The sequence below is a fragment of the Bos taurus genome, chromosome 16 (genome assembly GCF_002263795.3).
Source record: "Bos taurus isolate L1 Dominette 01449 registration number 42190680 breed Hereford chromosome 16, ARS-UCD2.0, whole genome shotgun sequence".
Classification (NCBI taxonomy): Eukaryota; Metazoa; Chordata; class Mammalia; order Artiodactyla; family Bovidae; genus Bos; species Bos taurus.
The window spans coordinates 25977898-26043445 of record NC_037343.1 but is presented as its reverse complement, the minus strand read 5'-3'; the positions used below and the strand labels follow the sequence as shown (position 1 = coordinate 26043445).

At 45.5% G+C, this 65548-nt stretch overlaps 1 protein-coding gene and 1 non-coding gene across 2 annotated transcripts; one reads left to right on the top strand and one right to left on the bottom strand.

The window, feature by feature from the left end:
• The first annotated feature begins 5521 nt into the window (after window positions 1-5521).
• On the top strand, window positions 5522-33041 carry HHIPL2 (HHIP like 2). The gene is made up of 9 exons (XM_002693965.7): window positions 5522-5907; window positions 10085-10737; window positions 11860-12003; window positions 14527-14858; window positions 16356-16482; window positions 22161-22306; window positions 28350-28431; window positions 31373-31455; window positions 32136-33041. The coding sequence occupies exons 1-9, from the start codon at window positions 5587-5589 to the stop codon at window positions 32546-32548; spliced, it is 2301 nt and encodes a 766-aa protein (XP_002694011.1). The 5' UTR covers window positions 5522-5586; the 3' UTR covers window positions 32549-33041.
• A 4498-nt stretch (window positions 33042-37539) lies between these two features.
• TRNAT-UGU (transfer RNA threonine (anticodon UGU)) lies at window positions 37540-37612 on the bottom strand. Its single transcript has one exon. It is a non-coding gene; the product is annotated as a tRNA-Thr (tRNA).
• Between the last annotated feature and the right edge of the window lie 27936 nt (window positions 37613-65548).

Genomic DNA, 65548 nt, shown 5'->3' with positions numbered 1-65548 from the left:
AAGTCTAGTATTCAGATGGCAAACCACACATTTCCCCCATTGGCTTATGTGTGATCATATACTCAGAGTCCTGTTTTCTGCTGCTATTTCCTCACTAAGCTTGAAAGCAAAAGTATTAGTCTCTCAATTGTGTCTGACTCTGTGACCCTATAGACTGTAGCCCACCAGGCTCTTCTGTCCATGGGATTTCCCAGGCAAGAATGCTGGAATGGGTTGCCATTTCCTTCTCCAGGGGCTCTTCCTGACCCAGGGATTGAACCCCGGCTCTCCTGCATTGCAGACAGATTTCTTTACCATCTAAGCCACCATGGAAGCCCACTATTGGCTTATATTCTTACTAATTTCAAACCTTCTGTGAGAAAACTAGCAGATAAATTACGCTTTGTCAATAATTTAACTTGATATCTTATATTACATAAATAAATGACCCATCAACGAACAACTACCCAACCTTATACTATTTATGTGAGACAAGCAGATGCCCAACAGAACCAAAGTAAAGCAAGTGAAAGCTACCAGTGGCCAGGATTGGCTTTACCACTAGGAGTCCATGCTTGGGTGGTACGGAAGTTCCATATAAGATTAACCCTATAGGGATGTCCACATCCCATCTATTCCCTGATACCTTTAGTCAAAAGCTCTAAAATAGGATTTATGAATTCTCCTCATCTCTAGCAGGATGGAGGTGAGGATGAAAGAGAAATGAGTACATATGGTTATCAAAAGTTTGTATCTAATTATGCAATGAGAGCAGTGTGAATCAACTGAAAATTTCTTAAGTGCACTAAAAGCCAGTTTCATAAATAATAATGGCTAAAGTTTATCAAGCACTTTGGGCTTCACATTTCATCATCTCATCACTGCAATCCTACGAACTATCCCCTATCTTACCAAGAAAGAAAGTAGGGTAGTCAGAGATTAAATAACTCACCCAAGGTCACAGCTGGTAGGTGTTGGCATCAGGACTCTAACTCAATCAGTGTAGTTCCAAAGATCAGAGACTATCTGTGGTATGTGTACCGCCTCCCAGGTTAGTCAGTGTTTATAACCTGCAGAGCCCTGAGCTAGGGATCAGGGCAAAGAATACAGGGAAGCCATCGCCTTTCCCCTCTCCTGGGCATGGAGGGTTCCCTCTCTGTGTCCTCACCAATCCCTCCCCTGCAGCCTCTTGTCAAATTGTCAAATCACTGCATTGTTTAATGATCTTTGTACATCTGTCTTTCTTAGTAGTATATTATCCGGGCTTCCCTGGTGGTTCAGACAGTAAAGAATCCACCTGCAATGCAGGAGACCTGGGTTTCATCCTTGGGTGCGGAAGATCCCCTGGAGAAGGGAATGGTAACCCACTCCAGTATTCTTGCCTGGGAAATCCCATGGACAGAGAAGCCTGGCAGACTACAGTCCAGGGGTTGCAAAGGGTTGGACATGACTGAGCGATTAACATTAATGATCTCCATATCACCAACACCTAACAGAATTTCTGGCTTATTAAATATTGAACAGAACTGAATGAAAACTTAAACGGAAGTTATTGACTGACTGTGCCTATCCCATAGGCAGTAATATTTTGGTGAATTTCTGCCAAGTGCAGACCTCAAGAGGCTTGCAATCCTCTTGAATTGGTTCAATAGGTTTGAATCCTGGGCTTATCATAAGCTTTCACAGTTTCTTTACCTATAGAATAGAGACAAGTAAGATTATTGCTATATTAAAAAAAAAAAAAGCTTTTATACATCATGATGGAGTGAGTGATATCTGGGCTATAACTTGGAACACCTAAATTTTCATGCTATCTTTTTCCTTCACCTAAAGCATGACTCTTAAGTGTTTTCATGGAATCTGAGACTGAAGTCACTTGTCTGTACATTGGTAGTGGAATATCTGCCCTGTTTAAGTAATAGAGTTATTGTGAAGATCACCTGAGATGAAGTGAGAAAATGCTTCATACACTATAATACAAATAAGAGTTATTAATACTTTCCCTAAGCTCAAACACACCTGCTCATTTTCAGATTGTTAGAGAAGGCAGATGCCAGAGAAAGCAGTAAACGTTGTATGAGAGGTTACTGAGCTGGAGCATTGCTTTTTATGTTGTTTCTATTCTATTCCATGACCTGATTCTAAGATAAACACCAGATTCTTAACATCATTTTTAAAAGGCACTTGTCTTATGAAACATTGTGTGCATGCCAGTGTATGGGTGCATATATATATTTTATATATATAAAATGATATATTGAAATCCTAACCCTCAGTTCCTCAGAATGTGACTTTATTTGGAGATCAGGTCTTTACGGAGGTAATCAAGTTAAAAATAGGATCATTAAAGTGAGCTCTAATCTGACCGACGTCTTTATGAAAAAGGGAAATTTGGACACAGACATGCACAGAGAAAGAAAGTCATCTGAACACAATGACAGAAATCAGGGTGATGTATCTATAAAGAATGCAGAACACTGCTGGTAAACCCTGAAACGCTAGGGGAGGGGCGAGGGCCAGATTCTCCCTCCTGTCCCTTAGTGGGAACCCACCTTGCCTACACCTCGATCTCAGACTTCCAGCCTCCTGAGTTGTGAAACAATAAATACTTGTTGAAGACTCCAGTTTGTGGTACTTTGTTATAGCAGCCCTAGCAAACGAATACAGTAATTTTTAGAAAAATACCATGTTTGCTTCAAAAGTGAGAGCTAAAGTGGTTTCAGATACTCCGTCTGGGCCCAGCTGTGATTCCAGGTTTATCTCCTAGGCTTACCTCACGGTCAGAAACTGTTGTCCACTCTTCCCCACCTGTACCTTCAATACCCTGCTCAACCTTCTTTATGATTTTTTTCTTCATTCCCTTGAGCCTGATGTCATCTCTTCCTCCTTGAATCCACTAACAAACTGCTTATTATCTCAATATAATGTCCCTTGTATTATTTAGACACTTATTTTAATGTTTCTTCTCAGAGCATAAACTTCTTGAAAAAGTTTAGTTCACGCATCAGTTTTCAGTTTAACATACCTCTTCCAGTATAATCCTTTGCACATAATCATAAAAACCTACCGAATTGACACTGAGACATCTGTTATAAAATTAATTACTGCATCATTATTACATAACCAAACGTATTGTGTAATTATATTTAAAATATTATGCAGTCCCACCTGAAACACTGCATATTTTAATAGTCAGAAATTCATGCTGTCGTTATTTCTGATGGGACCTGGAAACCAATATCTCCCTGCTAATTTTATAATCACTGCCCCAAACAGTAAGATCTGACTTGAACTTACATAGATTTGTGTTTAATTATGTATAAGTTTTTTTAATACTTAGCCATAATTATGTAAATAGAAACATTAAAATTATTTTCCAAAAAGGAGGCATTCCTTTGGACTCAATTTTTTTTTTCCTGGCGAAAGGGAAACTGACCCAAACGTCAGTAAAGAATCAAAAAGTACTCCTAGGCCCTACATGGAACGAGAGAATGCATTCATTCTCATACATTACAGGGCAGCTGGTCACCTCCCATTTCTGAGAAGGTCTCAGGGCTGTGAATTCACTGGCTGAGGTTGGTCCAAGAGCAGTTCCTCCCGCCCAAGGCTTCCCAAGCGATGACATTATCTGACCTTTGAGCAAACAAGCCTGTGGAATCAGCACAGTTGCAATGAATAACAGATGCTGTGTTATGTATGTTTTGAAAAGTGACATTCAACAAAGTATGATATTGAGCCATACCCATGGGAGAGCAGGGCTGTGCTGGGGAGTAATTCTAATGAGTCCCTCTTCTTGCCTTTTCTCATAGTTATAAAAACATAGTTTAAAAGCTACTCTGGGCTTTCATAATCCAAAGCATCATGAGCACAGACTTGGCTAGACTGAGGCTCAGTGTCCCTTCTTGGTGATGCTCTGGCAAAGGCTCTTGGTGCTGAAGAGGGTGCCAGGTGGGGAGCCCTCCTCCATCCAGAAGAATCTTTGACTTCATCTGCATTTCAGAGGGCAGTGTTTGCCAGTAAGGACATTTCAGGGTGGAGTGAACTTGTGGAAAAACCCAAAGGACAGTGAGCTCAGGTACCAAATGTCTCCTGTGAGCCTGAGCTACTCCTGTTCATGCCTCCATTTGGGGTTGAGTTTGGGATTCTGTGTACTTCATCACACATCCAAGAAATATTTATCAAAGGACCATTACGTGCAAGGGACATACATAAAGCAAAACATGCTTGGTCGCATCTGGCTCTTTCTGACCCCGTGGACTGTAGCTCGCCAGACTCCTCCATCCATGGAAATCTCCAGGCAACAACGCTGGGCTGGATTGCCATTTCCTACTCTGATAAAGCAAAATGTGTATTAGTATTCATCAGTGCTAATGTTGAAACACATGCTAAGTGAGGAGGGCTCTCCCCCAAAAAATACAGATTTGGCAAAAATAACCCAGACGTTCTGTGCTTCCTGATGAAACCACCCCAGATAGTCCTTGCTGATGCCTTGTTTACATTAGGTGTGAACCTCTCCTTTTCCTTCACCATCTCCTCTTTTTTTTCAATTTTATTGAGCTATAGAACTATTATGTTTAAGGTGTACAGCATAATAATTGGACTTCCATACATCATGAAATGATGCCCATGATAAATTCAGTGATGATCCATCATCTCATATAGATACAAAGTTAAATAGAAAAAAATTTTTTTCTTGTGGTGAGAACTCTAGGATTGACTCTTTGGACAACTTTCGTATAAAACATATACGTGTTAATGATATTTATCATATTGTACATTACATCCCTAGTATTTGTCTTATAAGGAGGAAGTTTGTACCTTTTGACTGTCTTTATCCAATTCCTCATCCCCCCATAACCATAAATCTGATCTCTTTTTCTGTGAGTTTGTTTTTGAAGTATATTGATCTACATACAACACTATGTCAGTTCCTGTTACATAACATAATGATTCAATACTTATATACATTCCAAAATGATCACCATGGTAGTTATGACTCACCATCTCCTCTTGATTCGTGAAATGTCCTGTCTTCCTACCCCTCAGAATACACACCTTTCTGGGTCTCAGGAACTGCAGGGCCCCGCTGCCTGCTCCACCCCGCCTCCGTCTTCCCAGATCCACACCCGAGCTCCCTGTGTTGCTGTTGGCACAAAAGGCACACTGGAACACCGCCTTCCAACGTGCTGTCCAGGACCGTGTACTGTGCGCTGTTCTCCTTGGAGATCCTGACTGCTCAGCTTGGGAACGGGGCTGTAAACAAAGTGGGAATTTCCCATAGGAATTCTTTGCAGTTTTAATAAACTCAGTTCATCTGCCTTGGACATCACTGTACCTTTCTGCTGGCACCTGGATAACTACACTCCCAGCGGGCTGTACCAGTTTCCTGTTTAGGGGACTGGAAGGGACTGGACGCTGCTCACCTCTTTCACAGGAGACAGCGGTCCAGCTCCCAGAAGGGACATGTTTCAGAAACCACCTCAGTGAACCTTCAGAGGAGAGAAGAGAAGGAAGGAAGAAAAACACAGTGGGGGCGGGAGTGAGGGAACCAGCCCGAAGTAGGAAGCCAGCCTGAGCACGCAGTAGCCAGAGTGTCCCCAGGGCAAGATGCTCAGAAGGTCCATTCCCAGGGGGGGTTGGAGTCGGTGGACCCCCTGGCTCCTCACCTCTCCTCGAATTTTCTGTCTCAGCCTCATAGTCTTGTTGGGCCAGGTGGGGCTGCTGCAGGGACACCCCCAGTGCCTGGATTACCGGCCCCCCTTCCAGCCCCTCCAGCATCTTGAGTTCTGCTCTGACTATGAGTCCTTCGGCTGCTGTGACCAGCGTAAGGACCACCGCATCGCTGCCCGATACTGGGACATCATGGAATACTTCGACCTAAAGGGCCATGAGCTGTGCGGCGGGTACATTAAAGACATCCTTTGCCAGGTAGGCCTGAGCAGGAGCCCTGCGGGAAGGTGAGGGAGCCAGCTTTGGAGGCTGCCTTCCAGCCCCAGCTGATAGAATGTTGGGATGGCTGGTTGAGGGTCTTGGGGGGAAGGCTCTTTGGGCGCCCAGCCCTTGAAAGAGACTCACCTGTGGCTGCCTTCACCTGGGGCTTAGGGCTCTGGACGGGCACACTGAGGTGGAGTTTGGTTTCCCAAAGCTCTCCCTCCGGGGTCCTGCAGGCCCTGGTGTATTATTCGCGGAGCTCAGGACAGCTGCGGCCTGGGACCTCCCTGCAGGGCACTGAGAGCTGTGAGCTCCCGTGGGTGCTCACGGAGTGTGTGGACAGAGTGGTGGCATCCGTTGGGATACAGTCCTCGGCTGGGTCATTTGCACCAGGGGCTCTCTGGTGTGATGAGGGGGGCTTTCCCCAGCTTTCCAAACCTGGCCTGGGAGAGCTTCAAGCTGCTCAGTGGCAATTTCTCAGAGGTTCTGCTTCTCCCGGCTCTCTAGTGGCCAAAACCCACATCCCTGGCAGACATCACTTCTGTAGGGCTCAGCCTGAACCCATGTCAGATGCTGGCTGCGGACACTGACTTTGTGGGAAGAGGGGTTCAGGGGTGCTGGGGAGAGTCTAGTTGGAGGGCAGATGAAAGAAACTGTCGTGAGGAGGAGCACTCTACTGATGGGTTGGGGGTGAGATAGCAAATCCAGGCGGATTGGAACCCCTCCCCCCCAGCCCCCGGGCATGTCAGTGCAATTACTTGGCTCTCCCACTGTGATCCAAGAGCCAGCTGGCCACCTCACCTCCCTGTGAAGTGAATGGAACAGAAGCCAGCCACCCGGGAGGCATCGCCCTGGGCTGTCCTCTCTCACCTCAGGCTCCGCCCTTCAGCTGTTTCCTGGAGAATTAACTCTGGGATAACCATCTGGGCAGAAGCCCGGCTCTTATGAGCAACACTGAGACTCCGTTTCTGGATGAAGTCCCCAGATAAAAATGTCTCCTCCCTCCCCCTTCCCTATTGCATGAGGTTTCAGAAAGCCAAATTCAGCAGCTCTCCTGTTTCAGGGATTTGAGGAATAAGAATAACCTACACATGTCCATAAAGGAAAAGACTATGAAAAAGAATATACATATGCATAACTGAATCACTTTGCTATAGAGTAGAAATTAATGCAACATTGTAAATCTATGCTTCAACAAAATTAAAAACGGAATACCCTGGTGGCTCAGTGGTAAAGAATCTGCCTGCTAATGCAGGAGACATGGGTCCAGTCCCTGATCTGGGAAGATCCCACATGCCGCAGAGCAATCCCTGCACTACATCTACTGAGCCTGTGCTCTAGAGCCGGAGGGTGGAAACTACTGAGCCCACGCACGCTAGAGCCTGTGCTCTGCAAGAAGAGAAGCCACAGCCATGAGAAGCCTGCACACCACAACTAGAGTGGCCCTGCTCTCAGCAACTAGAGAAAAGCCCGTGCAGCAAGGAAGACTCCAGCACTGCCAAAAATAAATAAGAATTTAAAAAATTAAAAACAATGACCTACATGCATCTATTAATATTTATTAAATTTCACAACTTAAATTTCTTCTCCCTCTTTCTTCCCCAAATATGTAGTATGTTCCCAGCAATGATTCTCCAGGCAGCTACTAGGACCCCCATTTTACGCATTAGGTGGTTGTTTTTTTTTTTTAATAATATGTATGTATTTAGTTGAGGCATGTGGGATCTAGTTCCATGACCAGGGATCAAACCCAGGCTCCTTACACTGGGAACGAGGAGTCTCAGCCACTGGACCACCAGGGAAGTCCCAGAATTAGGAGTTTTGGTAGCTCAGCTGGTAGAGAATCCACCTGCAATGCAGGAGACCCCAGTTTGATCCCTGGGTTTTGAAGATCCCCTGGAGAAGGGAACAGCTACCCACTCCAGTATTCTGGCCTGGAGATACTCCATGGACTATTGTCCATGGGCTTGCGGAGCTGGACGTGACTGAGTGACTTTCACTTTCACAATCCAAGGTCAAAGAGTGCCGTGGCACAAATTCACAGGCTCAGGCTCCAAGTTCTCGTGCCCTTTTGATCATACCATGCCAAAGTTGAGTCACAACAGCCCTGGCCGATCCACTTACTGGTTCCCTGACCTAGGGCAAGCATAAGCTCCAGCAGGACAGCGCCATTGGGCATCTCACTCACTGTCAACAGCCCCAGTACAGAGGACAGTGCCTGGCACCTAGGAGAGATCGTTCCTGGGCCTTTGTTTTCTAAGACAGAAATGATAGTTCCTGAGCTGATTGAGTAGAGGCAACTGTGCAGATTCTTAATGATGCCTAAGAGTGTGCCATGCAGGTGGTTACTTGTCCACAGCCTCCTCTGTTCCTGGGTATTTCATCCTTATTTTTGTCTTCCATCTCTCTTCTTTCCATTCCCCAGGAGTGGACAGGTCAGTCAGGTGGGACTCAGAGCAGTTCATCTATCTGGCTTCTTGTCAGCGGCTCTGACAAGTCTCATAAATGGAAACAGCTCTGGGAGAGATGCTGTGAATCCCTGGGCTCTTTCTTCTGCTCTTCCTGATAAGAGTCTGCTGCTCTGCAAATCTGCAATCAGGGTTGAAATAAGAAAAAATGGGGAACTCAACACATCTGAGAAATGCTGCTGATCCCTCTCGTAGGTGAGAGAACAGACATGAATGAGACAGCCCTGGGCCGGCAGGTGCCAGGGAGGTGTCCGTGATCAGAAGCAGCTTCCAGAGTGGACCCTGCCCTACTCCACGGCCCCAACCACTCCCTTTAAACTGGCCTTTCTGGGCTTCCCTGGTGGTCCAGTGGTTAAGAATCTGCCTGCCAATGCAGGGGACATGAGTTCAGTCCCCGGTCCAGGAAGATTCCATGTGCAGCAGGGCAACTAAGCCCATGTGCCACAGCTACTGAGCCCACGCACCTTAGAGCCCGTGATGAGAGAGAGAAACCACTGCAGTGAGAAGTCCATGAACCACCACTAGAGAGTAGCCCCTACTCACTGCAACTAGAGAAAAGCCCACGCAGCAACGAACACTCAGCGCAGCCAAAAATTAACCAAACCAAACAAACAAAAACGGGCCTTTCTTACTTTCTTGATCGCAGTTGCCTCTGCCTTTCATTGAAGAGAAGAAATCACTACATACCTCATCTCTGGGAATGATACATTGCACGTTCATTTTGATAATTTTATTTTTAAATTATAAAATGTTTTGAATAAAACTTCCCTGGCAGTGGTTAGGACTTTGTGCTTCCACTGCAGGGGGTACAGGTTCCATCTCTGGTTGGGGAACTAGGGTCCCACACACTGCACATCTGTACAATGTGGCGAAAGAAAAAAAATTAACATACAGAAAAATTAAATAATCAACATGACAGATTCTGGTGGCTCAGATGGTAAAGAATCTGCCTGCAGTGTGTGAAATTCGAGAGACCCGGGTTCGATCCCAGCATCGGGAAGATCCCCTGGAGAAGGGAATGGCAACCCACTCCAGTGTTCTTGCCTGAGAATTCCATGGACAGAGGAGCCTAGCTGGCTACAGTTCATGGGGTCACAGAGTCAGACACAACTGAGCAACTCACACAGATCCAGTACTGAGATTCAGCAAATGTAAACCTTCTGGCACACTGCTTCAGATGTACATAAAGAAATTAAATCTTACAGCACTTATAATAAAAAAAAAAAAAAGGGAAAGATGAGACATTTGGTACTACATCTTCTTATTTAAAAAAAATTGATCATTTACCAAAACTCTATGTGTCAAGAGCGAGGTTATAATTACAGTAAATCTGAGAGAATTTTTTTCCCCTTTCTACTTTTCAGGAGCATTAACTGGGTAGAAAATGTGGGTCCCAAAGAAGAGCTTTCTTTTCAGTAGTTGGTAATAACAGAAGCTCCAGAATCCTGGTTCTTCCCCAGGCCTGTTTTCCCTCTTTTTGCTCAAAACATAAAGTTGATTAGAACATCCACACAGGTATGACTTTAGAAAATTAAAAGAAGTATATTGCATCAAGAGGGAAATATTTCTGTAATAAAACCAAAGTGAAGTCAAGGTTTAAAAACTCTTAAAAAAAAAAAAAAGTCAAATCCTTGAAAAGAGAAAAGTTGGTTCCAGCCCTACCACGGCCAGTCTGCCTGGGGTCTAAGGTCACTCTTCTTTTCCAGGAGTGCTCCCCTTATGCAGCCCACCTCTACGACGCTGAGAACCCACGCACGCCCCTCCGGAACCTTCCTGGCCTCTGCTCTGACTACTGTTCTGCATTCCACTCGAACTGCCACTCCGCCATCGCCCTGCTGACCAATGACCGCCGCTTCCAGGAATCCCCTGGAAAGGATGGCACACGCTTCTGCCACCTCCTCAACCTTCCCGACAAGGACTACTGCTTCCCCAACATCCTGAGGAGCGACCATCTCAACCGCAACCTGGGGACTGTGGCCGAGGACCGTCGGGGCTGCCTGCAGCTCTGCTTGGCCGAGGTGGCCAACCGCCTGAGGAACCCGGTCGCCATGGTCCACGCTGGGGACGGCACCCACCGCTTCTTCGTGGCCGAGCAGGTGGGGGTGGTGTGGGTCTATCTGCCTGATGGGAGCCGCCTGGAACAACCCTTCTTGGACCTCAAGAGCCTGGTGCTGACCACTCCCTGGATTGGGGACGAGAGAGGCTTCTTGGGGTTGGCTTTTCATCCCCGATTCCGCCGTAACCGCAAGTTCTACATTTATTATTCATGCCTGGGCAAGAAGAGGGTAGAGAAGATTCGGATTAGTGAGATGAAAGTTTCTCGGGCTGATCCCAACAAAGCCGATCCCAAATCAGAGAGGTGAGGCATATACATGAGAGTCTGCAACTGTGTGCTGTGTTCCAAAATATTGCCAGTTGGTCCTCTGAGATGAAATAGAGGAACTTTCCTGGGTTTAGATCTACTAGCTTAAAATGGGGAGAAGGCAATGCCTGGAAAATCCCATGGACGGAGCCTGCGGGGCTGCAGTCCATGGGGTCGCTAAGAGTCGGACATGACTGAGTGACTTCACTTTCACTTTTCACTTTCTTGCATGGGAGAAGAAAATGGCAACCCACTCCAGTGTTGCCTGGAGAATCCCAAGGATGGGGGAGCCTGGCAGGCTGCCGTCTATGGGGTCGCACAGAGTCGGACACGACTGAAGCAACTTAGCAGCAGCAGCAGCAGCTGCAGCAGCTTATAATGAGGACAAAAGTCATTGCTGATTAGTTGGTTAACCCAAGTTAGAATCTTCAGTGGATGGTCTTCATGACTATAACCACCCATCTTTACAGTTACCTAGAACCATGCTTGCTTGATTTTATAGAGGATAAGCAAAGGCCAGAGGCGATAAGGGTTTGAGAAATGATTTTAGATAATATCCACATTAAAAATAACAGTAGCCTCTGATTATTGTGTGACCATTAGGTCTCAGGCCTTTTATCTTGAACATGGGAATTCCCATCCTCTCCAGAAAGCTTGACACAAGGTAATTAAGCCTGGTCAGATGAAGGGCCCAGCTCCAACTAACCCCAAGCTCATGCTCTTTTGCTCCACCATTCCACCCTTTTTTCCTACTCCATTCTGCCTTATCTCGCTTTTCCCATACAGACAGGTTTAGAGATTGAAAAGAGCATAAAGAAGTGATAGACTAACCCCTGCTAGATTGTCCAAAGGATGGGACTGGTGGTTCTTGTAGAGAAGAGAGTAAGGCTGAGCACCAGAAAAGGGTGATGGTTACCACGCTGTGTCTACAGCACATGAAGTCAGGATATGAAAAAAAAAAAGATCCATGACGGAGTCATACTAGGAAGTGAGGGGTGTCCCAGAGCTGCCGAGCTACCTGTTTTGTGGTCCTTGGCTGGCTTGAGCCAGTCATTTCTGGATGTCTCAAGAGGATGCTGTATCAGCTTTCATCAAAGTGTGGTTTCTTTTTCCTTCCAGGGTCATTTTGGAGATAGAAGAACCAGCCTCAAATCATAATGGTGGACAACTTCTTTTTGGCCTAGATGGCTATATGTACATATTCACTGGGGATGGAGGACAGGCTGGGGATCCCTTCGGCAAATTTGGAAATGCTCAGAACAAGTAAGCTGGATGCAGGCTTGCCCTGGTGTAATGTTTTTGCTGAGATGGAATCTGCAGAGGGTCAAACCCAACTCATTTACTGCAAGATGTAGTCTCCTCTGTTGACACAATGGGAAGAACATTTGGTTTTCTTATTTTTTTTCCTTAATATTTACTTGGAATATTTATTTATTTGGCAACCTCGGGCCTTATGTGGGATTGTTCACTGCAACTCTCAGTCTCTCTAGTTGTGGCCTGTGCTCTTAGTTGCCTTGTGAAATGTGGGATCTTAGTTCCCTGATCAGGGATCAAACCTATGCCCCCTGCATTGGAAGGTGGATTCTTAACCATTGGACCAGCAGAGAAATTCTGTCCTATACTTTTCAGGCATAATGTATTTTTATAATTAATATTATGGATGTTCAACATGACTCTCAGAGGGCCATATAAAGATGAATTCAAGATTTTTAATATATATGAGCAGGACATTATTTACTATGCCATGATCTGACCATCTAGTTCAATTCAGCTCAACAATATTATTGACTACTGTGTTCCAGGCACTGTGTCTCACGTGAAGATACATGAGTAGTTAGTTAATGAGGCTAACAGAAGCAACAGCAATGCATATTTGTTGCTTACTGTGTGTCCAATGCTATTCTAAATACCTTATGTTTATTTGAGCACATAATTCTGACAGCCACAAGGGCAAAAATTTTAATCTCTTTTCTTGGTTCAAGTATTCCCAGCCCCTAGAATAGTGCCTAGCAATGGTGTCATGCCATAAATACATTTGGAATGAATGGATCCTATGAAGTATAGGTGTTATGATAGCCATTTTACAGACAAGATAATAAAGGCAGAGAGGAGTGAAGTAGTCTATCCAAGGTCATAGAGAGTATAGGGCAGAACCAGAATTCAAACTCAGACAATCCAGCGAGGCTGTGCCATCTAGAGGAAGGTCATGTGATCCTTCTGCCCTTTGTACCCAGCAAGCCTGTGGCTCTCGTTATCCCTAGTAATAAAAATATCAGGGTTGGTAATAATAAAGAGTTTGCATTTGTTGAATGCTGACTGTATGTCAGAAACTGCATGGCATGCTATATGCACACTAACTCATTTAACCCTTACATCACAGCCACACTGCAAAGTGGTGTTACTCTCCCCTGCTTTCAGTTCAGTTCAGTCGCTCAGTCGTGTCTGACTCTTTGTGACCCCATGAATCGCAGTACGCCAGGTCTCCCTGTCCATCACCAACTCCCAGAGTTCACTCAGACTCATGTCCATCGAGTCAGTGATGCCATCCAGCCATCTCATCCTCTGTCGTCCCCTTCTCCTCTTGCCCCCAATCCCTCCCAGCATCAGAGTCTTTTCCAATGAGTCAACTCTTTGCATGAGGTGGCCAAAGTACTGGAGTTGCAGCTTTAGCATCATTCTTTCCAAAGAAATCTCAGGGATGATCTCCTTCAGAATGGACTGGTTGGATCTCCTTGCAGTCCAAGGGACTCTCAAGAGTCTTCTCCAACAACACAGTTCAAAAGCATCAATTCTTCGGCGCTCAGCCTTCTTCACAGTCCAACTCTCACATCCATACATGACCACTGGAAAGACCATAGCCTTGACTAAATGGACCTTTGTTGGCAAAGTAATGTCTCTGCTTTTGAATATGCTATCTAGGTTGGTCATAACTTTCCTTAGGCTCAGAGACCACAGTCATCAAAAGCCTCTGTTCTTTCTACTGCCCACATTGTTACATGAAGAAGAATAGAACCAGTTCCTTTAAAGAATTCAAAGTATTAAACCAAACCTGAGAGAAACCACCCCATTATAAAAATAGAAAAATTGAAGCTGCAACTTGCTCAGTGTCACAGGGACCGGGGCTGCATCAAACTTTTGCCTAATAGTTCTCTTTGAGTCAAAAATTGGAAAGTCTTAACTATATATATACACACACATATATTTATGTGTGTGTGTATGTGTGTGTGTATTATCTCCCCATGTGATTCTTGGTTGTCAGTTGAGATCCACTCTCAGTAGACTATCTCGGGCCATCTCCTCCAGTTCTGAGATGTTTTATTTTATTTAGAATACGTAACCTGAGATCCACTCTCTTAAAAAGTTTAAGTGTGCAGTACAGTATAGTACAGTATTGTTAATTGTGGGGAAAATATAGAGTGGGTCTGTGGTACTTACTGGAGAAGGCAATGGCACCCCACTCCAGTACTCTTGCCTGGAAAATCCCATGGGCAGAGGAGCCTGGTGGGTTGCAGTCCATGGGGTCACTGGGAATCGGACACGACTGAGCGACTTCACTTTCACTTTTCACTTTCATGCACTGGAGAAGGAAATGGCAACCCACTCCAGTGTTCTTGCCTGGAGAATCCCAGGGACGGGAGAGCCTGGTGGACTGCTGTCTCTGGGGTCACACAGAGTCGGACACAACTGAAGCGACTTAGCAGCAGCAGCAGCAGCAGCATCATGTGACCTAGCAATCTCACATCTTCATATTTCTCCTGTTCCTGTTTCTGGCCTTCTTCCTTTCAGAAGTTCCCTGCTGGGGAAAGTGTTAAGGATCGATGTGAATGGGGCCGGCTCAGGTGGCAAGCGGTACCGAGTGCCCATGGACAATCCATTTGTTTCTGAGCCGGGGGCCCATCCCGCCATCTACGCCTACGGGATCAGAAACATGTGGCGCTGTGCCGTGGACCGAGGGGACCCTATCACGCATCAGGGCCGAGGTCGGATGTTCTGTGGGGACGTGGGAGAGAACCGGTTTGAAGAAGTTGACATCATTGTTAAAGGTGGAAACTATGGCTGGAGGGCAAAGGAGGGGTTTGAATGTTACGACAAAAAGCTCTGTCAAAATGCCTCTTTGGGTAAGTGAGAAGCCCTCTTATTTCTTGAGTGAGTGGAATGAATTGCGGGTGGAGGTGGGAGAATAAAACCTGGAGTGTCTTGTCTGCAGGTCCTTACAGCGCCCTTGTTTGTGTCCTGTGGAATCGTGCTTCTCAGTGGTTCTCTAGCCACTGGCACCTGAAAGTCGGGGCATTTCTCGCCAACTAATGAACTGAATCCTGGGTGGATTGGGGGCGTGGTGGGATTGACCTAGGAATCTATATTCCAAATAAGTTACTCACATGATTTTCAGGCATACAATTTTGAACCATCCTCAAAGGAAAATAAGTGGCTATATGTTTTTATTTATTTGGAACTGCCACTGAAATGATATCCTGTATACAGTCCCTAAACATCAGTCATCAAGGTGTGCTTTAGAAACTCCATCTGGCTTAAAATTCTAATTTTTCTGACTTTATCACCATTGCTTGGTCTTTTCGTCCTTCTGTTGCTGAACTCAGGTTCGGTTGCTTGTTACTTAGGAATCCAATACTGAGAGACAAGTGTTGAGTGCAAGGAAAGATAGCTTTACTGAGGAAGCTGGCAGTCCTGGGGAGAAGGTGGACTAGTGTCCCAAAGAACCAATTTCCCCTTGCTAATCAGGGAAAGAATTTTAAATGGGAGTTTCAGGGGCATATAGGTGGAGGGAGAGAGCTACGTAGGACAGGACAGCCATCTCTGACACTTTTCTTGAAATTGGTCATGCAGGGTGGTCTGATCAGAGTTATCTTGATTGTTTTAAGTATAGTTAATCTTTAGTTCCAGGGCTGCTTTGTTTCCATTTCCTTGAGGCCAGTTCTTGGAACTGTGGGAGATGGAGCAGTTAATGTTATGGCTACAGTCTGGCCATCATGTAGTTAACTTCTTCCATCTGGTGGGAGTTTCATTATAATACTGAAAGGATTATATGCTCAAAGGATATGGCTCAGTATATATCTATAGACTTTGAGGAGGAACTAAAGGTCTTTGATTTAGTTTAATGACTAAATTACTATTATTTTGTTCTGTTTGACTATTTTCCTTGCTTCTGTATTTTTTCATTCCTCTGATTAAATTTATTCTTTGGCTAAAGTTTTTCTATAGACAAGAGGCAGGTGGAGGACAGGGGATGGTCTGTCCTGAGAAGGTCTCAAAGCAGTCATCCGGTCCTTACAATATTCCAAATCCTAAACCTTAGTATCTGCCATATTGACCTGGGGGAAAAATTTAAGGGTGTTGATTTCCAGGTCACTGCCCCACAGATGAGGGAACTTTAGGCTTCCTCTATGCTTTCTGAGGCCAATCAAATGGGAAGCTCACGAATATCATGGCTGGTCTGTTGAGAAGATAAACATGATTTACTTGGCTTTCTGTCCTCCCAAAGACCAAGAGATGAAACATTCTCCACTCAGTAAGGCAATTGGTTTTAAAAACTGCCTTCTTCCTCCTTGAAGCTCCCAGGTTTAGCTATGACACTCTTTTTCCTTGTTCCTGGACAGACGATATTCTGCCGATCTATGCTTATGGCCATGCAGTGGGCAAGTCAGTCACTGGAGGCTATGTCTACCGTGGATGTGAATCCCCAAATCTCAATGGTCTCTACATCTTTGGGGACTTCATGAGTGGGTAAGGAAGGATTGATGTCCCCTCTCTCTTTTTCAACATTTTAATTGGAGTATAAATTGCATATCACAAAATTCAATGTCTTAACAGTGTGGCTGTATAGTTTTAAAAGTGTATACACTTGTATTAAGACTAATCATATCAAGATGAAGAACATTTCTGTCGCTGTAGAAGGTTCCTTCTTGCCTATTGCCTGTCAGTACACCATCCCTTTCTCCCCACCGCCCCCACATTAGCCAGAGATAACCACTCTCATCACAGATGCTTTTTTCACTGAGTAATGTCTGTGAAATTTGTCAATGCTTTTGCATGTATCAGGAGTTTGTCTCTTCTATTGCTTTGTAATATTCAATTGCATGAATATGCCAGAGTTTATTCATTTATTTTCCTGTTGATGGATGTTTTGGCTGTCCCCACTTTGGGGGGATTGTGAATAAAACTGCTGCAAAGCTTTGTAGTTTTCAGTGTAAAAGGTCTTGGACATCTAAGTATTTCGTAGTGTTTGATGCTATGTTGAATGTTGCTATATATGTGTGTATATATATATATATATAACAAGTATATATTCAGCATATATATAACATATATATTAATTCATAACATGTAACTAATTTCTTATTAGTTCTAGTGACTTTTTGTTTATTCTGTTGGATTTTCTATGTAGAAGATAATTTCACTATGAATATGGATACCTTTATTTTTTTTCCTGAATTGGGAGCCTTTTATTATTCTTTTATTGATTTGTTGCTTCATTTTAACTTTTAGTACAATGTTGGATAGAAGTGGGGGAAAGCATTCGATTTTTTACCAATCAGATTGATGCTGTCAGCTGGGGTTGTGTATGCCCTTTTTCAGGTTGGGGACATTTCCTTCAATTCCTAGTCTGCTGAGAGTTTGTATTAGGTACGATGTTGCATTTTGTCATATGTATCTTCGCATCTAGTGAGAGAATCATGAGGCTTTTTCATTTTTAGTTTGTTAATATGGAGAATTGCACTGATGGATATATATATTTTTTTAATCACTGAAGCAATCTTGCATTCCTGGGATAAAAATATCACTTGATCATGTTGTATTTGATTAATATATTGTTTTTGTTTTAATATATTGTTGAATGCAACTTGCTAATGTGTTTGGAATGTTTGTATCTGTGTTCATGAAGAAACAAATGAGCTATAGTTTTCCTTTCTTATAATACCTTTGTCAGATTTTGGCCTCAGGTTAACGTGAGCTTTATAAAATGAATTAAAGTGTATTTCCTTTTCTTTAATTATCTGGGCTAATTTGTATAAAATGTGTTTCTTCCTTCCAAGTGAAGCCATCTAGATCTGATGTTTAATGGTAGATGACCATTTTAATGGTAGTTGGGCCCTATTCTTTGATCCATTCTGGCAATCTCTGTCTTTTAATTGGTACATTTAGACCATTGACATTCAAAGATATTATTGCTATGGTTGAAATGATATCTACCATACTCACTACTCCTCTATTTTTTGATATTGTTTTTTGTTCCTATTTTTTCTTCTACTCTTTTTCTGCCTTTTGCAGATTCAATTGAACATTTTATTTGATTCCATTTTCTCTCCTTTGTTAGCATATTGATCATACTACGTTTTGAAATCTTGTTTAAGGAGTTGCGTAGAGTTTGCCATATACATTTACAACTAAGCTAAGTTCACTTTCAAACAACATTACAAAACTTCCTGGGTAGTCTGTGTTTAACAATAAAAAAATAATCCTACTTCTTCCCTTTTGTCCCTAATTGTTATCATTCATTTCACTTATATATAAGCATGTATAATAATTATAACAGTGATATATAATAATTATTAACATTTTATAATTTAATAATACTATTATTTTACTGTATACATAAGCATACATAATTAAATACATTGTTGCTGTTGTATATTGTTGTAATTGTTGTTAGTATATTGAACTAACTTCTATCTGTTAGACCAGTGAAGAATAAAAAAAAAGTTTTGATTTTTACCTTCACCTATTCCTTCTTTGGAGAAGGCACTGGCGACCCACTCCAGTACTCTTGCCTGGAAAATCCCATGGATGGAGGAGCCTGGTAGGCTGCAGTCCATGGGGTCACACAGAGTCGGACACGACTGAGCGACTTCACTTTCACTTTTCACTTTCATGCATTGGAGAAGGAAATGGCAACCCACTCCAGTGTTCTTGCCTAGAGAATCCCAGGGACGGGGGAGCCTGGTGGGCTGCCGTCTATGCAGTTGCATAGAGTCGGACACGACTGACGTGACTTAGCAGCATTCCTTCTTTGATACTCTTCCTTTCTTTATATAGATCTGAGTTTCTGACCGATATTATTTTTCTTCTCTCAAAAGAACTTCATTTAACATTTCTTGCAAGGTACATGCACTGGTTACAAATTCTCTCAATTTTTGTTTGTCTGAGAAAGTCTTTATTTGTCCTTCATTTCTGAAATATAATTTCACCAGGTACAGGTTGGTGACTTTTTTCTCTAAACACTTTAAATATTTCACTCTGCATTCTTCTTGCTTGCATGGTTTCTGAAGAGAAGTTTGATGTAATTTTTATCTTTGTTCCTCTATACTGAAAGTGCCACCCCTCCATTCCCAGCTTCTTCTCAGATTTTCTTTTTCTTTATGCCTGATTTTCCATAGTTTGAATAAGATCTGCCTATAAGTAATTTTTAAAGAATTTATCCTGCTTTGTATTTCCTGAGCTCCCCAGATTTGTGGTTTAATATCTAACAGTAATCCTGGGAAATTCTGAATAATTATTGTTTCCAATATTTCTTCTGCTCTTCTCTCTCTTTCTTTTCCTTTTGATATTCCTGTTATGCTTATGTTACAACTTTATGTTGTAAAAGAAAAGTTGTTTCACTTTTCTTGGATATTTTGTTCTTTTTTTTTTTTTTGGTCAGTCTTTTTTCTCTTTGCTTTCCAGTTTGGAGGTTTCTATTGAGATATTCTCAAACTCAGATTCTTTCTTCAGCTGTGTCCAGTCTACTAATAAGCCTGTCAAAGTGTTTTTTATTTAAATTATGATGTTTTTGATCACTAGCATTTCTTTTTGATTCTTCCGTAGAGTTTCTTTATCTCTGCTTACATTGTTCTTGCGTGCTGTCTGCTTTATCCTTAGAGCCCTTAGAGTATGAATCATAGTTGTTTTAAATTCTGAATCTAATAATTCCATCATCCCATGCCACATCCAAATCTGGTTGTGATGTTTGTTCTGTCTCTTCAAACTACCTTTTTTTGCCTTGTAATTTTTTTCCTGATTGCTAGGTATGATGCACTGGGTAAAAGAAACTGCTGTAAATTGGTCTTTAGCAAAGTGGTGGTGATGTGTGGGGGAGAGGAAGTGTTCTAGTCTTATGATTAGGTCTGAGTTTTTTAGTGAGCCTGTGCCTCTGGACTGGAGAAGGCAATGGCAACCCACTCCAGTACTCTTGCCTGGAAAATCCTATGGATGGAGGAGCCTGGTAGGCTGCAGTCCATGGGGTCACACAGAGTCGGACACGACTGAGCGACTTCACTTTCACTTTTCTTTCATGCATTGGAGAAGGAAATGGCAACCCACTCCAGTGTTCTTGCCTGGAGAATCCCAGGGATGGGGAAGCCTGGTGGGCTGCCGTCTATGCGGTCGTACAGAGTTGGACACGACTGAAGCGACTTAGCAGCAGCAGCAGCAGCAGCAGCCTCTGGACTGTGAACTTCATCAGGGTTTCTCAGTAGCCCTCCTGCCTCCATACACATTTAGGTGGGACAGGACAGCTAGAGTTGGCTAGAGTTAGGTACTTCCTTACCCCAGGTCTGTGAGGTTCTGATAAAATCCTGGCAGGATAGTCTCTGGTTAGTTTCTCCTGAGGACAGACATTTGTTAAGAGAAACAGAAAGCACTGGTGTATTTCAAAATGATTCCTTTCCCCCTTCTCCTGCTGGAAGCACAAGTAGATTTTTCCTGATATTTATTTTGGGAAACTGGTCAAGCTCCTGGAGATAAAACTCACAAAAGTGTAGGGACCCTGGATGGCTGGGCACCCCTGTCTAACTCACGCTTTGTCCATATGGAACTTCTAGCAATTTGTCAATTACATGTTAGGTTTTCCAACCCCAGAACTGATACCTGTGAAGGTTTGTGCTTCTGATTTTCTGTAAGTTGTGATTCTCTGTATCTGCCTGCTTGTCTCTCTAATTTTGGGGGCAATGGTTTTCCCTGTGACCTCGCTTCTCTTATGAATCTAAGAAGTTGTTGATTTTTCAGTCTTTTGCTTATTTTAGGATGGTGTGCCGACTTCCAAACTTGTTACATGCTGGACTGGAAACCAGAAGTCCTCTGAAGTGTTCCTTGTGGAGACTTTTAAATACAAATTCAGTTTCTTTAATAGATACAGGCTTGTTGTTTAGATGCTAAGTCGTGTCTGACTCTTTCTGACCATGAAGTGTAGCCTGCCAGGCTCCTCTGTCTATGGGATTTCCCAGGCAAGGATATTGCAGTAGGTTGCCATTTCCATCTCTAGACACAGGCTACTCAGCTTATTTCTTTCTGAGTGAGTCTTTGTAGTCTGCTGTCAAGGAATTTGTCAGATCTTTGGGATTTAATTGTTCTTTATGTTTTCCCCATAACCTCTACCCACCATTTCACCCCCACACATAACAGATATGCAGTGATTTTTAATTGAATTCTATGCACTAGAATTACTGTGGGTTGAGCATCTCTGTTTCTATGAAACTTTTCAGTTGATACCCCTGGTTACCCAATTTTCTCTCCCTTTTCTTCTAAAAAACCTTCTTTTAGTTCAGATAGATGGACAGTGGAATACGAAGTAACAACTGCTACTCTACAAATATAATAATAATAATAGCTACTTGTTTTGAGTCCTTACTATATGCTAAGCACATTGGTAATATATGAATATTTACATATGTTATCTTATTTAACCTTAACAATTCTTGCCTATGGTAAATTTTCTTACTATCCACCATTTTATAGATGAGAAAACTGAGGCTTAGAGATGATGAGCAATGATCCAGCTAATAAAAATTAGTCTTTTGTGGTGGTGCAAGCTTCACAGGATACCAAACTCCTCTTACAATAGCAAGTGAGCGTCCCCATCCAGGGCAAGATGGTGTCAGAAATATCTTTGAAGCAGCTTTTTTGATTCCTAAGGGTGGTTAGTTATTGACCTCCTATGGGAGACTCAGTCCTAGTATTCCAGGATTCCCAGATTCTAGGAGGAAAAAAAATATCCTGCCGATACAGTATACTAACACATATATATGGAATTTAGAAAGATGGTGACAATAACCCTGTGTACGAGACAGCAAAAGAGACACCAATGTATAGATCAGTCTTATGGACTCTGTGGGAGAGGGAGAGGGTGGGGAGAATTGGGAGAATAGCATTGAAACATGTATAATATCATGTATGAAACGAGTCGCCAGTCCAGGTTTGATGCATGGTACTGGATGCTTGCGGCTGGTGCACTGGGATGACCCTGAGGGAGGGTAGGGGAGGGAGGAGGGAGGAGGGTTCAGGATGGGGAATGCGGGTATACCTGTGGCGGATTCATTTCGATATTTGGCAAAACTAATACAATATTGTAAAGTTTAAAAATAAAAAAAAAATATCCTGCCGGGTAGAGATATGGATTCCTAAAATATAAGGTTTTGCTTTTCATCTAGTCGACTTATGGCTTTGCAGGAAGATAGAAAAACCAAGAAATGGAAGAAACAGGACATTTGCCTGGGCAGCACTGAATCCTGTGCCTTCCCAGGGCTGATCAGCACACACAGCAAGTTTATCATCTCCTTTGGTGAAGATGAAGCAGGTAACAAATGTTAACAGTTTATTGATTTCTGGTTACTGGATCTTAGATAGTCACAGGCATTGTGAACTGAACATTTATGTTGTTGTTTGGTTGCTAAGTCATGTTCGACTCTTCTGCAACCCCAGGGACTGTAGCTCACCAGTCTCCTCTGTCCATGAGATCTCCCAGGCAAGAATACAAGAGTGGGTCACCATTTCCTTCTCCAGGGGATCTTCCTGACCCAGAGGTCAAACTTGCGTCTCCTCCTTGGCAGGTGGATTCTTTACCACTGAGCCACCTGGGAAGCCCCAAACATTTATATAATAATTATCATTGCTGTTGTTATTATTACTCTTATTATTTAAATAGAAACTACCACTTCTTCTATTTTCACTATCGCCCACCTTTTATAATGAACTGGATACTGTTCTAGGCACTTCACATTTTAAAATCTTATTTAGTAATCACGACACCCCCATAATGTAATTATTTTGCTTATTTCACCAATGAGGGAAACAGACTGACTATGCCAACTTATCCCTTCTTGGTTGGCTGTACAGCTCACTGTGAAGGTAGACCAAGGTCTGCACTGTAGTCTGTTCAGTCCTTTGACTGTGAAGGACTGTTCTAATCTGTGATTATACAAATGTAGACAGAGCCAACAGTGGGTATTTATCCTGCTGCTGTTGCCTGGGAGAAAGTACCTCTGATGATCAGCCACTAGCTGGGCTGGGCTCTTCCTGATCCTGCCCAGAGTTTGTTAGGAAACTTCTGTGAATGAACAAGGGAGAATTTCTTTCTTGAGAGATCTGGGAAAAGGGTAGACAGCTAGGTAGGAGGCTACACACTAGAGCCATTAGGCGTATGTTAAGGGCATCAGCAGAGCAAGGCATTTGTGCATGTATGAGAGAGAGCGGTGAAGGGAAAGAGGGATTTAGCTTTAATAAATATCCACTCTGTGTTGACCTATATGGGTGGGATGGTGGGGGTGGGAGGAAGATTCAAAAGGGCAGGGATATATATATAAGTATATATATATACTTATAGCTGATTCACAGCTTCCCTGGTGGCTCAGACATTAAAGAATCTACCTGCAATGTGGGAGATTCGAATTCGATTCCTGGATCGAGAAGCTCTCCTGGAGAAGGAAATGGCAACGTACTCTTGCCTGGAGAATTCCATGGACAGAGGAGCCTGGTGGGCTACAGTCCATGGGGTTGCAAACAGTCAGACATGACTAGGCGACCAACACTTTCACTTTCATAGCTGATTCACATTGCTGTACAGCAGAAGCTAACACAACATTGTAAAGCAATTATATTCCCATTTTGAAAAATATACAATAAAATGGATAACCAACAAGGACCTACTGTTTAGCACACGGAACCCTGCTCAGTGTGGCAGCCTGGATGGGAGGGAGCTTAGGGGAGAATACATGCATATATATGCATGGCTGAGTCCCTTGCTGTTCACTTAAAACTGTCAATACTATTAATTGGCTCAACATCAATATAAAATAAAAAGTTAAAAACAAAACAAAAGGAAACAAAAAATCCCCATACAAAACAAACAACGAGAAAACAAATATCCTCAAATTGTTAACTCAGAAAATGAAGTTTTAATTTGAGCTTTATGTAAGTTATGTGTCATTTTGAAAGTTAAAGGTTTATTTTGTTTACGTAAGTGGTGACAAGGCCTGTGATCCTTCCGGTATTTGGCATTGCATCTAGCCATGCTCTGAGGCACGGAAAGAGAACACAGTGATCTCTTAGGGGTCTCTTCCAGACACAGGACTCTCTACTCCTACGGCTTGCTGCTAAGTCGCCTCAGTCGTGTCCGACTCTGTGCGACCCCATAGACAGCAGCCCACGAGGCTCCCCCATCCCTGGGATTCTCCAGGCAAGAACAGTGGAGTGGGTTGCCATTTCCTTCTCCAATGCATGAAAGTGAAAAGTGAAAGTGAAGTCGCTCAGTCATGTCCGACTCTTAGCGACCCCATGGACTGCAGCCAACCAGGCTCCTCCATCCATGGGATTTTCCAGGCAAGAGTACTGGAGTGGGATGCCATTGCCTTCTCCACAGGACTCTCTACAAGTGCTAACCAGAGCCTTGATGGTTTCTTCAGTGTTTGGTTTCTTTCCACTCTGACCCAAGGGTGGCTGTACAAAAGCTTCACTTGAGTGGGACATAAAGAAAGCCAGTCAGCAGCTGCACCCTTCCTCTCAGCTAGCTTATGTTTTTTTATTATTATTATTAATTAAAAAAATGTATTTTTGTCCATGCCATATGGCATATGGGATATTAGTTCTCTGGCCAGGGATCAAACCTGCACCTCCTGCATTGGAAGTGAGGAGTCTTAACCACTGGACTGCCAGGAAAGTCCTCAAATAGCTGGTGAGTAGATAGTTTGAGATAAATATTTTATAGAAGCAGATGATATTTTGGAAAATTTAAGCATTCTTAATAGAGAAAAGTCTTTGTGAGTTCCAAATTGGAAATCCAAACATACGAAAAAGGGGAGAAACCACAGGCTCATGTTCAGCGGAAAGTGGATGATGTAAATGAATGTCAGCCATAGGCCATGTCAGCGGTGGGGCCTCTCCCCTGCTGGTGCCCCAAGGAGGCTGGAGCCCTCACAGCCTGGAGACCCCTGGAGGCAGCCTTCCCGGGGTCCCTGGGCTGCCATGTTCTGTGGCTTGTTCCTTTTCAGGAGGCCACAGAAAAGCCAGGTTTTGGTGGCTTGGTTTGTTTAGCCCGTAGACTTGTTGCAGGAGAAAACAAGGCAGTTTTTGAACACCACTCAGTACATCTGGCAAACAAAAGTGTCCTTGGCTGAATTTGATGGAGTGGACTTGCCAAGGTGTTTCCAAGCCAGACTTTGCCCAAAGGGCAGCCCTAAAACCAGGGTGGCTGTTCCCAAGGCAAGTTATTTCCTTCAGAGTTGCGTGCTTTTATGATTTTGCGCAGTGATTCAGATTTTCTGCGTGTGTCAGAGTCTTTCCCATTACTGACACATTTAGAACCGAGTGTGATAAGCCCCGTTTTAGTTGCACCAGAGCTCTGCCCTCACTGTTGCTACAGTTATTTCCTGACTCTTCCAGCCGACAGCTGGCACAAATAAACGAGTGAGTAGATGGAGTGAATGGTGGGCGTGGGGCTGTATGGCTGAGTTCTGATGGGTTGGGTTTCTGAATGTCAGTCACGGAAGCACATTCCCGAGAGGGCTGGCTGAGCTCATAATGATTGCAGTAAATTCATATTGCAAATGTTTTGCTTTATATAGCCTGTTACAGTTTTTTGGTGTGTTGTTCTTACCCTAAAATATAGTTCTAAAGGGGCTTCCCAGGTGGCTCGGTGGTAAAGAATCAGCCTGGCAATGCAGAAAACATGGGTTCAATTTCTGGGTGGGAAAGATCCCCCTTGGAGGAGGAAATGGCAACTCATTCCACTATTCTTGCTTGGAAAATCCCACAGATGGAGGAGCCTGGCAGACTACAGTTCATGGGGTCACAGAAGAGTCAGACACGCCTTAACGACTAAACAACAGCAATGCTTTAAAAATGCCAGTTAGACCCTATAGATGAAATTCACATCTAGCATTGTCTTCTAAAAATACGATGGGAAGTCTATGGCTTGTTTAGAATATATAATTTACAAAAACTATGGTCATGTGTAGGAATATGCAGTAACACAGGGTTTCCAATTCTTTTAGACCAGAAATTGCATGGTTTGGAGGAACCTGTGCCCAAGGGTGACCTGTGTACATGTTGGTAGACAACTCATTTATCTCATGTCAGCATCACCTCGGATGAGGTGATGGTTTCTAATCAGAGGGGCCAACTGCCTCTAGGGAAAGGTTTGTCCTAACTCCTCAGACCTCCACCCCCCACCACCCCTTACAAGGGGAAGATTATAGGGTCAGTCCACAAAACCAGTCTATTAGGCAGCTGTTACATTGTGTGCAGGGCTCTGTAAAGAACATTAGCCTCACACTTGGCCTCAAACAAATATTAGTCACTGTTCACCACAAATTCAAGGAAGAAGATTGTTTAAATAGCCCAGAGCCGTTGAAAGCTCTAGGCTTTTCCAGTTTGTACCTTGGTAAGATGTTTCCTTCCATAAATCAAGGGGGCTTGCATGAAGCACACAATAGCAAGAGTATTAAATCCACGGTGGTAGGACAGAGATTGCGCCAAGCTCAAAAAGCTATCCCAGTGAACAGACATAAGGAAGTAAGAGGAACTGCCGATGATTGAACACTTTCTCACTCAATGTCTAATAATCAGGGGAGGTATTCTTATCTCTCTTTTACAAATGAATAAATAACACGAGGGTTACCCAGGTGGAGAAGTTGCCCAGGACAATACAGATGCTAACGAGTGTTATCAGAATTCAGACTCAGATTTATCTAGCTGAAGTTGGGCTCATCAACTCTTCACTGTCTCTCATAAGAAACTGTGATACGAGGTGGAATGAGGTACCTACTATGAGAAGGGAATGGTGTTTTTTGGAGTTCAAACAGGAGAAAATGGGAAAAAACAGGGGCCCTTGTGAAAGAGATGAAGGGAACAGTGGGTGGAGGTGATTTCTTCAGGGTGTGGTAAGACCAAGTTGAGGGACTGAGGAGTGAGGGGAAGATCATGGGAAACAAGGAATCCAGGACTGAAGAAGGTAGAGCTGGAGGACAGAGTGAAGTGAGGGGCAGGGAGCGGGGACCAAGGCACTAAAGAAGGGGTGAGTGAAAGTCGCTCAGTTGTGTCCGACTCTTTGCAACCTCGTGGACTATACGGTCCATGGAATTCTGCAGGCCAGAATGCTGAAGTGGGTAGCCTTTCCCTTCTCTAGGGGATCTTCACAACCCAGGGATCGAACCCAGCCTTCCTGCATCGTGGGAGCTGAGCCACAAGGGAAGTCCAAGAATACTTGAGTGGGTAGCTATCCCTTCTCCAGTGGATCTTCCTGACCCAGGAATCAAACCAGGGTCTGCTGCATTGCAGACAGATTGTTTACCAACTGAGTTATCAGGGAAGCCCTAAAGAAGGGGCAACAAATAGTCCATCGGACTGCAAGGAGATGAAACCAATCAATCCTAAAGGAAATCAACCGTGAATATTCACCGGAAGGACTGATGCTGAAGCTCCAATATTTTGGCCACGTGATGCAAAGAGCCAACTCATTGGAAAAGACCCTGATGCTGGGAAAGATTGAAGGCAAAAGAAGACAGGGACAGCAGAGGATGAGATGGTTGGATAGCATCATCGACTCAATGGACACAAGTTTGAGCAAACTCTGGGAGATGGTGAAGGACAGGGAGGCCTGCCATGCTGCAGTCTATGGAGTTGCAGAGTCTGACATGACTTAGTGATTGAACAATGCTGGCCAAAATGATTGTTTGGATTTTTCTGTAAGATGTTATGGAAAGCCTGAATGAACTTTGACCAACTCAATAATAAGTGGTCTTCAGCCTGTAGCTCGCCTGTCTCTGGGTTTCACAGAGAATCCTTATCAGTACTGAAGAGCTGGGGAGGGAGATGGAGACTCACTGGGGTGAAGTTTCTGAAAGCAAAGTGGTGATAAATGAGATGAGAAGCTTTGGTTTATGGAATGTACGGGCTTCCCAGGTGGTGCTAGTAGTAAGGACTTGCCTGCCAATGCAGGAGATGTAAGAGATGCAGGTTTGATCCCTGGGTCGGGAAGATCCACTGGAGGAGGGCATGGTAACCCACTCGAGTATTCTTGCCTGGAGAATCCCATGGACAGAGGAGCCTGGTGGGCTCCAGTCCATAGGGTCACAAAGAGTTGGACATGACTGAAGCAACTTAGCACGCCCAGCAGAAACATGCCTCTACTGGGTGACACTCCAAGGTGGTCTGGGGGCTGAGATGGACTTTCTCCTTGGGGAGCTCACAGTCCTTGAGGCCTCGCCCCAGGTGGGATTCTGGGGACCCCTTCCTGGGGCTCGTGTATTTCAGGGCCACAACCCCCTGGTGATGATTTTCTGTGCGTCTGGCTGTCTGGGCCCAGCCTTGTGTCCTGTCCTGATGGTCTGTTCCTGTTTTCTCAGGGGAGCTCTACTTCTTGGCCACCTCTTACCCCAGTGCCTACGCACCACACGGATCCATTTACAAATTTGTTGACCCATCAAGGTGAGATTTGGGTTCCTTTTCTTCTCAGGTAATTTGGATTAGTCCTTATCTCCATGGCAGATCAGAAAGACAGTCCTCACTCCCCAAGAATTACTATCAATAGAAGTGATCAACGAAGCAAATCTTTGCTTTAGATTCAAAGCAGATTGGACTGGTGAAAGTGTAGGACAGTTATGGAATATTTGGGAAATGATCTCTTTGTGGTTGAAAATGAAGATCTTGAGCCTTTATAGGATGACTAGTTGTAGACCTGTGGCTCCTGTCCTGTTGTTTTTTTGGCCACACTGTGCTGCACACTGGATCTTAGTTTCCTGACCAGGGATTAAATTTGTACAGTGGAAGTGTGGAATCTTAACCACTGGATTGCCAAGGAAGTCCCTTGTTTGTTTGTTTTTTTAAAAATATGCTCCTGGAAACTTCTGTCTGGGACCATCTGACAGTGGTGTACAACTCTGACCACCTGAGTAAATATTCCTGCCCTTCTGTGGCTTGGTCTTTGGAAAATACAGTTGGCCCTCCATATCTGTGGGTCCCATGTCTGTGGATTCAACCAACTGTGGACCAAAAATATTTTGAAAACTTCTGGAAAGTTACAAAAAAGCAAAAGTTGAATTTGCCATGCCTTGGCAACAATTTCTGTAATATTTGCAATTATATTTACAACTATTTGCATAGCATTTGCATTCTTAGGTATCATGAGTAATCTGGAGATGATTTAAAGTATACAGGAGGATGTGTAGGTTCTATGCAAATACTCCATCATTTTATATAGAGGACTTGTGCATCACCAGGTTTTGCATCTGCACAGTCTTGGACCAGTCCCAGGAGAGTCCCAGAAGCAGCTGTATCTTCAACTGTCAAGATTCTCTGTGTCTCCACCTGATTGTTTCCAGAATTCAGGGACAGCGTTTATTCACTTGGTGAACTCTATGATGTGTAACTCTGCTTCTCTGCCCACCTCTCTCAGGGACTAACCAGCCTTCAACTCATCTGGCAAAAGCCAAACTACCGCTTCCCATTTGTGAGGTTTTGGAGTATGTGTCCATATCTGTCCCTGGGAGAGTGATGCGGGGTATCCACCCTGAGAGCTCTGGGCAGTGAACTGTATTTATTATTATCTCAGGATTCTTACCCAAAGCAAGAAAGTCTCCCCACAAATCAGCCTGAAGGTAGACCTGCCAAGGAGGACTTCCCTTGAGGCTTATGTTACCATATCTGGGGTAGTTCAGAGGACATTTGGCAGCTCAGTCCAGCCACTGGTGAGGGCTCAGAAGCCCAGCCTAGCTCAGTTCCTCTTGGCAATAAGGCTCCCTTTAGGTGTTCTCAGAAGTTCCCGGAAGGGGCTTTGTCCTCAAGATTGTGCCTGGGGCCTCTCCTGATGGGGGAAGGGTTTCCAGGGTGAGTTAGGGACTGAGCTGTCTCCACTGCTGCGTTTCCTCCATGCAGATCTCCTGTGATATGGGGTTGGAGCAAACCCAGGGTCTTTAAAGTGCTTCTGGTGACTGACAGAGACTGTGTGGGGAATTTTCTGCTCTATCAACCTCTTTCACACAACAGGTGTGTGAATCCCTTCTTCTTTCCTCTGAAAGTTTCCTGATTAGGTTAGGGGATAATTTAACTCACTTCTGGCAGCAAGAGAGGTCAGTCATAAGGCAACTGTGAAGGCTGTTCCACCTAGAAGACATTGACATTTATCCAGGCATTTCTGTGTCCCAGGCACCATGCTGTGCATGCAGCCTGATATTCAATGCTGACAGAACCCTAGCGAGACAGGGTGACACCCTCAATCTGCAGGTTAGAGTAACTGAGCCTTACTACCTTCAATTGCTTGCCTGAGGTAGAGCTAGTTAGAGGGGCCAGAGGATGGGAACACATCCATCTTTCTGGATCAAAGTCTTTTCAGCGCCGCCCATTCAGTTCAGTTATAATGATGACTTGAATTGTTGAGACTTAAAAAAAAAAAAAAAAATTCTGTAGCAGTGGATCCCGATTGTGCTCTGTTTAATTCTTTAGCCCATCTTTGCACTAAATGCACCCATCCCAGCTGGGTATGAATGCTGAATGCTGGGTATGAATCTTGGCTTTGCCACCAAGTAGCTGGAAATGTTCCTAGTCTGCAAAGCCCCTTTTATTTCAGAAGATGCACTCGGGGACAGCAGTTTAAGAATCAAAATACTAGGAGGCAGAGGGGCTGGCATTACTTAAGGGGCTGTGCAGTGAGTATCTGAAGAGATTTTCCTTAGGGAATCGCCACTGCCATCAGAGCAGAGGCAGAGCGTCATTCTCCTCCTTATCACCATCACTCCCATCCTTACCCACAGAGCGTTTATATGTGCTGACCACTGCTCCGGGTGTTTTTCAAAATCTCATTTAAAAAACAATTTAGGACTTCCCTGGTGGTCCAGTGGTTAAGACTCCGTGTTTCTACCGCAAGAGGCATGAATTCAATCCCCTGATCCCCTGATCAGCGAAGTTCCATATGCCACACAGTGTGGCCAAAAAATACCCCAAAACCAAACCAACCTCCCGAAATAACAATAACAACAAGTTATCCATTCATCACTTCTGGTGTGCCAAGCACACAGTTCTTAGTTAATCCTCCCCATCTCCCTGTGAGGATGGTGCTATTGTTTTTTCTACGTTATAGTTGCGAAAGTTGAAACTCAGCAAGGCTTGCCCGTGGTCCCTAGGACTTGAACCCTGCTCTCTGTTGCCATGCCCCCTGCCCCAACCCCCTCCGCACACTGCCCCCCAACGGCCTGCAGTGTCCCTGTGATGTCTGTGTCCTTCCTCCTCTCCACCTGAGCTCACTGAAGATTCCCTGCTTCACCTGTCCCACCCCTGTGGGGAGGGGAAGGCTGGCCTCCGTTCTTACAACTCTGTACCTATTTCCTGGTTCCGTCTTCAGTCTTGTGTCCTCACTTTTTCCATCTGTTTTCAGGAGAGCACCTCCAGGCAAATGCAAGTACAAACCAGTGCCGGTGAAAACCAGGAGTAAGCGGGTCCAGTTCAGGCCGCTCGCCAGTGAGTCCATGTTTGTCTTTAGGCTCAGGCCTTGGCATCGAGGCACTGGCCACAGGTCCTATTTTCTGGCAGGTCCCATTTTCTCACCTGCGGCTTATCCTCTGGGTGAGGACTAGGGCCTGTGGCTCGTCTGCATGTCTTGGTTGTGCACCAGGGGGCAGCACGTGCTGCCCTTCATTCATTCATTCAGTCCATTCATTCATTCAGTCGTTCATGTATTCATTCTTTCATTTAGTACTTTACAGCAGTCCTGTGCTAATCCCGGGGGGTAGATGCACCAGTAACTTGACCTGTGGGAGTTTAGAACCGAAGAAGAGGGGGGCAGGTAGTACAGGCAAGTGAAGAAATAAAAGAACACTAAGATTCTGGCTAGAAGGATGTCCAGGGGTCTGAGAGGGCCCCGAGAGTGAGGACCTCTTCCTTGGGGTAGGGTGGGGAGTCAGGAAAGACTTTTGGAAAAGAGGTGCTGTCTTAAGGGCACTATTCTACAGGTATGCATTACTGGAGTTACCCCATTACAAAAGTCATCTCTTTAGATCAAGGCCAGGGAATTAAACATATTAATTTCAAAAGAATTTATATTCAAGAACCCTCAAGTGGGCATAGGATTCCTGGGTGGCACTTTCCTTACAGCTGCTTTCCAGGACTAATATTTCTCCTAAATTAATGCTCATTTCCAGAGATGGTCTTGGACTTGCTAAAGGAGCAGTCTGAGAAAGCTGCTAGAAAACTGTCCAGTGCAACTTTAGCTTCCAGTCCAAACCGGGCCTCATCTCAGAAAGACTCCTTCAAGAAGCCAGCTTCTCCCACAAGCAGCCGGAAGACATCTCCAGGGCCTGGTGCAAAGAAGAGAGCCAGGGTGTGGTCCCCAGGCCCCCAGGGGAAGAGGAAAGGGATCCCCAAACGCCCCAGTGGCATAGCCAGGCAGGCCGCACAGCACAGACGAGCTGGCAGAAGTCTCCCTCCACCTCTTCCGTCAAGGTGGCCGCTCAGGGGACCAGAACCACCTCACCACGTGGAAGCTGCTGCTGAACCTGACTTTAGATGTGCGGGAAGCCGGGGGTGGAGGTGGGAGCCGTCAGAGAGAGCCTGAGTTAGGGTGGCTGGGTCGTCCTCTCCCCACGTCTTGCCAGCTGAACGGATGCTCCTTGTCTGCTGCTGCTGGGAGACCAATCCCCACCTGGCCAGGGCACCTTGATAATCATGTGCACTAGTCTGTAAGCCTGCTTCAAATCCCACTGCATGTTTCCATTTTGCTTTGTAAGTGCCTGTGGCCAACAGTGATACATCAACACTGGCTCAAATGGACATATATCCTTCGAGCTCCTTGATGTTTGTCTGGCGTTAAGAAATCTGACGTGCCTCACCAGTTTGCCTTAAGAACCATGTCTCTCCCATGCTTCCTCCCAGCTCTAAGAGGAGGCCTGTAGTGGCAAGTTCCCAAGGGGAACCCCTTCTAAAGCTGTCATCTCCTTTGCCCTCATTGAAGCTCAGGGTCTGAATAAGGGCAGGTCCTATTCTGTACCTCCGGCGACTACTGTTTTGCCCTGGCAAATAGCATAATAAAGGTGATTCCATTGTGCCTACCTGTTGTGTGCTGAGTTTATACAAATTTTCTGAAACCTCGAAACTTTGCATCATGTGTGTGGCCATATAACTTATGTTGAAGATGAGGAAAGTGAGGCTTGGTGAGGTTAAGCGGTGTGCCCGAGACCATAGCAGTAAGGGGACAGTCAACTGTTCAGCTGGACTTGAACCAATGCCCCGGTCTGCCTCCTGTGAGCTTGCCTCCCTCTAGGGCCCCCAATGAGGATAGGTGGCTTTTAACCAGGTATTTGAAGAATGAAAGCGCTGAGAGAAGAAATGATCCCTGTCTTCAAGAAGTTCTCCAAGTTCTGCAAAGCATCCAGAACAGTATAGGCAATTTGACTTAAGCAGAACAAACCCCAAAAATGCCAGGGTTGTTAAGGACTTTTAGAGGTCATGTGATTCCTGCTTTAGATGAGGTTGAATATATTCCGGACAGATTATTTTAGGCTTCCAAAGAAATAGATTCCATTTTTTTCTTTAGCAATCTCCATTCGTGGGGTAACCTAACCTAATATAAATACACCAAACCTCTCTCTTTCTCTTTTTCCTCCTTTATTAAAGATGTAAAATACTGGTCATCATTTTCTGAAGACCATTTTTAGATCATCTCTTAGCTATATTGGCTTCCCAGTTGACTCAGTGGCAAAGAGTCTGCCTGCCAATGCAGGGGTCGCAGAAGACATGAGTTTGATTCCTGGACCAGAAAGATCCTCTGAAGGAGGAAATGGCAATTCACTCTGGTATTCTTGCCTGGGAAATCCCATGGACAGAGGAGTCTGGTGAGCTACAGTCCATGGGGTCACAAAGAGTTGGACACAACTGAGTGACTGAGCATGCACGCATGCACGTGTCCACCTTCCTTTACCCCATCTCATGGTTTTGCTCTGCTTTACTTTGGCTTACCTTTGTAGCTCTTATGAACACTTTTGCTGACTGAAAAAAAATTGCACGGATGAAAGTTGAGCATTATATTTTATTTGGCAGGCTTTTATAGCTCAGGATAGCAGCCTCTCAGATAGCTCTGAGTGACTGTTCCCAAGAGGTAAGGGAGGAGCCAGGGTTTATAGGAGTTTTTGTTGAAAACAGATGAACAACATGTGGTTGAGCATCAAAAGATTAATGCTGATTACACACAAAAATGCACATCTCATGTTAAAGATCTCAATGCTTTTCTATGTATGGGAAGATGCAAAAGAGTCTGGGTTTATTGAAATTACTCCTTAGATATGCCTCTTAACTATCTACAGCCAATATCTTGTTTTTCTCCAACCTGAATTCCTCTGAAGGTGCACCGTCAGGGGTGTCTGCAGTGGCTGATGGCTGGATGGCCACAGCATCGCTTGTTTACTGAAATGGCAGGTGATGTTCTTTGTATATACTCTCTAGGATATTTGTACACACTCTCTAGGATAAAAATGAATTTCAGGTCTGACCAACCCTGACATTTTACACTTTTAGCTTCTGAGATGAAGACACCAACGAAAGGATGGGAGGGTTTACACTCTGCATCATTTTGTTAAAAGATGGCTGAAAATCTTGCTTCAGTTCAGGGAGACTGGATCTAACCTTTGGAACAAATATATGCGCTCACGCTGTCTCACTTTTTTCCCTGAACAATCTTTCTTTAAAGACGTGTGTGTCTGGCCCTATTTAATGCATATGAATGCAAAAATGTTCAACCGAATGTTAGCAAACGGAATCCAACAATACATAAGAAAGATCATTACAATAGGATCAAGTTGGATTCACTCCAGAGTTGTAAGGACGGTTTAACATATGTAGACCAATCAATGTGATACACCACATTAATAAAAGAAAAGACAAAAACCGTATGATTATCTCAGTGCCTGCTCAGTTACTCAGTTGAGTCTGACTCTTGTGACCCCATGGACTGTAACCCCCCAGGCTCCTCTGTCCATGGGATTTCCCAGGCAAGAATGCTGGAGTGGGTTGCCATTTCCTACTCCAGGGGATTTTCCTAACCCAGGGATTGAACCTCTGTCCCCTGTATTGGCAGGCAGATTCTTTACCGCTGAGCAACCTGGAAAGTCCTGATTATCTCAACAGGTGCAGAAAAAGCATTTGATGGAATTCAACATCCATTCATGATAAGAATCTCTCACCAAAGTGGTTATAGAGAGAACCTATCTCAACAAAAGCCATTTATGACAAACCCACAACCAACATGATAATGTAAAAACCTGAAAGCCTTCCTGCTAAATTCAGGAACAAGACAAGGATTAATCACTTCTATTCAAGACAGTATCGGAAGTTCTAGCCACAGCAGTCAGGCTAGAAAAAGAAATGAAAGGTATCCACGTTGGAAGGGATGAGGTAAAATTGTCATTATTTGCAGATGACATGATCTTCTATACACAGAACATTAAAGACTCCACACAAAAATCATTAGAACTAAGAAATGAAAGGGGGAGGGATAAATTAGGAGCATGAGATTAACAGATACAAACTACATAAAACAAAAAAACAGGTTTCTGTGCACCTGAAAATAAAGCAATATTTTAAATCAACTATACTTAAAACAAAAAAAGGTTATGGTCTGAAAGTGTTTCGAGTCCTGAGGGAAAGGTGTTTAAGAGTTCATGTGTCTAAGCACAGGACCACATCCATCAAATTCAAGGCCTTCTGAACACAACTTTTCAACAGGAGGATAGTGGATCTAGAGACGGGAGCTGAATAGGTGCCCTGAAATGCTTGGGAACCTGGGGGAGAGGCAGGGTATTCCTCTCTGGCCAATTGGCTTTGTTTTCTGGAAGATGTCTGGCAATGCCCATGAACTTTCACAAAGGGGTAAGTAAGTAAGTGTCACTGAGCTGTGTCCGACTCTTTTCGACCCCATGGACTATAGCCCATCAGACTCCTCTGTCCATGGGATTTCCCAGGCAAGAACACTGGAGTGGGTTGCCATTCTTGTCTCCAGGGGATCTTACAGACCCAGGTATTGAATCTCGGTCTCCTGCATTGCAGGCAGATTGTTTACCGTCTAAGCCACCAGGGAAATCTAAATAACCAATTAAAGATGAGTGTGTTTTTCTAGAGCTAACATCTTGGGAACCAAGATAGAAATTCATACAGTTACATCATTCTCAAAATGAACCCAGTTTAAGAAATACATTCTCTTGTTTTTTGTGGAGTTTAAGATTACATTAGGGAGGTATGTAATTTCAGCTCAACCAGTGCCATGGTTACTGCTTGCCAGGCACAGTACCGGCTCTGGGAGACCCAGAGATGAAAGGTTTACCTGGCATGAGCACAGGTTAAGAATTAACTTGAACTCAAGGTCACAGGATTCTGCACCATCCAACAGAAATGAGAGCTGCAAATGGAAGCTACACTTGTAACTAAAATTTTTCTGTTTCTAATTTTTCTCATTTTTCATTAAAAATAGGTAAAAGCAATGCAACTATGTATTTTAGTTAACTCAATATATTACATGGATGTGAATTTCAGCAAGCTCCTGGAGATGGTGAAGGACAGGGAAGCCTCCAGGGCACCTGCTGCAGTCCATGGGGTCGCAGAGTCAGACACAACTGAGCGACTGAACAACAATATATGACAGCTTTATACCAATATGTAATCAATGAAAAATTACTAACGGGATAGTTCTCTTTTTCTGTGCTAAATTTTCTAAATCCAACGTGTAATTTATTCTTTCAGCACATCTCAGTCCTGAATATCCGCATTTCAGGCACTCAGTCAAGGGCCACAGGTGGCTAGTGGCTTCCTTACAAACAATCCTTTACCAAGAAATGGTGGGTGGAGAGAATCATATATTCAGAAAAGGCTCTCCCGACTTTAAAAGCCACACGGTATTCTGCAATTCAGGGAGAAAAAAACGGAGACATAGGACCGGCTGCAAAACTTGGCTTCCCAAGCAGACCGGGACTGTTTATTTTTGGGAGTCGCTCCCCCTTCCTCTCCAAGGGGTAGGGCTGGGCTCCGAAGCCCAGGCTGCCACGTGTCATCACAGCGCCGGCCTCGGTCCAGGCCACGCTGGCCACACTCTGAGTCCCGGGAATAGGCTCAGAACGCACAAGCCGGCCGCGCACAGGCGAGTGGGCGCTTAGCCATAGCGCCGCCCGCCGGCTGCGCGGCGCAACTGCAGGTGCAACTCCGCCTCCGCGCGCGCCCCGCCCTCGGCGGAGTGCCGGACGCCAGCCGCCCCCCTGCCCTTTTGTGGCTCAGTACTAGTCTGATTTTGCAGAGCTTGAGAACAAACCTCTGGAGCCTCGCGCCTGCTTTTCGGGAGCTTGGGCCCCAGGTCCTGGTAGCGCCGCGTCCCCGAGGACCGCTATTCCTTTTCCTGCTCTTTGTTGCATTCCGGTATTTTCTCTTCCGGGTCATTTCTAAAGCACAGTAAAGCATGTCAGGAGCAGTTACTTTTAATCCTGCAAGAAGTAACGTTTTCAGAAATCATTTTGTATTTTGGGGCATATTTACAACGGGACGATTTTAAAAATGATAAGAGCGCGTGAGAGGCCCCAGCGAGGATCGAACTCGCGACCCCTGGTTTACAAGACCAGTGCTCTAACCACTGAGCTATGGAGCCTCCTTGCTACCTGGCGCATTATAATTCAGGGACATTGGAAACAATACTGCTTTCTGGCAGTGGAAAATAGTTTAGCCTGTGCATCCTCTGTCAATGGCAATTACGAAAACAACATCATAAGTAGAAAAAATCCGTTCTCAAAATCGTGTGTTTAGGATTACGAATCACTAAATCATACCTATGATAAGTTATAGATACAGGTAAATGCTGGAAGGGAAAAAGCAAAAATATAATAGTGCCCTGATATTACTAGCGGTACTTTTACATCTTAAAAGAGTCTCCAATCTGTTGTTTATATGACAATTCGTATCATGTTTCACACTTACAGGGAAGTTGTAGTGTTCTTATTAAGTTATTGACTATGGATGAATTAATTGATTCAACACATATTTATTATGTACTTACATACTATTCAGGCTTTATTTTTCTGGGCTCCAAAATCACTGCAGATGGTGACTGCAGCCATGAAATTAAAAGATGCTTACTCCTTGGAAGGAAAGTTATGACCAACCTAGATAGCATATTCAAAAGCAGAGACATTACTTTGCCAACAAAGGTTCATCTAGTCAAGGCTATGGTTTTTCCTGTGGTCATGTATGGATGTGAGAGTTGGACTGTGAAGAAGGCTGAGCGCCGAAGAATTGATGCTTTTGAACTGTGGTGTTGGAGAAGACTCTTGAGAGTCCCTTGGACTGCAAGGAGATCCAACCAGTCCATTCTAAAGGAGATCAGCCCTGGGATTTCTTTGGAAGGAATGATGCTAAAGCTGAAACTCCAGTCCTTTGGCCACCTCATGCGAAGAGTTGACTCATTGGAAAAGACTCTGATGCTGGGAGGGATTGGGGGCAGGAGGAGAAGGGGACGACAGAGGATGAGATGGCTGGATGGCATCACTGACTCGATGGACGTGAGTCTGAGTGAACTCCGGGAGTTGGTGATGGACAGGGAGGCCTGGCGTGCTGCGATTCATGGGGTCTCAAAGAGTCGGACACGACTGAGCGACTGATCTGATCTGATCTGATCTGATACATACTATTAGACATTAGAGTAAGTAAAGCTTGTCCCTGCTCTTTTTTAAAACGATTTGGATAATGAAACGATGCCTTATTTCCTTTTGCTTAATTATTTACTGAAGGCATGAAATCATGCCGGCAGCAGGAGGATCACGCGCTCCCAGTGGTCTGCGGGCTTCTCTCCCTTATACCTCCTTCAGGCTTCTGCTTACCCTTCGCAACAAGACCCTCCCACCCCTTACTTAAAGCTGCGCCGTCTTCCTTATCTGCCCTTTTGCCCCATGCCACTTACCTAACCTTTCCTACTAGATAATGTGCTTACTATTATGTTTATTATTTCTCCAGGTTAGGATGTTGGTTCTTTGAGGCCAAGGGTTTTTGTTTTACTCCCTGCTGTATTCCTAACACACAGAATAGTGTCTAGCACACAGTAGGTGCTCAATAAATGCTGAGCAAATGACATCTACGATGACATTAATTCTGTGAGCCAGCAGAAATCAGGAAGCTGCTTTGGGAGATGTCTTCTCATCATCCTCCCTTACTTCCAAGGCCTCTCCATCCAAGTTGGAATTTTGTAACATCCTTCATTTTCCTGTGCTTCATCCAGCCCAGCATTTCACATGATGAACTCTGTATATAAGTTAAATAAGCAGGGTGTCAATATACAGCCTTGACTTACTCCTTTCCCAATTTTGAACCAGTCCCTTGTTCCATGTCTGGTTCTAACTGTTGCTTCTTGACCTGCAGATAGATTTCTCATGTGACAGGTAAGGTGGTCTGATATTCCCATCTCTTGATGTTTTATGGTTGGCCTCAGAACGGTCATGGCACTAGTGAGTGTATAATGAGGCTCAAGGTCCAGCGGAATTTGAATCTTCCACAATCTTGCACCTAGTTGGTTCTAACCAGTTTTGGTCGCATCCTGTGGCCGTATCATTCTTTTCAAGGTTGTGCCCTGCCTCCTTCCCTCCTGTTCCACCTCCATTCCCTTGATCCTGTGCTGTCTCTGGCAAGTGGAGCTTCACCAGCGGTTTTCACTTGCACCAACCCTCCTCATAGCCCCGGTGAATAGCATGTGCGGGCAGTCGCAATGGGATGTGATAGAAAAAAGGCCCCTCTCCTCTCAACTCTAACTTTTGAGCTGTAGGATAAAGGACATAAAGATGAAGGATGAGATGAAAAGAAGGGTCAGGAGGGTGGGCATCCTGTAAAGAGTTTAATTTGCTCATAAGTAGTCTGGTGTTAGAGAAACAAGTGTAAGGAGGTTTTATATTTAATTTTTACATCACTTCTTCCTTCTCTTGACCACCCCCCCCCCCCACTACTTTATCAAGCCCCTGGTGGCTCAGTTGGTAAAGAATCTGCCTGCAATGCAGGAGACCTGGGTTCAATTCCTGGGTTGGAAAGATTCTCTGGAGAAGGGAACAGCTACCCACTCCATTATTCTGGCCTGGAGAATTCCATGGACAGAGGAGACTGGCAGGCTATAGTCCATGGGGTCACAACTTTCACTTTCAGTTTGGTATTAGAGAAACAAGTGTATGGAAGTTTTATATTTAATTTTATGTCCCTTCCTCTTTCTCCTGATGCCCTTTATCAAGCCCTTTCACCACCTGTAAAATGGAGTTGATCATTTTGGCTGTATCCTGGAGCACTTTGGGGAATTCAACACAATTGAGAACTTGACCCTGGGCAGAGATCGTGAAGTGCCAGCTACAAACATGACAGATGTTGTGCTTCATGGGCTGAACATTCCCAGAGGAGAACATCTCAGGGAGAGATTCCAGCTTGAGGCACTGCGAAGTGGCGGAAGGCATCCCAGGCCCAGTTTGAGTGGAGAGAGAGGAGGAGATGGAAGCGGAAGTCCCTTGGCTGTGCTCTCTGTTCTTTCTGCTGTAAGGCAGCACTCTGCAGGGCAGGCAGCTTGCCTTGCTTGCCCATCCGCAAGCTCTCCTTTCTCTCCAGCTGCGCGGGGCTGAGTCCCTTGCATCGCGGTGGGGGAAGGGGAACAGGACCGAGCCGGGTGGCTCAGCACCTGCCCGAGCATCCATCGGTTCTTCTGCACCGTCCTGAGCATCATTGTCCCGCATCCGCTGTCCAGGGAGCAGGCCTTATTCCAGCATATCCACAGTCAGACTCAAGGTCAGAGCACGTGCGGTTCAAGGGTCACGGTGGACTTTCAGGTTCAATTAGCCTGCCCTTTATTTTGAAGATGAGGAAGCTTCAGGGGCTGGCAACAGCAGGTCCAAGATGAAAGGTAGGCTTTTGTGTGGGGACTCCCAGGATCAGAGTGTGGAGGGAGGGAGGGAGTTGGGGGGTCTTCCCTGGGATCTGGCCCCTCACTACTGAGTTGGGGATGGGAGGCAGGAATAGGACCCCTTAGTTGGGAGCACCCGAGTCTGGGCATGGAGGGAGAGAGGAGCAATACTAAGGAAGGGGAGGGGCAGGAAGCTGGGGACCCTGTCGCTTTATAAACCCCATACAGATTCACAAGTGGAAGTGACAGCACTTATGCCCTGTGGCCTGTGTCCCAGGAAGCACGGAGCATACAGGTGTCTAGTTGCAGGAGATTCGAAATGAAGAGGATAGGAAATCCCTGCCCTCCAGGTTTCCGTGTAGTGCTAGAGAAGAGGGATAGATCCCCGAGCGCATTGCCGCATTCTTGGTGTCCAGGGAGGCTGGCAGCCTGGCTCAGGTGTCTGAATTCTGGCCTACCCCCCTCCCCAAGTTGGTAGGAACTCAGGACACAGGAGGCGCTCAGGGGCGCAGAACCTGGGAGCTGGGGTCAGGGGCCCTGAGTCCTAGCCGACCCTGTCCTCTGTTTGCACAGATCCTTGCTGGGAGGGTCAGTAACATCCTCCACAATGACCCGGGACACACAGTCCTTCTCACCATCCTGGGCCCACACCCCTTAGAGCTGTCCAGAGTTCAGAAAGAGTTCAGAAAAGAGCCAGGAGTAACACCAACGAGGGCTTTCCTGATGGCTCCGTGCTAAAGAACCCACCTGCCAATACAGGAGCTGAGGGCTCGATCCTTGGGTTAGGAAGGTCTCTTGGAGAAGGAAATGGCAACCCACGCCAGTATTCCTGCCTGGGAAATTCTGTGGACAGAGGAGCCTGGTGGACCACAGTCCATGGGGTCACAAATGAGTCTGACATGACTTAGCGACTACACATCAACAGAACCAATAAACCACTGAAGCAGTAAATAGGAAAGTATTGTGCACTCGCCAAAAAGGACAGTTTGTAAATGGGGAGCAGTCAGACCGAAACATGGAGTGAGGCTCCGAGGAATATCGTTATGAAGCAGCTTGTACCGTGTGGAGGTGCTTCTGTTGACTCTTCACGTTCTTCTCAGTTACCGATTCAGTATTATTTACAATATTAGAAGTGATCAGTTTTTTGGTTACCTCGTATCAGTTTGGGGGAACAATTGAAGCTTTGCATATGATTTGCAGCAGCCAAAGGAAGAAGCGATCCAGGTCAAGTTAACCTTGCTTGTCTTGCAAAAGAAGCTAAATTAAGTTTTGCTTGTATAACTAAACTGAACTTGTCTGCTCAGGGGATTTTTGAGTCTGGTCTCTGTTTGTGTTTGATTTTAACAGGCCAGACGTCTCCCACTCATGGGTGGGCAGAGTCTGACCTCCTGGGGGCATCTCAAGCCTGAATGCCTCCTTGTTCTGTGAGGGTCTAATGAAATGCCCCTGCTTATTAAAATCATTGTAACAAATTCACCTCCTGGATTTTGGTCCCATCTCACACCAAACAGACCTCTCTCAGATAGGATTTTAATTGGCTTGCTGGACTTTTGGATGCGATTAATGGATGAGCTCTGATTCGGCTCCAGTTCTGAGTCTGGAGGAAGGCGTGAACAAGCAGTGCCGGGGTGTCAGCGGGTTGGGGTGCACAGCCAGTTAGCCTAAACATCAGTTAGCTGCTGGTGTTAAGTTGTTCTGGGAGGGAGGAGCCTCGAAGGGCAAAGACCAAGGAGGATGGGGAAATGCTCCTCTAGCCCCCAGGTGGCACTAGTGGTAGAGAATCCGGCTGCCAATGCAGGAGACATAAGAGACACAGGTTCCATCCCTGAGTGGGGAATATCCCCTGGAGAAGGGGATGGCAACCCACTCTAGTATTCACGCCAGGAGAATCCCATGGACAGAGGAGCCTGGCGGGCTGTGGTCCATAGGGTTGCAAAGTTGGACACGACTGAAGTGCGGCTTAGCATGCACACACGCAGTCCCACCATGGTGATGAATTAACTTGCTGCACTGATTTCTTAACTCGGACAAGGTCTCATTTGGTGGGCTCCTCTGACCCTGGTGTCTGTTCCTGAGCTGCTGAGCCAACAAAGACTCACTCACACCGGGGAGGTGAGGGCTGACCACTTGCAGATCAAAAGGCAGGGGGAGGGCAGGGCAGTGGGAAGACCAGGGACTTGGGGGATCTGGTTGACTTGGCTCGAATCTGGTGGCACTTGGTCCTGGTCACCTTTTGCTGAGGGTGTCAGGCTGCAACCACAGACCAGCTCAGGCTTCAGTGCCAGAGGGACCTGGTGCCCAGCCAAGCTGTGCCCTTTGTTGGCTGCATCAAAGTCACCTAAATATTTTTTTCTTAAACCAAACCTTTCTTTTCTTTGTTTTAACCAAACTTTAAAAAATTTATTTTATTAATATTTTTTGGCCACACTGTGCAGCATGTGGGATTCTGGTGCCAGGGATTGAACCCACACCCCCTACGTTGGAAGCACAGTCTTAACTACTAGACTTACCAGGGAAGATCTTGAAGTTATCTAATTTTTGAGGATGTTTCTTCACTTGTGCAGAGGGACTGAGCATCCATACTTCCCAGGGTGGTCATGAGGGTAGAATGTAATTTTGGTGTAAAGATGCCAGCCTCAGTCCCCTTCAAGTACCACCCACCTGGACCTGCAAGGTCTGATTGGCTTTCTGGCCTTCCCTCTGACTGCGGCAGAGACAGCCGGGGACCTGCAGTACCACTCTGCCCTCTACCCCTCAAACATTTCAGCCTGTCCGTCTCCGCCGGACACCTCCCATCAGCTTTTAACATGCTCGAGTCTCTGTCATGGAAAGCATGATAAAACAAAGCAAAACAAATCAAAAGTCTCCCTCCACTCCAGGGAGTTGTCTTCACTCTTTCTTGTAACAGAGAACCTTTATACTTTAGTACAAGTCAATCACTAAGGGGAGTGTTGCCTAGAGCTTACATTATGATGGCCCATCTCTGGACACCATGCCTCCCAGGTCACGCTAATGGTAAGTCACTTCAGTTGTGTCCGACTCTGTGCGACCCCATAGACGGCAGCCCACCAGGCTCCCCCGTCCCTGGGATTCTCCAGGCAGGAACACTGGAGTGGGTTGCCATTTCCTTCTCCAATGCAGGAAAGTGAAAAGTGAAAGTGAAGTCGCTCAGTCGCGTCCGACTCTCAGCAACCCCATGGACTGCAGCCTACCAGGCTCCTCCGTCCATAGGATTTTCCAGGCAAGAGTACTGGAGTGGGGTGCCATTTCCTTCTCCTTCCAGGTCATGAGCATTAAGCTAAAATATATTTAACTCACAGGAAACCTCCTGACCAGGCCCACATGTGAATGGCTGCAGGGAGGAAGAAATGAACACATCTCCTTTGGAGTCTGGCCAGAATTAGGACTTTCCCTTCTCCCCTTTTAGGATAAAAGGAGTCTGACCTCTAACTGGGGAAGGATGATGGTTCTTTGGGACATTAGTCCACGGTCTTCTTGGGCTGCTGGCTTTCTGAATAGTCTCTATTCCTTGCCCCAGCAGCTTGTCTCTCCACTTATTGGCCTGTTGTGCAGCAAGCAGCGTGAGCTTGGGCTAGGTAGCAGTTCTCTCTGTTCTTCATCTCCCATTTATTCAACTCACCAACTCCCTTCCATCCCGCGACTCTCATGAAATGACCCTCCCTGGCCTCTTCATGGATAAAGCCTTGGTGTCTCGGTAGCACTTGCCCGCACCGCCCATATCTTTTTCCATATGCTCTTCTGTATCCTTCATGGCTCACATCCCGAGAGCCTGCTCAGCTGTTTTTTTTTACTTGCACCATGTGGGGTCTTTATTTGCAACATGTGAACTCTTAGTTGCAGCATGTGGGATCTAGTTCCCCAACCAGGGATTGAACCCTGGGCCCCCTGCACTGGAAGCACAGTGTCTTAGCCACTAGACCACAGGGAAGTCCCTCTCAGCCTTCCTTATAGACTTCACAGGCACATAGGGGCCAGCCTGCCTGAGTTTGAATTCTGGCTCTTTTTCTGCCAGTCTGGGAACCAGTGGTGAACCAAACTGGACATGGTCCCTGCACTTGCATGGGCCAGTGGGAACCCGCCTTCATTCAGATAGTTGGTGGCATCGTGGGGACCAAGGCCGAGGAACAAGAGCCGTGAATGCAGACATTTGTAAAATGGGGATAATGATGATGATGGCGTTAATAACAACAGTATCTTCTCAGGAGGGTGCTTGCGAAGAAGAAATGAAACAGTGCGTGTGAATACTTTACCAGAGCCTGGTGTCTCAGAAATGCTTAATCGATGTAAATTACTTTTATTACTTCTTTTGTACCTAAAAGTACTGTGTGAAGCCCTCCCAATGTATTGGGGTCGCTCAGAGAAATGGAGGTGGTGGGAGGCAGAGGAAAGGAAGAAGTCTCATTTCCGTAGTCAGAACTCCTCTCAGACACCTGCTGAGTGAGATATTATCACTCGCCTTTGGGCTGAAATGGGAGGCAGTGAGTTATGTTTAGAAAGGGGAGCTTCTCTCACCTCTTGAAAGACCACAGATTAGAATTAACCTTATTAAAGTCAGAGCAAGCGCTCAACGAGGCCAGGAGGGGGATAGTCTTTCATGGCAGCTGTCTTCTGTCATGCTCCCTGCTCTTTGCAGCCTTTTGTGGAAGGAGTTGCCATCCCTCAGCTGCCATAGACAGTGGGGTGGGGTTTCCAGACTTTTGGTGGGTACAGTGGGAGGCTGGAAAAGATTCATTCAGGGACTGGAGGGCAGTTGAGACACTGAGGGTTCCCAGGAAATTGTTCAAGGCTTTTGGGAGAGTCTTCAGAGACAGAGAAACCAAGCACCCCTAAACCAGTTTTGTGTATCATGGAAAGGGGAGAAGAGGACCCCCTCTCTAAGGGGAATTGGGTCCTAAAGTAGAAACACAAAACTTGAGGGGCTTAGTCCTATTTGTCTCAGTTCTGACTGCACATTGAGTTCCTGGGGAGCTCAGAAATGTTATGGTCCAGGTCCCAGCAATTCTGGGGTGACTCCTAGGCTTCCCATATGATTTTTTTGCTACCCATCATGATCCCCATATGATTTTAGTGTGCAGCCAGGGTTGAAAATCTCTAATTCATCCTTTTTATCTTGGAGGAGACTAAATAGAGACTTTGAAAGCTTAAATAACTGACCACAAATAAAGGTCATACAGTGAATTACTGGCCACTGTGTCTGCACTCAGGCCCAGGGCTCTCCCTTGGAGCCAGACCTTGGCTCTAACACTTTGGATTGAACTTACAGAGAAGAGCTACAGTCTTTATGTCTTTAAACCTAAATCTGGATATATTATTTGAATAATACTCTTGGAGAAGGAAATGGCAACCCACTCCAGTGTTCTTGCCGGGAGAATCCCAGGGACGGGGGAGCCTGGTGGGCTGCCATCTATAGGGTTGCACAGAATTGGACACGACTGAAGTGACTTAGCAGCAGCAGCAGCAGCAAGCATACTCTTAAGCTGAAGTTGAATGGTTCTATGAAGACCTACAAGACCTTTTAGAACTAACACCCAAAAAAGATGTCCTTTTCATTATAGGGGACTGAAATGCAAAAGTAAGAAGTCAAGAAACACCTGGAGTAACAGGTAAATTTGGCCTTGGAATACGGAATGAAGCAGAGCAAAAACTAATAGAGTTTTGCCAAGAAAATGCACTGGTCATAGCAAACACCCTCTTCCAACAACACAAGAGAAGACTCTACACATGGACATCACCAGATGGTCAACACCGAAATCAGATTGATTATATTCTTTGCAGCCAAAGATGGAGAAGCTCTATACAGTCAGCAAAAACAAGACCAGAAGCTGACTGTGGCTTCAGACCATGAACTCCTTATTACCAAATTCAGACTGAAATTGAAGAAAGTAGGGAAAACCACTAGACCATTCAGGTATGACCTAAATCATTATACAGTGGAAGTGAGAAATAGATTTAAGGGCCTAGATCTGATAGATAGAGTGCCTGATGAACTATGGAATGAGGTTCGTGACATTGTACAGGAGACAGGAATCAAGACCATCCCCATGGAAAAGAAATGCAAAAAAGCAAAATGGCTGTCTGGGGAGGCCTTACAAATAGCTGTGAACAGAAGAGAAGCGAAAAGCAAAGGAGAAAAGGAAAGATATAAGCATCTGTATGCAGAGTTCCAAAGAATAGCAAGAAGAGATAAGACAGCCTTCTTCAGTGATCAATGCAAAGAAATAGAGGAAAACAACAGAATGGGAAAGACTAGGGATTTCTTCAAGAAAATCAGAGATACCAAGGGAACATTTCATGCAAAGATGGGCTCGATAAAGGACAGAAATGGTATGGACCTAATAGAAGCAGAAGATATTAAGAAGAGATGGCAAGAATACACAGAAGAACTGTACAAAAAAGATCTTCATGACCCAGATAATCACGATGGTGTGATCACTGACCTAGAGCCAGACATCCTGGAATGTGAAGTCAAGTGGGCCTTAGAAAGCATCACTACGAACAAAGCTAGTGGAGGTGATGGAATTCCAGTTGAGCTACTTCAAATCCTGAAAGATGATGCTGTGAAAGTGCTGCACTCAATATGCCAGCAAATTTGGAAAACTCAGCAGTGGCCACAGGACTGGAAAAGTCAATTTTCATTCCAATCCCAAAGAAAGGCAATGCCAAAGAATGCTCAAACTACTGCACAATTGCACTCATCTCACACGTGAGTAAAGTAATGCTCAAAATTCTCCAAGCCAGGCTTCAGCAATACGTGAACCGTGAACTTCCTGATGTTCAAGCTGGTTTTAGAAAAGGCAGAGGAACCAGAGATCAAATTGCCAACATCCGCTGGATCATGGAAAAAGCCAGAGAGTTCCAGAAAAACATCTATTTCTGCTTTATTGACTATGCCAAAGCCTTTGCCTGTGTAGATCACAATAAACTGTGGAAAATTCTGAAAGAGATGGGAATACCAGACCACCTGACCTGCCTCTTGAGAAATCTGTATGCAGGTCAGGAAGCAACAGTTAGAACTGGACATGGAACAACAGACTGGGTCCAAATAGGAAAAGGAGTTTGTCAAGGCTGTATGTTGTCACCCTGTTTATTTAACTTATATGCAGAGTACATCATGAGAAATGTTGGACTGGAAGAAACACAAGCTGGAATCAAGATTGCCGGGAGAAACATCAATAACCTCAGATATGCAGATGACACCACCCTTATGGCAGAAAGTGAAGAGAAACTAAAAAGCCTCTTGATGAAAGTGAAAATGGAGAGTGAAAAAGTTGGCTTAAAGCTCAACATTCAGAAAACAAAGATTATGACATCCGGTCCCATCACTTCATGGGAAATAGATGGGGAAACAGTGGAAACAGTGTCAGACTTAATTTTTGGGGGCTCCAAAATCACTGCAGATGGTGACTGCAGCCATGAAATTAAAAGATGCTTACTCCTTGGAAGGAAAGTTATGACCAACCTAGATAGCATATTCAAAAGCAAAAACATTACTTTGCCAACAAAGTATGGTTTTTCCTGTCGTCATGTATGGATGTGAGAGTTGGACTGTGAAGAAGGCTGAGCGCCAAAGAATTGATGCTTTTGAACTGTGGTGTTGGAGAAAAATTCTTGAGAGTCCCTTGGACTGCAAGGAGATCCAACCAGTCCATTCTGAAGATCAGCCCTGGGATTTCTTTGGAGGGAATGATGCTGAAGCTGAAACTCCAGTACTTTGGCCACCTCATGCGAAGAGTTGACTCATTGGAAAAGACCCTGATGCTGGGAAATATTGAAGGCAGGAGGAGAAGGGGATAACAGAGGATGAGATGGCTAGATGGCATCACCGACTCGATGGACGTGAGTCTGAGTGAACTCCGGGAGTTGGTGATGGACAGGGAAGCCTGGCGTGCTGCGATTCATGGGGTTGCAAAGAGTGGGACACGACTGAGCGACTGAACTAAACTGAACTGAACTGAAGCATACTCTAGGACTGTGGACAATCAGGTCTACTCAGAAACATTTGTGATCTGTGGTCCCAGAATCTGGAGGTGGTGATGAGCTCAGGGTTTGGAGTCACAAAATCCTGATTTTAAATGATAACTCTGCCACTGCTGGCTGTGTGACCTTGGCCATGTTACCTAACATCTCTGAGCACTAGTCTCTTTATGTGCAATATAAGTATTTCCTTAGAGAGTCAACACAGACTGGTTTCTTGGTTGCAAATATTAAATAAGATAGTATCATCAAGCTCTTCACATGCAATTCGTACCTTTCAAATGGGAGCAACCCAGCAACTGTTGTTAGTATTATTGTATTTATATTTCTGTGTACCTTCTAGAAGAGTGGTTCTCAACTAGAGGTAATTTTGCACCCCCAGGGAACGTTTGGCAATGTCTAGAGATATTTTGATTGTCATAAATGCAGAGAGGGATGCTACTGGCATCCAGTGGGTAGAAAACTGCCATGTGGCTGAACATCCACAGTGCACAGAACAGACCATTGTCCCAACAAAGAATTATCCATCTCAATGGTGCCAAGGTCAAGAAATTCTGTGTAGATATTGGAAAAAATTGGGAGCGTGAAGGCCAGAGTGATAATAGGGTGACAGATATCAGTTCTTGCCCTGGCAAGGAAGTAGAGGGGCAGTGAGTTTTAGGGGGCCTGTGAACAGCCCCATCTCTGGGTAGCACCACAGAGGAAGGACGTAACACCTCCTTACGTATGAATTCCAGGTAATAACATCACTGAGATTTGTACTCCTTAGGGGGTGCTGTGAGGATAATCCTGCACCCAGAGCTTAGAGACGCTGGTATGAAAGGCTAAATAAAGTCAAGACGATTGCATCAGGTCCCGCGGGAGGGCTGCCATTCTCCACGGTCGTGCTTTGGGCACTTGGGGGTTGCATTAGCTCTCTTCTCTCATGAGCTCATCGTTTATAAATGACAGCCACCCAAGTTGGAAAGTATGACCCTGAGTTGGCAAGTGGAAAACTTACTCAGCTTTCTTGCTGGAGCCTTGTGTCTTAACTTATTTATCTTAAAAATAAGACAAATATAATCCTGCCAGGAAAGCTCTGTTATGTGAGAAGAGAAGAATGTGTGTAGAAATTCTGGTTGAGAGGGCAAAACTTTCTCATTTGACAAGGTTACCGCTATTTATTTTGTCTGCGGTTGAGCGAGCGGACACTAGGTGGCGCTACGTTCTCACTCGAAAGGAAACTGCCCTCCGTGTAAGTTATTAATGTCAGTCTTGGAGTACATACACCCCAGTGTGAAAAATAGAGTAGCAGCAAAGATTTAGTTCTTAAAATAAGTCAGCAGCCCAGTGAAGCAAATGGTACCATGGCAGGTACATTTTCTTGCTTGAACTGATGGAAAAGGGCATTTATTGCCTACAGGCATCTGGCTACAGATATCAAATGATAAAAATACACAATTAAATGAAACCTCACAGCAGGCCTGGCCTCAGAAGAGAATGAGAAGCAGCTGGGCTCAGATACAGGCCTGGGATCTGGCACCGATGTTTCTCTGTCATGACTGTGGCATAAATGTGCAGTTTTCATGAGAAGACCCTTCTGATTGTCAGGTGGGCTATTTCTGAACTGTGAGGGGCTTGGCCCTGCGCTTAGGCAGTGATGCCACTTTCTTGAGCTCAGATTTTCTACCAGTTAGAAGAGGGATCACTTTTCTTGTCCAAGTTAGAAAGTAAGCGGAGTGAAAATCACAGGTGGCGATGTACAGACGGGTCTGGAAAGGAGAAAGTGCTGTTTGCCTGTTGTCATGGTGATGGGCCCAGACTGCCCACCGGCCCCTCTGCCCGGCAGTCACCATGGGGACGCTCCATCCCAACTGTAAATGGACTTGGACCTCACGGGCTCCCATGCAAGTTCACTGTCCTTTTGCTAGGTGTCTCCAAACCCTGTAGCCACTACTGCAAAGTCCCAGGGGGTCAGGGCTTTAGAAAGGGAGAGGGGTACAGGGCTGAGATGGTGGCTTCAGATCCAATAGTTCTGCATTCCAGCTCTGCCACAAACTACATCTTTGAATTGGGGGTCATGGCAATTCCCCCCAGTGTCATTTCACTGAAGCCTTGGTGTTCTGCTCTTATCTTTAAAATATAGACGGACTGGGCAGGGTGGTTGCAAGAGGGCCAGAACTTCTCCAAAGGAAGGCACATCAATTGGCACCTGAGAAGGTCTGTAAATCAGGTGACCAGACAGCCCCACGTGATGTCAGAGGAGACCTTCAATCCCGCTGAGCGGCCTCAGATGCAGAGGGGCCGATGCCATGCCCCCCAATTCAATCCCTTTTAATTTTTTGCTTGTGTCTGCTTAGACTGGATTCCTATTCATGCTTAATAAACAGTTACAATTTACTCAGTTCAATTCAGTCACTCAGTCGTGTCCGACTCTTTGTGACCCCATGGACTGCAGCACGCCAGGCCTCCCTGTCCATCACCAACTCCTAGAGTTTACTCAAACTCATGTCCACTGAGTTGGTGATGCCATCCAACCATCTCATCCTCTGTCATCCCCTTCTCCTCCTGCCTTCAATCTTTTCCAGCATCAGGGTCTTTTCCAGTGAGTCAGTTCTTTGCATCAGGTGGCCAAAGTTACTCTCTGCTCTTCAATCTCCTGATGTCTGATAATGTACTGACAGCATTCATGAGTAGAATGGCAGGGGCAGCGCTGGCTCTGTAGGGACATTTGTTTCCTCAGTTGATGCTCAGGGCACCTGCGAGGGCATTACATCTGGGGAAGTCAAGTGAGTCACTTCTGAAAGTCCTGGGGCAGGTGGGTGGTAGAGTTGGGAGGCTAACTCAGGTCTCTCTGAGAAAGCGGGTGGGCAGGAGATTCAACTGCCTGTGCGAGAAGCAGAGGTTCTGCTTTTTCCCTCTGATTAGTCAGTCCGAAAGGAAATCAACCCTGAGTATCCATTGGAAGGACTGGTGCTGAAACTGAAGCTCCAGTACTTTGGCCACCTGATGGGAAGAGCCAACTCATTAGAAAAGACCCTGATGCTGGGAAAGATTGAAGGCAAAAGAGGAGGGCAGCAGAGGATGAGATGGTTAGATGGCATCACCGACTCAATGGACTTGAGTTTGAGCACACTCTGGGAGATAGTGAAGGACAGGGAAGCCTGTTGTGTAGGAGTCCACTGGGTTGCAAAGAGTGGGACACAGCGTAGCAACTGAACAACAACGAGGCTGCTCTGCAAAGAATATGCAGTGAGTTCTTGATCAACTATTGGTGATAATTCGAAGGACACACAGACATGCATCTACTCCTCCCCATAGTGTAGGGCTTTATTTTTATCCGGAGTCACATCCATTCATCATGTTATAAATAACCATGGACTCAACTGGATGTCCCACAGGGTGGGTGTCTTAAAGGCCAGTTTAAGACATTTGTCAGTGTGGAAGGGGGATGTGTGATCCCCCATCTTCTCTTGTTCGTTTGGGACAGGCCAGTCCCCTTACTGCTGCGTCATTAAACCAGGGCTGTCTGGGTCCGTGGCTCTTCAGGGCGGAATATTCACCTTCCTGCCAAACTGACAAAGTGGTCTCCAGCTCCCTAGTGAGGTCAGACCTTTGGGATGCAAATTTTTCTTGAAATAACTCTGATTTCGAATTTGCTAGCATCTTACCATCCCTTAAACCTCATTTCAGGCCCCCTTAGAGTCAAAGAGCATCTTGTCAAAAAAGAAAAAAAGAGCATCTTGTCTTTCACATATTATCCAAAGAGGTGGTCACCCCAATTCCTCCCCACACACACCCCACTCCCAGGGCCAGGATCTGTGAGCTTTGGAATGTAAGATATATTTGTCAGCTTTGCCTGTCTCCTCCTCATTTTGTGTCATCAGTTTCAGGTAGGGTGGCTGAGCGAGGGAACTAACATTTGTTGAAGGCACACTGTGTTCTAGGGACTCAGGAGGTGCCTTATATATATTTATCCTGTTACTACTCATAACCACCCTGTCTGGTAGAGGTAATTAGCCTTGACTTAAAGAGATCTTCAAGGATGACCTTGTCTCTGATTATGCAGCTTGAAAATATTGTCATTGGATTTTCAGCTCAGATCTGAACTCTTCCTAGTCATTGTACTCTTGAAGTTTATGCCTCAATCAACAAGTATTTGTTGAAATATCTTCTCTGCAAAAGGTACTACCCTAAGTAACCTAGAGAGATGCAAGGGGTACCGGACATGGCTCTTGCTCTTAGGAAATTAGACTAAAGAGAGGAATACTTACACAGATGGAACTTAATGAAGTAATATGAAGAAGTATCACAAATGTCCAGAAAGAAGAGATATGTTCAGTCTGAGGGAGTAACACCTGTGTAGTCAGAAGAGGTTCATGGGGAAAATGGGAAATGAGTGATTTCTTGAAATATGAGTACGATTTAGGTGGGGCCAGAGACCAGATACTGGAGAAGGAAATGGCATCCCACTCCAGTGTTCTTGCCTGGAGAATCCCAGGGACGGGAGAGCCTGGTGGGCTGCCGTCTCTGGGGTTGCACAGAGTCGGACACGACTGAAGTGACTTAGCAGCAGCAGCAGCAGCAGCAGAGATCAAATAAAGAATCTAACTGAAGCAGAGCTGCATGGTATGTTCTGAGAGCAGGAGTTGTTTCAAGATGAGGGGTAGTGGTGGGGGAGTCAGAAAGTTGGGGTGGGAGCCTTAATGCCAGGTTCTCTTTGGACTTTGCCCTGAAAACAATAGAAACTATCCAAGTTCTTTAGTTGGAGCGGGGAATAGGTAATGATTTGCGAAAAGTAGAGCTTGCAGAAGTATTAAAGAGAAACAAAGGGTAGAAAAGAACTGGAGAGAAGACAGACCAGGGAGAAAGGAGGAAGGGAGAATAGTTAAGAAGCTAGTCATCTGCCCAACATGTACCAAGTAATATGCTGAGAAACTTTATAATCTCATCTTCAGTCTATTCCTCTAAGACAAATATTATTACCCCAGGCTAATAAAGTATCTGTGTGGCATTGTTAAGTATTAGTTGCTCAGTCATGTCCAACTCTTTGTGACCCATGGACTGTAGCCTGTCAGGCTCTTCTGCCCATGGAATTCTTCAGGCAAGAATACTACAGTGGGTGGCCATTCCCATTTCTAGGGGATCTTCCCGATCCAGGGACTGAATCTGGGTCTCCCTCATCGCAGGCATTCTTTACCGTTTGAGCCACCTTACTGTTTAACAAATCTATTTTCTCTTCTTCTTAGGAATACAGCTAGGCCAAAAATTCCAGATCCTCTTGCAATTTGGTGTATGTATATCACTCCCAGGCCTGGCTCATGCACACTTCTTGGGAAATCGTCTACTCTCTCCCTTCCCTTTTTGGCCAGATGGGTGTTGATGACCCACGTGACTGTTGTATAATAAAGAATGTCTGGTCTTTGTCCCAGGTTCCTTGGAGGGAGTTTTTGTCTTTGTTATTCATGGTGGGCCCTGCGACCTCAACTGGGCTTATGCTAATGAGGTCACATATGATGGGCACCCAGATAGTTTTACGTTGGTGGTTGACCATGGGAAAGACCATCCATGAGATCAGAGAATTAAAGCTTTGAGCCACGTAATATCAATCTGATCTCCTGACTTCTGTGGAAAAGATGGGATGGGGGCTGGGGGAAGGCTGGAGAGAGAGTTCAATCACATGACCAATGATTCAATCAACCTTGCCTATGTAATGAAACCCTCCTGGAAACTCTGGATGCTGAGACTCACTGGATGGGTGAGCTTCCTGTTGGTGAGCACACTTATGTGCCAGCAGAGTCACACATTCCACTGCCCTGGGGAGAAGACATGGAAGCTCCACATTTGAGACCTTATCTTGTGTCTCTTCATTTGGCTGGTCTTTATTTGAATCCTTTGTAGTAAAACTGTAATTGCAAATACAGTAATTTTCTAAATTCTGTGAGTCATTTTAGTGAATTACCAAGTCTGAGGGGCTTGTGTGTGCATGCTCAGTCATGTAGTCGTGTTTGCCTCTTTGCAACCCCATGGACCGTAGCCCACCGGGCTCTTCTGTCCATGGAATTCTCCAGGCAAGAATACTGGAGTGGGTTGCCATTTCCTCCTCCAGGGGATCTTCCTGACCCAGGGATTGAACCCACATCTCTTGCATTGCAAGTGTTTTTTTTTTTTTTTTTACTACTGAGCCCACTGGGAAGCCCAGGGGTGGGATTTTATTGTTCAAGAAATTGATGTTTCAACTGTCAGTCATCCTAGGCAAGAGTGAGGCCCTCCACGGGCTGGGAGAAGGAGCACCTTCCTCCTTTCTCGGGCCTGGACTTTGATTCTGTGAAGGGCTTGGGGTACCTCCAGTGCTGGGGATGAGCTAACCTTGGCTCTAGTTTCAGCAGCGGAGGAGAAGCTTCAGCAGGGGTTGGCTCATGCCTGCCAGGTGCGCACCTCCCTGCAAAGCCAGGGGAGAAGCCAGGACTGATTTTAGCCATTGGTAGAGCCATGCTTTCTCCCTGAGGAATTTTTGGCTGGAAAGAGATCATTTGCTACGAGCCATTGCCCTTGGTCTAAGTTGTTTCTGCTGAACGAGCATGTCTGGTGGCCTTGGGATCTGTGTGTGAGTGTGGAGAGCATTGGTCACAGCACCTGTGGTGGGGGTGCTTCTCTTTGCCCTGCCTTCATTCTCTGGGCTCCAGCAGGGACCCTGAGCCTCTGCCTTAGGACAGCAAAAGGGCAGGAGACAGCAAAGACAAGCTGTCTTTGTCACTTTGACACTTTGTCAAGTGTCACAGTCACTGAACTCCGGTGACTGTGGGACCAGGCAGCAAGGAGCTCCTCTGCTCCACAGACCTCATCCACTGATAGGGACAGACTGCTTGTCCTGCTCATCTGGGCTGCGTAAGGGCTCTATGTGATTCTGCTTTGAACACTGAAGCAAATGTATTTTCTCGAGAAGAAGGCTTGTAATAATTGAGTTGTGAATGACAGCATGAGAACAAAAATCAAGCGGTGAAAGTGATCAATAGTATGGGGTGAATAAACAACAACATTTGGTGATTGATTAAAGACTGAAGAATGAGGAGTGTAGATTAGAGATGCCACCAGGAGTTTGGGGAGGCATCAACCAGACCTTCTCTGCTGTGTTGGAAGCAAACCGTCCACAGGCACTCCATGCCTTCAACCCTCTTATCCATCAACTGCTCTGCTTCTGCAATGACCTCTTCTCTTCCACAAACTCTCCTCCACTGGATTACGCCAGCATACAAGTAGGCAGTAATCTCCCAACGTAACAAGCCCCACCCTAGATTTTGTTTTCTTTCAGCTGTTGCTCCATCTCTCTGCTCCACTGAATATCAAAGCTCTGCGGAAGACTTGCTTCCAGTTCGTTTCACCTCTCAATTTTCTCACCTGTCTCCTTCTCCACACACGCCATCCAATCTACCCTATCTTGTCTCCGTGACCTCTGTGTTGTCAGAACCAATGGTTTCTTTTCAGTCTTCACCCCACTGGGGCCCCAGCCTTGGTTGACCTTCCAGAAACCTTTCCCTGGCTTTGGCTCTGGACCCTCACTCCTGCTCATCCCCTTACTTCCCTAGCAGCACCTTCTCTGTCTCCCAGGCTGCCCTTCATCCTCCTCATCCCTAAACATCAATGTGTCCTGTGGTCAGATCTTCTTTTCTCTCTCCAGGCTCATTTATTGAAGGAGTGAAAATTGACCATGGCTTCCCTGGTAGCTCAGACAGTAAAGAATCTGCCTGCAATGCAGGAGACCTGGTTCGATTCCTGGGCTGGGAAGACCCCCTGGAGAAGGGAACGGCAACCCATTCCAGTATTCTTACCTGGAGAATTTCAAGGACAGAGGAACCTAGTGGGCTACAGTCCACGGGGTCGCAAAGAATTGGACATGACTGGACAGGTAACACACACATCTTGACTTGGAATGTTAAACATGTGCATAAAATAGAGCCTTTCTCTGCAACTATCTCCGAAGCCTGCTGCATTTGCCTTCATCACCACCTGGGTCATAGTTTAGATCTATTTCTTGGATTACCATCTGAGCTCCTTTATTTCTAAGGGCAGTGACTGGTTTTGCCGACTGTGGCTGGACCTGCCCTCTGCTTGGGGAACAAGTGGATGGACAGGGACCTTGCACCTCTGACTGGGAATGTGCTTTGGGAAGGTGACGAATCCAGCCTGAGATCCGTGCAGCTGGCAGGATGCCCAGGTGCAGGTGACCAGGGTGCTGTTGGAAATTCCAGCCTGGAGCCCAGAGAGGTCTGGATTGGGGGCATACATCCTCGGGAAGGGGAGGTGGGAGCCAAAGACTGACTGAGCCCTTTAGGAGTGAGGGGTCAGACACCTTAGGCCAGAACTTCGGGAACAGGGATGGGTTAGGGTTGAGGAGTCTTTGTCTTGATTCTGGCTCAGAGTTCCAAAATTTCCTTGAAATTTCCTAAGAGATGACGGTGAGAAAGATGTCCTTTAAGTTAATGAAATGACTTTTGGTTCTCCCCTAAGGTTGGGGGCTGGTTTGGTTGCCTTTGGAGTCAACATATGATTAGAGGGTTGGAATTTTCAGTCCTACCCCAGACCTTCAGGGAGAGGAGAGGGTCTAGTAGGTGAATCAGTCAAAGCTGGCCAATGATCTAATCAAACATTCCTTTGTAATGAAGCTTTCATAATAAACAGAGAGAGTTAGGAGAGCTTCCCGTCGGATGAAGACGTGGAGATTTGGAGAGAGGCTGGAGAGGGCACTAGTGGTAAAGAACCCAGCTGCCAATGCAGGAGACATAAAGAGACTCGGGTTTGAGCCCTGGGTCAGGAAGAGCCCCTGGAGAAGGAAATGGCAACCCACTCCAGTATTCTTGCCTGGAGAATCCCTTAGATAGAGGAGCCTGGCAGGCCACAGTCCATAGGGTCACAAAGAGTTGGACATGACAGAAGGGACTTAGCATGCATGCATGGAGAGGGCACGGGGGTTCTGTTCCTCATGCTTTGCCATATGCCTCTCTTTCACTGGGCTATTCCTGGGTATTTGCACAGCCGTGTCCGTCTGAGCCCACCAAGTTCCTCTGTCCATCTGTCCACAGGATTCTCCAGGCCAGAATACTGGAGTCGGTTGCCATTTCCTCCTCCAGGGGATCTTCCCAACCCAAGGATCGAACTCTCATCTCTTACATTTACTGCATTGGCAGGCGAGTTCTTTAACACTAGCACCATCTGGGAAGCTGTTTTTAAAATAACTAGTAGGTAGACTATTTCTTTGAGTTCTGTGAGCTGCTCTAGCAAATTACTCAAACTTGAGGAGGGCTTGTGGGAACCTCTGATTCACAGAAGAACAAGTAACCACCTCGACTGTGACTGACATCGAAATCCAAGGAGAAGATGTATGAGCCTCCCATCTGTAGCTGGTGGGTCAGAAGCACCAGGTAGTGACCAGGGCTTCTGATTGGCATCTGGAGCGGGGTGGGGTGGGGTCAGTCTGGTGCCACCTAGCCCTTGACCTGTGGGATCTGACGCTGTCACTGGGTAAATGGTATCAAAACTGAGTCAGATTGTAGGACACCAGCTGGCATCTGAGAACTGCTTGGTGCTGTTGTATTCCAGTGCTCATTGGAATTGAGGTGCTTGGAAGGTTTTACAGGCAAAGAAGTCAGAATACTTCTTAAACTTCTATCTGATGTCATCAGCCTGCTCACACAAGGCCCCACTTCCATTTTTATCTCATTATTCTATTCACCCTCTCCCTCTCTCACACCTCCCATATCTACGCCATGCTCCACCTTACTGGGGTTGGAGATGGTATCGAGAGGCTGCTGGTGGCACCAGGGACCTCATCAGGTGGCATGTAGACCCCCGGGAGCACCAGCCATTTCTGGGCGGCTCACTACAGACTCAGGTGTGCATGTGCGCTCGGTTTTTGTGACCCCATGGACTGTAGCCACATTTATGTATTTATTTCTTTCAAATCTTACTACCAACATCACTCTGCATCCTTTTAAGCGTCGTCTTACGTGCTATCTTCCTTGAGAGCTTTTCCTAAACCTAACTGTACAGACGTTAACCAGCCTAGATTTACTCAAGCCTGACTATCTCCTCACCCCCAGTCTTACCCATCTGTCCTACATCTAGGCCAGACCGACCTTAGTGACAGCTCATCTTGTTTCTATGGTCACAAAGCCCAAACCATCACTGCTGCCACCACAAACCAAGAGCACTTAGAGGTAATCACTATGTCTATGCGCTGGACAGACTGGACCCACTGAGGGTTAGGCCTCCCCAGCAACCCCCTGAAGGCTTAGTGGCTTAGTTGTGTCTGTCTCTTCACGATCCCATGGACTGTAACCCATCTGGCGCCTCTGTCCATGGGATTTCCCAGGCAAGAATACTGGACTGGGTTGCTGTTTCCTTCTCTAGGGATCTTTTCCACCCAGGGATCGAACCCGGTCTCCTGTGTCTCTTGTATTGGCAGGCCGGTTCTTTAGCATTTCACCACGTGGGAAGCAGACTCAGGCAGTAAGTGGTAACTGCAGATAACTGCAGGAGCCTGCCTTGGTTCAAATTTGCCTCTTTTAGAAGAGTTCTGCTCGTTACCCGACTTCTGCAATTCTTTTTTTTTCATTTTATTTATTTTTAAATTGAAGTATAGATGGTTTACAGTGTTGTGTTACTTTCAGATATACACTTAAACTCACGAGGGAGGAAGTCCTCCCAGCCGTGAGAGCACAGCAGGAGAGCGGGAAGACTGAGCGCTTGGATCCTGTGTGGGCTCTGGAGCCAGGCTGCCTTGCCTGGATTTGAATTCTGGCTCTTGAACTTTCGAAAAGGCATTTGACCTTTACAGACCTCACTTCTCATGAGCGACAAGAATCATACCTAGTCAACTGGGTTGTTGTGAGGATTAAATATGTAGCAGACATAAATTATGCAGAATAATGACTGGCGAATAGGAAACACTTGATGAATGAGGGAAATTACTGTTGCAAGATTATAATTAGAGCACTACTGTTTCCCATTTTCAACGATACTGGAAGATTCTGGAAGGGCAGCCCAGCAGTGACTGAGGCAGGTGCCCTCCACTTCAGACATGGCGAGGTTTACTGTCCATCTCCTTGGGCCTCTCTGGCCTTGCCTGGGATATAGATACTGTGAGAGCATCCTTGGTATGTTTCTGGACGTGTCTGAGCCTTGATTTTGTCATCTGTTAAATGGGATGACTGTCTATTTAGCAGAGCTGGTGTGCGGATAAGAGCCCCACCCAGGGCTTCCCAGCATAACGGCTCAACAGATGGTTCTTCATTCTGCAGAAACGACAGTGTGTTGTGTGTTTCGTTGCAGCAGGTGCTGCTCTAGGCATTGGGGTGTTACTGAGAGGAACACAGCTAGAGGGAGCTGGGAGTGGGTGGTGAGCGGGATGTTGAGATTGCAACTTCGTAAATGTAACACTTGTTTTCAAAGCTCTCGCCTCCAGTCCTGTATCATTGTGCTCAGCGTTTCGTTTAGCGGCAGGATTAAGTGTGCCCTGTGATTCAGGGTACGGTGGTGAAGGTGAGCCATCTGATATTCTCATCTGCATGAAGGGATAAACTGTCCTTGCATCTAATCCACAACCTCAGCTGTGAAGCTTGTAGGCAGGTCACTAGGCAGAGCTGGATTGGACCACCGCATCTAGAGGAGCTCTTTAAACCTGACAAATAGTTTTGGAAAGATGGAGCTTGCTTGTTAATTCCCTTCCTCTGCAGGATGAAATTTACTTACCAGCAGAATTGGTGTGTTTCACAACATGCCAGGATTCATAACTGATGAGTAGAAGTGACAATGATAATAGAAGATGCTTTTAAGTCTAAACTGGAGCCTCAGGGAGGCCATGCCCTCCTCCCATGGCAGTTTGCCCTCCAGCTGAACTCTGTGGCTGCCAGCTGAGTGTGTGAGTCTTTAGCATACTTCCTTTACAAGGGTGTGAAAACTTAATAAAATGGTTGAAAATTTCTCTGCTGCTACAGTTTGGCCCAGAAATCCCTATTTAGAGTACATGCATATATGAGACATCCAATCAGATGAAAACCTAAAAATGCTTAAGTATTCACCCCTCTACTTTTATTTTTGGCCCCCGATTCTTCCAGAGAAGCGCGTGTTGGGAAGCGTCAGCAGAGATAATTAGCAGTGAAGCTGAGGCAGCGGGTACTGCTGGTCCACATCTAGAAAAAGTTAGGGCTGGGTTAAGCACTAGTTTGATGCAGGAGTTTTGGGGAAGAAAACTGAGTTTGGCTTCTCTACTTTGACAATGTTTTCCCTAAAGAGAAACAATGCTATTTACATAATCCAGAGGTCATTTAAACACTGTGGCATTTAGCTGATATGCTCTCTTTAATTTAAAGCATCATTTTGTAAATGATAAGCCACAGAGCACTGCCCCTGAGTGGTGTCCATGAAGAGGGTTTATGGTCACAGTAGCCTGGGAAGCCTGAAGACCGTAGCACCTCCTGGAGCTCATATTGGTAGGTTAAAGGCTCTGAAAAGTCTGGCAGAGAAAAAATGGGTTTCAAGTTGTCTAAGCAAGCATGTTCCAAATTTATTTGACTATGAAGCCCTTTTTGCACGTATGCATGCTAAGTTGCTTCAGTCGTGTCTGACTCTTTGCAACGCTATGGACTATAGGCCACTAGGCTCCTCTGTCCATGGGATTCTCCAAGCAAGAATACCCTCCTTCAGGGGATCTTCCCAACCCAGGGATTGAACCCACATTTCTTAAGTCTCCTGCATTGGCAGGCAGGTTCTTTACCACTAATGCCACCTGGGAAGCCCTTTTGTACATATAACACCCGCCTTTTGGGAACCTGTGTTCAAGTGAAGGAAGTAGCATTTAGTGAGTTTCTTCCATTGCAGGAAACCTGCTAGATGATTTTGGACATTATCTTGTTTATTTCTTACTTTAGCCTTCTGAAGTGTTTATTTTCAATCCCATTTTACAGACAAAGAAACTGAAGTTTGGCAAGATCGAGGAGCTTGCTCCAGGTAACAGAAGAGCTGAGATTAGGACCTGCATCTGCGTTACTCCAAATCACAGTCTTTTTTTTTATTGACACTTCACCAATTCATAATGCTTTCCTATTTTTAACCAAAAAAGCAGAAAAGGGGTGGATAGGAAACACTAATGGACTTAGTTTGAAAGTCAATCAGGTTTGATATTTTTTCCTCCTCATGGAGGCAGTCAAGGCCTTCCACCTTGTAGGAACCTCTGTTTATTAAGAGAAATGTTTGAGAGGTGGCCAGGTCCCATACATTTAAGAATTATTGTGATGAAGAGGCGGCTACCCTTGAGCTTGGAGTAGAGTGATATTTAGATGGGTTAACGGAGGCCCACAGCCTGTATTAGGATCCTCCCATTTTAAGTGATTCTTTCATCAAGTTTTCCATCTGCTGAAGTTCTGGTGGGTTATGGAATTTATCATCACGTTCTGGTAAAGAATACTTGGCCACCAGTGGCCAGCTGGGTAAACATGTTTCTGATGATGCATCTTGCTCCCCTGACCCTCAGATGCCCTTAGTGGGAGGTACTTCTGCCTAAGGGCCCTCAAGGGGAACAGGCTTCTCTGGGACACAGGGAGCTGGCACAAGGCTGGCGTCCTCAGGACATCGCTGCTGCTATGTCAGGATCTGAGACCCTTCCGCTGTGGGTGTTACCACAAGTGGGGTCTGGCTGCTCATGGCTCAAAAGCCAGTAAAAAAGCCAGGTTGGTGGAAAGGAAAGTTTGCTTTATTCTGGATGCTGGCAACTAGGGGTAGGGAAGGGCGGATTCTGTCCAAAAGCCAATTCCCCCCATAACAATCAGGGGGCAGGAGCTTTTATAGGCTCTTGCCTATAAAGAGGGGGCTACATGCAGAAAGAGCACAGTCAGCTCTGACTGTCATCTTGAAATTGGTCACTGGTGGTCTGACCAGCGTCATCTTGGTTGTTTCAGGTACAGCTAATCTGCACTTCCAGGGCCAGTTTGTTCCTGTTTCTTTGAGGCCAGTTCTCAGAATTGAGGCACTTTATGTCATGGCCACAGTTTGGTCATCAAGTGGTTAATTTCATCTGGTAGGGTTCAGTGTCTATAAGACGGTTCACAGAATATAGCTCAGAATATTATCTATTGCTCTTGAGAAAGAACTAAAGGTCCTTGATTATGCTTAGCTGAAGGAGGAAACAGACAGAGCTGGACTCCATCTTAGGCTAGGCTGCGAACATTAGGCTACATGCATGGTCACCCTCCCAATGGACTCTGAATTTTGTGCCCAGTGTCTATAGAAGTGGCATACCAATGGGAAACCAGACCCCCCGGATAAAAGAGCCTCAGGACTTGTACCTGGACTCTCTGTTGCCTAAAAGAATATGCTAATTATCTCTGTAACAGAACAAAGTCATAAATTCCATTATGTTTATAGGGATATGACCACAGTCCTATTGATAAATGCCCACTGTTTATCTAGTCTTGTGACACATGAATCATGGGTTAACTTTGATCGTATCTCTCTTTTACCTTGTCCAGACTAGTTTCAAGGAATTTGGGGAGGTGGGTTTGAGTAAGTACACTTAGGGTATGTAAGGTTTTCACAAAAACTGGTCGGGGTCCTTTGCTAAGAGGAGACTCTGCCTTGGGCCCGCCGGTGTAATAAACTGTGCTCCACTATCTGCATTGTCCTTCTGAGTGAGTTTGTTTCCCGGAACGCGTGGCTACAACACAGTGACTATATTATTTGGTTTCCTTTGTTTCTGCATTTTCTATTTTTTAAAAACATTTATTTATTTTTGGCTGCGCTGGATCTTCATTGCTGTGCACAGATTTTCCCTAGTTTCAGCGAGCAGGGGCTCCTCTTGTTACAGGGCACAGGCTCCAGGCGGGCAGGCTTCAGTAGTTGCGGGTTGTGGGCTCAAGAGTGTGGGCTCAGAATTGTAGGGCATGGGTCTAGTTGCTCTGGCAGGTGAAATCTTCCTGGACCAGGGATGGAACCTGTGTCCCCCACGTTGGCAGGTGTACTCCCACCCACTGAGCCACCAGGGAAGTTCTGCTCCTGCATTTTCTCACTTCTCTGATTAAACTTCTGCTTTGGCTAAAGTTTTTCTGCAGACAAAAGGCAGGCTGAGGACATGGAGGGGAGGGGTGGCAAGGACCAAGTGGTCCTGCTCCATTTCCCAGGGAGGGTTTCCCTCTTCTGACTCTTTCCTAGTGTGTTGTTGACCTTCCTGGTGTGATGAAGTGGTTTTTCCACCATACCTGGCTTCAAAGCACAGTTTAAAAAGGTTTCCCTTAAGTGGCCTATCCTTGACAGTTCTCTATAGTGAGACGTGTGATGGATTATGGCGAGCATCCTTCACAGCTTCCCTTCTTGCTCTGAAAAGCAGGGCAGGAATGCAGCTCTGGCTGAATAGTGCTGGTCTCTGGAGAGATTTGGAGAATTAGACAGAGATACCAAGGTCTTATCAGTATTCATCTAAAATGTGTGTTGTGCTGGCTGGGGCCATAGCAATGAATAAAATAAAGATGAACAAAATAAGGTACTCCTGGGAGGACACAGGTAAACATATAATTGCAAAATAGTGTAGTCAAGGCTTTAGGAGAGGGGTATATGAAGTGGGAGGCAGGGAGGAGTCAGCACAGCCTGGCAGTGTGGGGGAGTCCCTGCTAAGATCAGAAGTAGGAATTTCCTTTGGACCAAAGGGCAAGGAGAGAGAGAAGGATATTCCAGGCAGAGGCAACAAAGTGTGAAAGACAACAAAGATGTTTCTGAAGCCAGTGAGTGTTGCTCAGATTAGGTTTCCAAAGCCAGAGGATGGAAAACATAAGCTCCTGGATGCAGGCTTAGATCAGGGAGTGGAAAAGCAGAAAGGAATACCATAGTTCAAGGATGGAGAGTAGGGAAGAGGGTGTTCAAATACCTTCAATATAGCAGATGTTATGCCAACGCACTGTTATGGAGAAGCAAATTGTCTTTGGGAGAAAATGATGAGCTTGGTTTTGTGGGAGATGGGGCATGGGATTTAATATCTCATCATTCATCTCTTTTCCCAGAATAACACTGGGGGAGGGGCTGACGAGGCCTCTGTCCAGCCTTTTGCAAAGCCAGGTGCTACATCTAAAGCTGAACCTTGATATGACTGTTCACCAGCTGTGTTGCAGGGACAAGCCAATTCTGAATCCATGTTGTAACTGTTTCTTTGACTTGCTTTTTGTTGCTTTTGTTATAATCATACATAATGGCCTACCTCAGAGAATGCGGGCCCCTCTGGCTGACTGTTAAAGTGTCTTTGTTCAGCACCTTGTCCACTGGTGGGTGGCAGGAAGGAAGAAATTAACACATCCCCTGCCTGAGGCTTGCCATTCTAGGAGATATTTACTAAAATTGATGGTCTTTTTACTTTGTTTCTTCAGTTCAGTTCAGTTCAGTCACTCAGCCGTGTCCAACTCTTTGCGACCCCATGAATCACAGCACGCCAGGCCCCCGTGTCCATCACCAACTCCCGGAGTTCACTCAGACTCACGTCCATTGAGTCGGTGATGCCATCCAGCCATCTCACCCTCTGTCGTCCCCTTCTCTTCCTGCCCCCAATCCCTCCCAGCATCAGAGTCTTTTCCAATGAGTTAAGTCTTCGCATGAGGTGGCCAAAGTACTGGAGTTTCAGCTTTAGCATCATTCCTTCCAAAGAACACCCAGGGCTGA

What these genes read in the sequence shown, in the direction of transcription:
- HHIPL2 (XM_002693965.7), top strand. Translation starts at nt 5,587, where the DNA reads ATGCTCAGAAGGTCCATTCCCAGGGGGGGTTGGAGTCGGTGGACCCCC. An exon ending in TTTGGAAATGCTCAGAACAA is followed by an intron (nt 12,004 to 14,526) that starts GTAAGCTGGATG and finishes TCTTCCTTTCAG; the next exon opens with AAGTTCCCTGCTGGGGAAAG. An exon ending in CTTTGGTGAAGATGAAGCAG is followed by an intron (nt 22,307 to 28,349) that starts GTAACAAATGTT and finishes CTGTTTTCTCAG; the next exon opens with GGGAGCTCTACTTCTTGGCC.